Source organism: Leiobunum rupestre, chromosome 9, assembly GCF_980474605.1.
Source record: "Leiobunum rupestre chromosome 9, qqLeiRupe1.1.hap1, whole genome shotgun sequence".
Taxonomy (NCBI): domain Eukaryota; kingdom Metazoa; phylum Arthropoda; class Arachnida; order Opiliones; family Sclerosomatidae; genus Leiobunum; species Leiobunum rupestre.
The window spans coordinates 59,433,276-59,505,364 of NC_143392.1; the positions used below are offsets into that span (position 1 = coordinate 59,433,276).

The 72,089-nt window shown below is 35.1% G+C and overlaps 3 long non-coding RNA genes across 5 annotated transcripts; 1 reads left to right on the top strand and 2 right to left on the bottom strand.

Annotated features, from left to right (window-relative positions):
• Positions 1 to 29,009: 29,009 nt before the first annotated feature.
• Positions 29,010 to 30,980, bottom strand: LOC149931622 (uncharacterized). Of its 3 annotated transcripts, none has more exons than XR_016473903.1 (6): positions 30,862 to 30,980; positions 30,652 to 30,793; positions 30,475 to 30,590; positions 30,098 to 30,408; positions 29,816 to 30,042; positions 29,010 to 29,736 (listed from the first exon to the last, which is right to left on the bottom strand). It is a non-coding gene; the product is annotated as an uncharacterized LOC149931622 (long non-coding RNA). The 3 variants fall into 3 exon arrangements; XR_016473904.1 differs by having other exon boundaries at positions 29,010 to 29,914; positions 29,979 to 30,042; positions 30,862 to 30,976; XR_016473902.1 differs by having other exon boundaries at positions 29,010 to 30,042; positions 30,862 to 30,972.
• A 114-nt stretch (positions 30,981 to 31,094) lies between these two features.
• On the top strand, positions 31,095 to 40,188 carry LOC149931623 (uncharacterized). Its single transcript, XR_016473959.1, has 3 exons — positions 31,095 to 31,250; positions 39,812 to 39,915; positions 40,039 to 40,188. It is a non-coding gene; the product is annotated as an uncharacterized LOC149931623 (long non-coding RNA).
• On the bottom strand, positions 33,244 to 35,115 carry LOC149931624 (uncharacterized). The gene is made up of 3 exons (XR_016473816.1): positions 35,011 to 35,115; positions 33,794 to 33,905; positions 33,244 to 33,443 (listed from the first exon to the last, which is right to left on the bottom strand). It is a non-coding gene; the product is annotated as an uncharacterized LOC149931624 (long non-coding RNA).
• Positions 40,189 to 72,089: the final 31,901 nt, after the last annotated feature.

Genomic DNA, 72,089 nt, shown 5'->3' on the forward strand with positions numbered 1-72,089 from the left:
TAGGACTATAGTTGCAACAAAAGACAACCCAAAAGAAGTCCCTAACCTATTTAATAACTACTTTTCATCGGTTGGTCCTACACTTGCTAAAAAAATTATAGATAAAAAAACTCCTAGAAGAATGACTGATTGTAATCTTGATAAGAATATTGTAAATACACATAGCATATTTTTTTGCCCTAGTACTCCAAGTGATATACTAAAAATTATTACCAACCTAAAAAATTCCTATTCGAATGGATATGATAATATCAGTGTTAAATGTTTGAAGCTGTTTAAAAATGAAATATCTATTCCTATTTCTTACGTTCTGAATTTATCGATTATAAACGGAATATTTCCCGAGGCTTTTAAAAAATCAGTAATAGTTCCTATTTATAAAACTGGCAAAAAAGACTTGTTAGAAAACTATAGACCAACCTCCTTAATCAGTAATGTTTGTAAAATATTTGAGAGATTTTTTAAAAAATCAGTTAACGACCTTCCCTGAAAATAATAATATCTTGTCTATTAATCAATTTGGTTTTCGAAAAAACCTTAGTACAAATGATGCCATATTAGAAGTTACGAAGGAGCTATATAGCTCGGTAGATAAAAATATAAAAAGGATTGGTATTTTTATAGACTTAAAAAAAAGCATTTGACACAGTATCCCATCAAATTCTCTTAAAAAAATTGGAAAACGTCGGGGTCAGAGGTTTACCTCTAAATTGGTTCAAAACTTATTTAAGCGATCGTTCTACTATTGTTAAGTTAGATAATATTTATAGCGACCCACGTTTATTAACTTTTGGTATCCCGCAGGGTATGGTTTTAGGACCGATATTATTTCTAATTTATGTAAACGAATTATGTAATACACAAATTAATGGTCGTATTGTGTCGTTTGCTGATGACACGCTGATTCTCTGTCATGCTAATAATTGGCCAGAGGTCTTTAAAATAGCTCAAGAGTCGCTTAGCTATGTTTGTAGAGTTTTGGATGATAGTCTTTTGACACTTAATATCGATAAAACGAAATATTTATGTTTTTCCAGTAGAACACAAAAAAATGCGAATAGTTTACAAATTGAAATTCATGATCATTTGAATAATAATACATGTAATCAAAACTGTTTACAGATAGGAGAAGTTACTAGCATTAAATATCTCGGAATAATTAAAGACAATAATTTAAAATGGAATCTTCACATAAATAATATTATAAAAAAATTACGTTTATGTTTGTATAAATTTTATGAAGTTCGTAACTTTCTGACAATGCCATTATTGAAAATGGTCTACTACGCCCTAGTCCAATCTGTGCTATCTTATGGTATTATCGCTTGGGGTGGGACCTACAAGTCTTTTATCGAACCTTTAGAGGTAATCCAGAGGACTATCATAAAAATATGTTTAAAAAAAGGGCGATATGAAAATCAACTGAACTTATATAACGACTTTAAAGTTTTTACAGTTAGACAACTATACGCTAGGTGCATCTTATTGTACTCTTATAATAATAGAGAAACTCTTTATGTTTTAAACCAATATAATACTCGCTGTGTTACTAATAAGAACTTAATTATCGATAAAACTTCTAAGACCATTGGTCAAAAATATGTGTCGTACTTAGGCCCAAAATTATTTAATGTTTTAGATCTCCATATAAAAAATAGTATGAAAATGAATATATTTAAATACAATATTTCTAAATGGCTTATAGCATATGGATATGACCAGCTGTATAGGTTCTTAGACTTTTAAGTTATATATGTATTAAATATTAATGTTTAGATGTTTTGAAAACGTTTTGATCGCCTTTCCAAAGGCTATATAAATGTAAATCCCCTACCACGCACCAGCTTGTAGCTTATGTCGATTGGGGGAGATGTAGTAACTGAAGTTATTAACTAAAGTACTTTTCTCAAATTGAATCATATCAAACCCATTTTGCATAAAATGTGGCGAAGAACACTTTTCTAATTGAATTTTTTTAATATCCATTATGGTTCTCAACAATAATATGAATAAATAGAATATTCGTGAACAGAACATATGTTATGTCCGATTCATAAAAACTTTCCTGTAGCCCGTTTAGCATTATTTACATGAGGACCAACTGATTTTAGGTGTGAAACTTTTATGCTTTCAATCGATCAAATGAATTCGGTTTCAAGTGGTTCAGACATAAAATATGATGAGGAAGAACTTTCCAATTGGAACGAAGTTTCTCGAGATAATTTTTCAATGGCCATGAAAAAACGGTTCAAGATCATCGTTGTTATCATTTTTAGTTGTTCACCAACACGTGTTAAGTGCCACAAAAATGTGAAGTTAGTACAGGAAACTGTTATGATGTTATCCCCAAGGATCGTTTTTCATTTGGACACTTGTTTTAATTTCATATATTCATTGAAAATTTGTAAAATAAAATAGAAAATAGGCAAATATTGGCAAACATTTTAATCGATATTGTGATAAATAATTAACATTCATGAACTTAAATGAAACATTGTATATTAATCTACCTAAATTTATAACTTAGTCATATTAGTTAAAGACCTTTGACGTCGTTTTCCAGAATATATTCCAAAAATTATGCAAAATTCCTACTTAAATTTCTTAAAATATACTACTTCTAAGCAGCCTGGTGGAGAATAAAATTTTACAACCACAAATCAAACACCGGTAAATTGTGCGGTGGTTTATAAACAAATATTATAAATTAAAATAAAATTCATACGCGCTATTTATATTTTTGACTATGGCCAGGTTTGGGCTCAATTTGCCCCACTGTGCGACGTAAGTATGGTTAATTTTTTTAAAAATTACGTTTAGCTTATTATGGCTCAATTTTTACTGATATGATTAACTGGTCCTAAATGGGTTAGAGTGTGCAATAACTGGGGGCCTTACCAGGGAGTCAGGGTCCAGCACTTGTAACCCATAAGGGAGGTGGCGCACTTGTAGATGTTAGCTCTGATTAAATGGTCCTTTCTCCACCTATGACTTCGGTCAGATTTAGCATGGAAACTGAGCTTCGGCTCAGGCTAACGGAGAGGGTACAGGCAAATTGGCCGCTTCGGAGGATTATGTAGCCTGCTGTGGGGCGGCGGGTCTCCGTATAAGGTGCAGTGGTCCGGTTTCTCAACCTGTTGGAGCACACCTCTTTAGGAGCTCTTTCTGAAGGTTATGACTCTCTTCCTACGAAAGTAGGTTGTCGGCTGGAATTACTAAAGCATCCACTGTTACTCCCACTGCTGTGTTCAAAGTGAGGGGTTGGTCGTCCCATTGTTGCACCTTCTGCTGGGTTGAGTGGCTTGAGTCCAAGGTGAGATCATCAGTCAGGCCGTAGCTAGGGCTGGGCGGCCGGGGCGGCCGCCCCGAGTGCCGTGCTTGCGATAGGGTATAGGGGCGCCAAAATTGGTCCATATTATTATATTAGGGGGCGCCAAAATTGCAGCTCACCCCTGGCGCCATTTTCTCTAGCTTCGGTCCTGTCATCAGTAGTAGGGTACTACAACTCATGCTGTATGTGTCACTTGTCCGGGCTGTGGACGCTGGCGTAGGGCATTATGCTGATATGCTTCCGGTGTTGTGTTTTCAATCTTACTGGTACACCAGGCTATAAATTCTGACACACTGATATCTTTAACTAAGGGACTAACCACTTGCGTATTCAGGTGTTCGCTTGGTTTGTTATACCAAATAATCCCAAATGCTAGACGAAAAATATAACGTTTTACGACATATTGCCGTGACTTCTTACATGGCTATTCTTCATTTCAATTATGTACTTACTTAGCTACCTTTGTCTCCTTAAGATTATCAACATATATGAAACGTTGAAATGCGCCTTTAACTTTTGAATTTAATGAGGTTGTATTTAGGTTAATGAGATCCTTGTTATATAGTCAATTAACATTAAACAATAATACATTTTTATTTACTTTGGAACAGGGTGCTTAGAATATTTGAAACGAAAACCTTCGAAAATGTTCTATCAGGACTAACATACAGCGTTTACGAAATGCACAAGTGGGAATATCCTGATCAATTCGACATGTCTTTAACGTTTCAAGATTCATATATAACATTTTCATTTTTCATCACGTTTCTCAGTGGAAGTACCTTGGTTTTGTTTGTTGAAATATATAACAACTGTCTTATTTCAAGAAAAGAAACTCCTAAATTCCCTTTATAAATAATTCGTCGATGAACAAAAGGCCGAAAGCTTACCAATATCTGAAAATAAATTCTAGTCCCTAATAAATATTTCAAACAAGGTTCATCATATTTGATTTATCAAAGACGATATATAAATCTTAAACAAAAACGCACATTGATTGAAATTGTGCTATTTTTCTTTAATGAGTACACTATAAAATTATAGTTAAAAATGATAAAATATGGAACATTTTACTTCGTAATTTTTTAAAATAACATTTGTTTAAATATTACCGCTTTTAACCTAAATACGACTTAATCACTATTTACAAAGATGGTGCTCTAGATGTTATTAGTTAAATTGATATCGCCCAATTTTCAAGAAAACCTATACAGCACTGAAAAGCCCAAAAAGGGCGAAACCGCTCAGGCTTAAATTTGGATTTTGGCACTAAATGTATATATTAACCCATAATAAAAAAATACCCTTAAGAATCGTTTTAAATTTCAATTACGCGGCTCTCAGGCCTATCACTAAACTTAAACCAGGTACCAATTATTTAAAATAGTTATTTTGTGTCCTTTTTTATCCTTATTCCAATGGAATTAACCGTCCCGAAATATGGGACCCAAAAGGGTCCGTAAGTGTCCAAATATTTAAATAATTCAGTGGACGACCACAAAATTCACTTTTGTACTAATGTATCTTTTGCACATATCGTACGACTTACAGCTTTTATCCAATCGTTCGACCCCGAATACCTTTATTGATACAGCGACGGCTAACTACTATATTTATTGCCAAATCTATGGAGGTCGATGACCCGTGTTTTCTAATATTGAGTTTGTGCTGCATTTAAACCTTCCGGGGTGTTTAATCCTGAGAATTGGCTTTAAACCTTATTTAAAATAAATATACTTTTTATCAAAACTATGCAAATATTAAGAAACAAATCCTTAATTCAGTTTATAGAGCTGCCGAAGGCATGATGTTATCGTTCATTTGACCATTCATTGACCCTTTAAAACCTTATTGTTGTAGAGTTAAGTTTGTTATTTTTGTTATTATTATTATTATTATTATTTACTTTAAGTTGAACTGGAATTGGAGTCGGCTACGAAACGGAGACCGATGGTCAGCATCTTGACTGTCGTCGAGCGCAGAGTAGAAGCGCAAGAGAGCGAAAACACGCACGTAGCTCATATTTATACCCTCGGGGGGGGGGGCGGGGTCAATTGGGGCAAAGACCGCAACAGGGTCCAAATTAGTACCAGATTTAGCCATGATCTGAATTATGTATCTAATTGATGAACCGTTTTTAATTGTTTGAAAAATATTGTTCGATTTTCCCATGTTAATTTTCATAGAGAAAATCAGTTTTTAAGTTGTGAAAAACATTTTTGTTTGCCATGTCAAAACGAAAGCCCATTCTTGTCCACCCTTTTAGTGATTTTCAAGTTACATGAAGGTCTACTTACCACCCGAGTTTGAACCAAATCAGAGATAACCACCTCGGGTAGTCTCCTTGTTAGTCCGAGGCATTTTGTAGTGTCAAATGAAGCTTGATCAAACACTTCTTAAAAAACATAGACCACAAATCTCAATAAAAGTGTAGCCTTTGCTCGTATTATCGCGTGCTATATTTCTTAGCAAGCTTCCTTTTACTGCGAGCAACAGCTACGCTTTTATTGACATTTATGGGCTATATTTATCAAATGTCATAATTTGAGAAAAAAGGCCCAAATGTTATATTTGAAATAAAACACTATTTTGAGCTAGGTAGAATTTGTTTCTAATTCCTGGGCACAAATTGTCTTTCACAGCGAAGAGTTCTGATAATAGACTAAAAAAACAAATTAAACACCTATATGATAGCTTCCCCAAAACTGGAATATTGGTAAATACAACTATCCAATCTTTTGGTCTCTTCGTGTAACCAAAAGTTTACTTTAAACTCCATTAAATGAACCCTTTCGACATCAATGATCATTTCAACGTCAGTGATTAAATAAATCACTTTACAAAATTGGACAAAGAATAAGTGCGCCAGTCTATGCAACCTTGAAAAAAGCTCACGACCAGGCCGGTTGCGTAAGTTCCCGGTACTTTAAATCGGAACGCCCATTTCCATACGCACTATATTTTGAACATTTTCTTGTTAGTTGAATTTGTTCACGTTCGCGAACCGGAAATCGTTAGGGGGATGACTTGTTTAAACGTGAACTATTGATGTTGCACAGTAACTTCCTGCAATTCATTTATAAATCTTATAAGCTTTGAGTAAATAAAGTAAGCAATTGAATAATAATACAAGAGAGATTCCCCCTTTAACTAGGTGGATTTTCGAAGCTCCGTAACTCTGGAATGGTTTGGTTTAGTAAGAAACCGTTTGCACTTAAAAATATAAGTAGAGACCGATCCTTCTAATGGTGCTGGTCCCATTCCCGTATCTTTTCAAATGTTGGCCCCATTGAAAAGTGTTTTCCTTATTTTTGGATGCAAAGAGTTATGAGTTGCCCAGGAATAAAACGGAATTTTACTCACGTCACTTCCTTGAAGAAATCCCACTAGCAAAACTTTTTAACAGACTGTACATAATCACACCCGCGAATGGCGTACGCTTTTACCCTAAAAAGTTCACATTCCTACCCTCAAAGGTTCGTCTTCACACTTCTTGAGGTAATTAATCACATCCACGAATGGTCCACACGTTCACCGCGAAAGGTTCGTATTCACACCTCTAAAAGTAAATAATCAACACCGTGAATGGTTCACACCGTCACCCCTCTGAAGGCAATAAATAATTTCTGAGAACGGTTTAGAACTTCATCCTAAAAGGTTCATATACGTACCATTTAAGACTGCTTTCACACCTACAACAGGTTGGAATTTTAAGCCTATTGCAATAGTATTTAATATAATATATAATAAAAACATTTTTAAATGGAATCTAATATAGAATAGCAAAAACAAAAACTTTTTACGCGGAATACGTTTATTTTCGTAATAAAGAAGAAATAAATGATATCATTTATTTAGCAGTCTAATTGAATTAAGAATAGTTTGGAAAGATCCGGTAATTTTTGGGTTTTTTCTGTTTTTAACATTATAATTTGAATAAATAAATTAATAATTAATTCGGTAGTAGTATTCTAAATTGGAAACATAATAAGCTGCAAAACAAACCGAGGCTGCACTTGCAAGGAATTCGGTTTTCTCCGAAAGTTAATGCTACCGGTTTGTGAATGAATGAATCATTGTCCACTCTTTAGTGGAATAGTACATTCCTCATTCTTTTAAAAATATTTATGATTTATTATTACGAAAAACAAATTAATTTCTGTAACGTACTTTAAACAAAACGAAGAACTTGAATGCTTGTGTAGTTGCGTTGTAAGCGACGATATGGAGCTCAGCGCAATAACGGTTCATGTATTTATTGCCAAACTTATTAACCAACTAAAAGAGTTACTACCTCAAATACAACACATGCACTACTTCATTGACGGATCGGCTTCTCAGTACAACAAGTGAGCCCGGCAGTCCCAAATAATAGTTTCACACGAGCCAAGCTTTACGAACACAACGAATAGTAGTATAACCGGTAACGAAACATGAACAAATAAAATAAACAGTCGAGAAAAACCGCTCGAAATATTTTTGTGGGAAATATGGGAACCGCTCGAAATATGTTTGTGGGAAATATAGGGGTGACAATTTCAAAAATTACCCAGAGTGGTTGGGCTAAAGGGTTACATAACAAACAGAAGCGATTTCACCACGTTTAGAGATGCACTTACGAAAACCCATGCCACGCCCTCCCCTCCCTTCACACCTGGGGGCTCTGGGCAGAGTTGCCAGGTCAAAATTTCAATCATCCGCCCAATCAAAACCTAAATGAGCCCAAAAATCCGCCCAAAATAAAAATTGATTTTTTAAATAGCCCAAATTTGAGCCCTAAATTTATCGTTTTTTATAGGTTAAATAAAATTGAAAAAAATTGTTTTATTTTAACTAGAACTGCGCAAGTTATTTACAATGGTTTACGAAATCTTTCGTAAATGGTGACATTTAAACGTTTAATGAGTTTTTCGGGTGGTATAAATTCAGACGGTTTTATCTGTAATCTCGATAAACCAAATCTTAAGTACAAGATACTTTGTAACAGTTCTAGTCCCATCCTATTTCTATGCTTAATTTTAACAATAAGGTTACTTGGGAGAAAACCCTCTCGACGTGCGCGTTTGATAATACTCCTTTTTGGCCAGAAAATGGGGCGGAAAAGGGGAAGGGACGTGAGCATGCGCCAAACATATTCTTGTTTCTTTTAGACGCCATATTTGAAATCGCGCCAGCTATTTTGTATGGGAAAAATTCAGGGGTAACTTCGAAACACAAGTTATTAAATTAAATATGGTTTGATGCAGTATCTTTGGTTGTAAAAGTATTTATGGAGCTCAATTAATTATATTTAATCGCTTTCCAAAGAAGTTAACTCGCCTTTAGGCAAGAAAAAAACACAGAAAAAATTGGAGCCCAACGCTGAGTTTGAGGGTTTGTAGCAGACATTTTCGGAGCCCAAGGACTGGATTCCAACGCTAAATTTACCATCTAGTATAATAATACTCCAATCAAAACGTGAATTAGTGGGGAAGAAAGCCAGCTAGATAAGAATAAACAAATATGAAATTGGATAGTTACGAAATATTAAATGAAATTGGTTCCTTAACTTAAGCCTTTTTAAGTTTTTAGTAACTTAAATTTCTAGAGATAATTCGATTATGCCTTCTTTCTAGGAAGAGTATAAAGTTTTTATGAATGAATTGGTTCAGCAGCAAAGATTTGGTATATCACAAAATTTTCATAATAATTACATGTCACTTGTAGAGATATAACCATAGAAGATAATATGGAAAACTATTCTAAAGAAGTTGAAAACTCGTCCCACCGTACACCACCACAAGATAGTAACCATATCACCAATAGATAATTTGCATGAAAATTTTATCCAGAAATGAATGGAAATGTGCCTACGGAAGTTAACCTACTACCCGAGGCTTTTCGATTAAAGTTTTGTTATAAAGCAACCCAGACAGACTACAGATGATTCAACCTGAATTTGAGAACCGAACTTTACGAGAGCATTAGAGCACTGAAAGAGGAAACATCACCCATGCTTTTTCCTATAGATAAAAAATTGCCCTCAAAATGGCAGCCATAGCCCAAAGCTACAGAGCGATATTACTCTATTGTGGATCAATTTATCACTGTCATGATGAGACTGAAAGTCCAATTCCAGTCTTAAATTTATTCCGAGTCTACAATTTGCAGTTGAGCCCAATCTGAGCCTTATATTAGTCAGAATCATTCCAAAAATTAAATCAGTAATTAAAATTTAAAATTAGTACCAATGTAGTTAAACATTTTTAAATATTACGAAGTAATTAACACATTTTCTTTAAAAATGTTTTTTAAATTTCTAGATTTGTTGGTTTCTAACTTACAACAGGAGTTGTTTAATATTCACACGCAGGTCAGCAATATACCATAGAAAAATAGAATATATTTTACATTTCCATTTCACAAAATCACTGTTAGAAATCTCACAATTCTAATCTGAGTCAAATATTAATGTATAAAAAAACCTAAAACAGCTTAGAAAGGAACTTTGTTTTAGTTAGCTGTATAATTTTATACCACATTGAAATTATTTTTAAATTTCCTATAAAAATAAAGATACAGGAGTTTAGAATTTTCAATCTCTTAAAACTTAAATCCTTTGTAATCCTAATGAAGTGGTTAGAGTAAACCATATCAGTTATTGTTCCACTCCGGTGTACCTTTCCATGTAAAAGAGTAGCGAACCTGCATGACTCTGATGTTATAATATACAAAAAATATATAAACCATTAGAAAAATTTTAGAACTTGCTAATAAGTTACAGAAAATATAAAACACAATTATACCCAATAACCAAATCGCAAGCCCCACCACAAATAGTTCTATAAAAATTGTCAAGTCCGAGGCGTACCAGCCTGGGTTCAGGAGTACATTTTGAACCGTGCGCCAAAAACACTCCTATCTTTAGAATATCAAAGCTAATTATAATTTGTTTTGTCTAGAACCGGTCACCATTTACCCACAGTACGCCTCTGGGTCAAGTACCATAACCACAAGGTAACTGATGGATCTCATAGATGGGTAACATCTTGATTTGATGTAAAGAAACTGCCCATTAATTTATTTATTTAGATTGAAAAATTAGTCACGAATTAAAGCAGGAATAAATTAATCGATATCACTATCAACTCACCACACAAAAATTGTAGAGCTTCCTCAAATTTTAACAAAATACTAAATAGTTTAATGTGCTACTGCTTTCCAACTTCTGTAGAAATAGAAGGCCGAGCAACAAACTGCAACATCCACGTTTTCGTCAAGGCCTAGATTTTCATCATGATCTAAGTCCGGCAAACCGTACCTGTTACCACTTACATGTAATATTTTCTCGTGTTCGCTCTTTTTTTCTTAAATTCAGTAATATAATCACTTTTTTTCATTTAAATTTAATTCCTAAATTTGTTATAACACTTTCCACGTTTTATTATAAGTTTCACTAAACATTCGTTATCCATGGTTAACATACGGAGAGATGGCGTCGTCTGCTTCTAAGAAACATTGGGCCGTAAGCGCATGCGCGTAATTAAAACCAAAAAGGTGTATGGCAAACATAAAATTTTATTGCCACTTTTGCACTGTCCTTAAAGACATGTTCACCGGATGCGTAAACGTATTTCAATACATTAATCAAAAACTCAACTGGTTCGTTTTTTTCTCCCAAGGCAATTGGTTCATATATCTTAGTTGCGATTTGCAGAGTGTTAACCGAGCAAGAATAAAATATATTCGGGATAAATTTGCACATTCTGCGCCATTTAAAAGGATATTTTCGGGTGAAATGCTTTCTCCCATTCTTTCAGATATTTTTTCGTGTAAGTCGCCTATTTACATGTAACAGTATAATAAGCCACGAAAATGAATAAAAACTAGCCCAAAAAACCGCCTCCCGCCCAAGCCCCTTTTTACCACATCGGACTGTTAAAAGGAGCCCAATTGGGCGTGAAAACCGCCCACCTGGCAACTCTGGCTCTGGGAAGGTGATAGTTCCCAAATTCCACAAAATGGCTGGGCTCCGAAGAGTCGCCAACAATAGAAAGGAGCGCTCAGTGGGAGAGCAGAGCCGCCATATCTTACCCTCCCCCACCAGAATGGAAGCGAGAGGCAAGCGCTGTTGCGGAAACCATGTGCGAACGAAAACACCAGAGACGGAAACGCCAGAAGATCGCCGAATCCCGATTGCCCAACTTGCTAGGTTGTTGGTTGTCGAACGCGCGTCAATTTTAGGGACGGAAATCTGGTGTCACTATAGGAGAATATGGCTAGCTTTCTACGGCCTTTCCCTCTCAGGTTTAAAACGCGAGCGTTGGAGGATTCTACCGTGGCGTAAGAGAACGACGTTAATGCGGACGGTGATAATCCTACCGTGGCGTTAAAAAACGGCGTGTTTGCGAACGGCGGCGGGGACTGTAGCGGCTACGGAAGTTTTACTCTAGCCTTTACTAGGCTCGTGTAAAACTAAAAACTGGAAAAATCTTTTGAACTTATGCCACCATGGCGCGGACTTCGGTATAACGGCGGAATGGAATAATTTTGCGACTTGTCATGGGAAAAGTCCTTGTGACGGAATTGGTGGCACTGCGAAAAGAACTGTGAGACAGGAATCCCTTCAACGAACCGAAAGTAACCAGATTTTAACGCCACAAGAATTCTTTCAATTTGCCAATCAGAATATCAAAGGAATTAAAAAAAAAATACGTTTCCAAAGACGACATTAAAAATGCTAAAGTAGATCAATACGTCATAATGTCAAATGACAGTACAATTGTCGGGACACGTAGCCACCACCATTTTGTTCCCATTTCAAAAAAACGAACTTAAAATGTATCGTATTTCTGCTGATAATTTCAGCACCACAGTAAAAGTAACAAAAATTGCGGAAGAAACACTCGCTCTAGAAGACCTCGACATACAGTAGGACGATATGTTGCTGCAGTCTATGACAAAGACTGGTACAACGGCGTAATAAGCGAAAAATGTACAGAACAAATGGATTGTCAAATCAACTTCACGAAGAAAGACCAAAACACTCGATTAAATTGGCCAAGAAAGATAGATCAGTGCTATGTGCGTTTAAGCTGTATTTTATCCAAAGTAGCAGAGCCTTTTTTAGAAGATGGCAAAAGACGGTAATATTAAAAAACCCGCTCAAACGATGTAAAGAAAATTAATTACCATTACTCGAAGCTATAATTATTTTTTATAAGGAATTAATTTGTTTTTCGTAATAATAAAATCATAAATATTTTTAAAAGATCTAACAGATTTCTTTTAACAAAAATTTCGTTAAAATTTAAATATAAATTAAGAAATGTATATGTTCTGCACTTCATATTGCCATTTGGTAAAATAAAAACATACCAACTGGTACTGTAAATACTTTTCAATTCAATTCAATTCTTTTATTTTATCATTTTTTGGACTACAAGGTTAGAATGTATTTTATGGCCAAAATCAAATAGTATTCGATCATTTGAAGGTTCGATCTTATGAAACAAATGACAAATGGGATTCGATCAAATGGAATTTCGATCAATTGCAACGTATAATAATCGACTGTAGATCAGAAATTTTTCGATTAAATGGACCAACACCAAATGGGGAGAAACCTGTGAAATTTCCCAGGAGATCACGCTTACCCGGGAGAGGGGACCTATGCAATTTCCCAAGAGTTCACGCTTACCCGGGAGAGGGGACCTATGCAATTTCCCAAGAGTTCACGCTTACCCAGGAGAGGGGACCTGTGCAGTCTCCCATCAGATTACGCTTCCCCGGGAGAGGGGACCAGTGCAATTTCCTATCAGATTACGCTTACCCAGGAGAGGGGACCTGTGCAGTCTCCCATCAGATTACGCTTCCCCGGGAGAGGGGACCTGTGCAATTTCCTATCAGATTACGCTTACCCAGGAGAAGGGACCTGTGCAGTCTCCAATCAGATTGCGCTTCCTCGGGAGAGGGGACCTGTGCAATTTCCCATCAGACTACGCTTATCCGGAAGAGGGAACCTGTGCAATTTTCCAGGAGATTACGCTTACCCGGGAGAGGGGACCTGTGCAGTTTCCTATCAGATTACGATTACCCGGAAGAGGGGACCTGTGCAATTTCCCATCAGACTACGCTTACCCGGAAGAGGGAACCTGTGCAGTCTCCTATAGGATTACGCTTCCCCGGGAGAGGGGACCTGTGCAATTTCCTATCAGATTACGCTTACCCAGGACAGGGGACATGTGCAGTCTCCCATCAGATTACGCTTCCCCGGGAGAGGGGACCTGTGCAATTTTCCAGGAGATTACGCTTACCCGGGAGAGGGGACCTGTGCAGTCTCCCATCAGATTACGCATCCCCGGGAGAGTGGACCTATGCAATTTCCCAGGAGGTTACGCTTACCCAGGACAGGGGACCTGTGCAGTCTCCCATCAGATTACGCATCCCCGGGAGAGGGGACCTGTGCAATTTTCCAGGAGATTACGCTTCCCCGGGAGAGGGGACCTGTGCAGTTTCCTATCAGATTACGATTACCCGGAAGAGGGGACCTGTGCAATTTCCCATCAGACTACGCTTACTCGGAAGAGGGAACCGGTGCAATTTTCCAGGAGATTACGCTTACCCAGGAGAGTGGACCTATGCAATTTCCCAGGAGGTTACGCTTACCCAGGACAGGGGACCTGTGCAGTCTCCCTTCAGATTACGCATCCCCGGGAGAGGGGACCTGTGCAATTTCCTATCAGATTACGCTTACCCAGGAGAGGGGACCTGTGCAGTCTCCAATGAGATTGCGCTTTCCCGGGAGAGGGGACCTGTGAAATTTCCCATCAGACTACGCTTACCCGGAAGAGGGAACCTGTGCAATTTTCCAGGAGATTACGCTTACCCGGGAGAGGGGACCTGTGCAGTTTCCTATCAGATTACGATTACCCGGAAGAGGGGACCTGTGCAATTTCCCATCAGACTACGCTTACTCGGAAGAGGGAACCTGTGCAATTTTCCAGGAGATTACGCTTACCCGGGAGAGGGGCACTGATCAATTTCCCATCAGGTTACGCTTACCCGGGAGAGGGGACCTGTGCAATTTCCCAGGAGCTTACGCTTACCCGGGAGAGGGGACCTGTGCAATTTCCCAGGAGATTACGCTTTAAAATGTTTAACATTTTAACGTAGTTGCGCGGTTAACAGGCCGGTTGGTAAAATTAAAGGGATCTGCGTGTAGGATACATTTTTAACTTTTTAACGCTGTCGCGCGGTAAAATTAGAGGGAACTGCGTGTAGGATACATAGTTTATTCACAATAAAGCTAAATTTCCACCCATTAACTCGCGAAACATTACGTTCCACAGCTAAAGTTGAAACACGCAAAGGCTTTTACGCGCGTATAGAAAAATACATTATGACTCGCGCAAATGAAAACCAATAGTTAAACTTAATTTCAAGCCTAGCGGATGAAGAGTTAGGTCATAAGTATATAACATTTTTCATTAATAACAATGGTGACAACGTTAATAGGTTAGTCAGGTGACGATTCCTTTTTAATACTCTCGTAACAAATAACTTTTTTTTCTTAAAAAGTGACATTCCGACTACGCCACTGCTATACACAATGATCTGCTTGAACTCTAATTCAGCTTTTTTGAAAGATTTATTTTTCTCAGTACGGAGGATACTTTTTGTAGTTGAAGTATAACTTTTATTGTCTAGTGAAAAACTTCAATGGAAAGTTGACAAGAAAACTGTGATAAAAATATTGAAATTTTATCAACACATTTCATTTTATTTAAAAAGTAGTACTGAAAAGGAAATAAACACCTTTTTCTTATCAATATCAACCTACAGCAATTTATCGCCCGAGCAACCTTTACTCTAGTAAAATTATTTCTAATGCTAACTTGTAATCGTCATAATATCTTGTTTTAGCCTTTCAGCATATGTTTATCTTTTTGCGAAGAAACGCTTTCGTAAAAACTCCGTAAAAACCTTCAAACGAAGACCATTTTAATTGGAAGAATTTAGAACAGTTTCGTGTAGTAAAGTTCGTTCACCGATTTATAGTTTCCTTCGCGCAAGGAAGGTTTCCGTGGTTCCTATTCTTCTTTCTGAATAAGAAGGTTTCATGTGGCGGAATTGAAAACTTTACTGGGCGAAATAAATATTCGTAAAATGCCCACCTCTGGTACAGATACTGCAAAGGCAGCAAAGCTGAACCAAAGGACTGGTAGAAGTCTCAAGTCTCAACTATTAACAAGCCGGTTAACTTTGTAAATTACTAAGTATATATTATATATAGTACATTGAAATATGAAATTTCAAAGTGGGTTTTTTGGGTTAGTGGATCCAAAAAAACCCACGGTGGTTTTTTGTTTTCGAACCCTGGTTATAAGCAGTAGATTATTATTAATATTATTACTATTATAAAATCTTGTATTCAACTGAACCTTGTTATTTAGATGTTAACAAAGTAAAACATATATACAACAAGATTGAATTAAATTGGTTAAAGTACCTTTTTTATTTATTAAAGTATTTCTACAGACACTGAAGTTTACATTCTAGTCCGTTTCCTCAGGGTGTACCGCCGTGGAATGTATAATGCGACACGCTGTTTGTACATTTCAAGAGCGCAATAGCCATTTGGTTCTTCGCCAGGTAGTAAAATTTTCCATTCATCCCTCACACAATTAGATAGAGTTATACAACCTATTAAACTTCACTGAAATATATATCCTTCCACAGAGTACATTAGAGCATTGTATTATGTTTGCTATTTTAAACGTGAAGTAGGTCCAACTGTAAAATAGTATTTAAATTCGAGGTTAATAATATGTGCGTGTTTAAATTTATTGTATAGTGTAATTGGTTTTATAAATTAAAATTGTTTTGTTATGTGAAATATAAAATTGATATCAATGTAAAATATCCTTTTCCTGTAAATAATTGGTGTATAATTTCTTATTCAATTAATTTCATTTATTTATTTCCAATTTGGCGTATGTTTAAAAGGTATTTGTATTGCATTGTAATGTATCAATATATTTTGCTGTTTAATTTGAATTTGAATTTATTTGTATGAAAATTGGTTTCTTTTACGGTAATTGTGAAATCAAGGCTACTGTATGGGAGCCACTAGTTCAAACTAAGAAAATATTGTGAAACGGGTAGGGCTGTGGGAATTGGGCAGAGGGTTAAGCCCGCCCGCTCTTTTATTCTCTTCTCGCCATTGTATTGGAGAGAACGGGCAAACCGAGAAATGGAAAGTTTCGAAAATATTGAAACGAGAAAGCCGGTGACGTACGATATCTTTCCGAACAAATGACTAATTTCAGCCGTCAAGGAAGAGACCAGGCGGTTTATATATTTTCTACAGGTAGTTAGGCAGAAAATCGGTCCCGTAGAGACCACCTCTCCAGTTAGCCATAAATTAACTTTAATTTACGCGAAGTGTATCGTATTGGAGTTGTAATAAAGTTGTTTTGTTTAATCATTGCCTCGTCATTAAATAAGTTTAGTCGCGCATAGAACTTAGCAATTTCAGGTGTTTTTCAGTCGGAATCTGGAATAAATAGTAGCTCTCCCAACTAAGAAACACCCTATAAAACCCGATAACGTCGATAACCTTTTCTTTACCAACACTATGCCTGTGTCCTTTTGGTATTCAATACCCTTTACATCAAGAATACGGGATTAATAAAGAGCTTTAACTGGTTTTAATGGATATTGGTGATGCTTATATAATTTTATTGCAGAGTAAAGTGCTTCGGGCAACTGCGACTTCTTAAGATTAATTGGGTTCCCACTATCAATCGAATCTGGAGTTAACCCATTAGATCCACTAAGCTCGTAAGCATGAAGGAACTGATGACATTTGGCTGCAGTTTTTGGAACATTTTTGTAATTTCTACAACGCTTTATTATTTCATTAAAATATTGGTGTTTTGTTTAAAAACGCATACACCATATTGTATAAGAGAAGCAAATTCTTATATCAATCTCGATAATGAATTTCTGGGATAAATATATTAAGCTTTAGCTACGATGCAAGTAAAAAAAACCTTTTATTCTATCAAGATGTGGGAACCAATCCCTTTCAATAACAGGAGCGCATCTTATTTCGCAGAACTCACCTAGTTATAGAAGGCATTCCCTTATTAGATAAAAATAGAAAATTGAAGACACCTGTGTATATTTTAATAAGAATAAAAATAGCTACTTTAATCTTATTCCCATATTTCACTACCCTCATCCACTAAATCACCATATAACAATGGTAAAAGTTGAAATAAGCGTTGCTTCTGTGATGCTGAACCACTTATATTTTATTTGCGTGAATAACACTCTCAGATATAGTACTTGGTATATTTGATTTGGTTATAGGCCCAAATTTGGAAGATATAATTCTCTTATTTATAATTTCTAATGTCTAATTTAAATGTTGGAAAAGATTGAGACACTATAAAATTTGTTAGTTGCTTAAACTTAACTTCATTTGTTGCGTTTAGGGGATTTTTCTGAACATTTTCAACATGGTAATTTCTAACATTTTCACTTTTCAAAACATATGGACGTTCTTTTAATTTCCTGCCTATTTCTTCATGTGAAGCCATGCAATATCTACATACATGGCCTTTCGCAAATGATTTCATAAGGTCAGCTAAAGCGTCACTCGATAAATTATCCTTATCTATGCTTAAAATTGTTCCATAAAATATTTTGGTTTGCGGCCCATTATAAAAGTCTGTAATACCTTCGGTTTTCAGTATCTTAAGATCGTCTATCAAAGGCAGGTAAACTTTCTCATAGCCTTGTTGTCGAATAGAAGTACCTAAATCTGCTACATCTGAAGAGATACTCAATAGTTTGCTTTGATATTTTGAGCTAATGTTTCCAAGCGTTCTGTAAGTCATACTTAGTTTGTGTACACCTCTTTTAGCGCCAAATGGATTTGATACATGTACTTCTATTTCATCGGTATATAAATGTATTTCACGAGCTTGTTTAGATCCATGTGTTATATCAGAGATAGTTCTTTTTTTCGCCAAGTTCTTTTCCAACATTTTCGAGTAGTACCATTTACTTCGTAATAGTTTTAATTGGGCTAAAATTGGGACTGAAATGTTAAGCTTATACTCAATTAGTTCTACCATATAGAAATTTGTCGCACAATATTTATTTAGTGCGTCACGATTATTAACTACATTGTTAAAACTATCCATATTGTCGATGGAATTGGAGTCGGCAGAGGTATACATGTAGCTACTGGATTTTATTTCCATGGCTTCTGATTAAAAGCTTGCCACTCATGTGGCCATTTCCCGCGCAACTGATGTTGGCAGTTTGTGCACCTCTCGTTTTTGTAGAAAAACCCGAACCGCATTATTGTGTAACCGATCTTAAGAATTACCTGAATTATTGTAAATGTGTTCATCTGATAAAGGATGGTCATTTTCTGGGTTGCTGTCATTATCAGTATTATTAGGCAAAGATTCTACCACTGTTTGTTCCTGCAAGGGGTAAGACAGTCTCAAATAATCTGTACACCGAGTTCGTGCATTTAGCACTGTTAAAGGTACATATTTTCAAGAGTTCGCGAGTTCCATTAAGCACTGTCAAAGGTAAGGCAGTGTAAACCGAGTTCGCAGAGTGTCTTACCCCTCGGAATCGGTTAATATACCTTGCAACCTCTAGCCGACTGGAAAATGACTATTCATTTTAAGTCGACCTGAATTAAGGGCTTCAAAAGTCGCATGATGACTTAGGCCTAAGGTGGGGCTTTGGGTATTAGCCTAGCTGATTATTATTATTATACCTTGCTTACCTCGAGCCTACTCAAAAATGACTTCCAATTTAGTAGTTGGCAAAGAGATTAAGATGCGTTTAATTGACTCCAAGCTGACTCAAAACAAATTACTATCGTTTTAGTTGTAGGTTGCTTAACAATTTACGAGCCTAATAGACTTCGAGCCGACTTGAAAAGGACCGGCAATTTAAAAAGTTGATGAAAATTATTTTTTATTAAAATATACATAATTGAAAACACAATTTTTTTGTTTAAAAAGTTTTTAATGAGCATTTACAAGGCGTGTTCTTTTTTGGCGACCACCATTCCTGTCCTTTGAATGTTTCACCCAATCTCAAATAGACTATTCTATTTCATGGTCTGTTGCTTTCAGACATTTTTGATTCCGACGAACAGCGTCTTTCGAAATTTAAATACAAAAATGTGCAAACGTTAGATGTTAGTTTAATGAAACACATAAAAACGATTTACTGGTTATCAAATTCATACAACTAAAGCCGGCCTTTTAAATCAAATGTTTTTAAAAAACACCAATAATATATATTTCGGAAGAATTAATGATCTTTTGAGCCCCTTTCCCCCGTGTCGGGAGGGGGGGACTAAAACGTCGGTAGACGTCAGTTTTACGGAACCAATGAGACGGTTTGATCATTTTAAAAGAAGGAGCATACAGGGAGGGGCGCAACGGGTGGAATGATAGTTCGAAGAAATGTCCTCTCGACAGTCATTATCACCGAATAGTAAAAGATACATTCTTCAATGGTTTAATTTAAAGTTAAATCTAGGTCTATGATTTATAAATACTCAGTAATCATTTTATTCCTCGGATTATTACACATTTTTAAACAGATTCCATAAAAATAAAGTATATTAAATAAAAAAATATATAAATTTTAGCCTATTAATCAATTTCAGATTTCTTAATGCCAATTTGCCATTTGCTCCTATCCCATTGATTTTTAGTGAGAGCTGCCTATTTTAGACGGCAGAGCTCCTTAAAACTCTCAGCGATAAAAGTCCGATTTAACGGCAGCGACGGAAGCGACCCCATAGATTTCTTCAAAACCCTATATGAATACGCGATCGCGGCCCGAGCTTCGGCCGATGAGTTACTAACCCACCTCCCCATAGTGTTAGAAGGGAAAGCGAAGTTAAGGTATCGGGAAAACTATAGCTAACTCCAAACCTGGGAACAGTTCAATACTCTTTTTAAAAAAAAACCTTTATGGATGAAATCTATGCCCGTAAAATTGATAGGGATATTCAAAACCGAAAACATAGCCCCAATGAAAATCCCGAAACCTATATAGAAAATATGGTGCAATTACCCCACCCCCCGCCGGAAAAGCTGAAATTGCAACAGATAGTGTTTAGATAGCGCCCCGAATATGAAGCCCTTCTGAAGCTTATAACATGCGAGAGCGTAAGAGAATTAATGTTAGTTATGACACAATTGCAACCGGTAATGGGAGTCTTAGAAAAAAATCTCCCCGGCTGCGAGAGAGATAGTAAAACCTCCCCAATTAAACCAACCTTTATTTCGTAATTATTGTAAGGAAGAGAGCCACGAAGTATTTGACTGTGCGTATAGGAAACCTCGCTATCAACCGACGAATCGGCAAGATACTCAGAGACCACGCTTTCAACCGCGATATACCCCCCTGACCCAGCTAATAGAGGTACGCCTCCAAATGTTGTAAAGTTCAACCCAACCCGTAATTGTTTTTATGCAACTTTCCTGATCCTTATGCCCGAGAATGCCCCACTAATTTAAGTAGATTCCAGACCCAAAAATTTAAGCGTCCCCCTATTAATTCGAATTCAAATCAGAGCGTAAAACCAAGGACCGTAGTAGAAGTACAGCCTGGCGAAACGAAAATCCAACGCTCGTTTCCGAGGAAGTCACAGATGACCGATTTTTAATAGATGAAGTTCCCCGTAGTTCAGATCCCGATTTATTTCTGGAACATCTCCTAGCGATACAAACAGACCCCCTCCCACAAGAAACAATAATTACGGTTTTAGGTCACGAACAATGGGAAATTAAACAGAAAGAAGACCCCGAATTAACCAATCTCTATAACGCCCCTGAGTTAATTGCAAAACATCCCAAATACTCAAATTAAATGGTTTAATTTATACGAAACCCACCGAGAAAGATTTTTACCCCCGACTAGTAGTACCTCCCTCAGCCAAGAAAAATGTCTTTGAGACAAATCACGACGCCCGATACCAGAGATCCTGGCAGTTATAGAGATGCGAAACTCCGCCGAAAACCTGACAAAAAATGCAAGCATCAGCGCCGCCCTTCAGCCGGAAGGAAGCACCCGTTTCAAGCCGAGAGACGCAAAAATTGTAAACAACGGTAACAATCCTAGGATCTCTGCGATTACTCCCCACGTACAGGCGTCGCTGCGTTCGGCAAAAATTTGAAAAAAAAAACTGGTTTGCTTAGGGTATAGGGAGTTTCGCATCTCTAAAACCGCCAGGATCTCTGCCCGATACGCCTGACATATGGGGATGGATAAAAACTACCACCGAATTAAAGCGAAATATTATTGGGAAGGGATGAGAAAGGAAATAGAGAATTATGTTCGCACTTGCGTAATAAAACCGAGAGAAGAAAAAAGGGAGGTTTAATGATGATCCTGCATAGGCCGTGGTAAGTAGTTGGGTTTGATCTAATTGTACCATTCCCCCTTCCCCTATTGGTAACACCCAATTATTAGTAATGGTAGATTACTTAACGAAAGCTGTCGAAATAGTACCCCTAGTTCAAGCTACAGCCGTTAACGTAACAAAAGCCTTCCTAGCTTACGTAATCTGCAGATACGGAATGCCCCTTCGCATTATTTCCGACAATGGACCCCAATTTATCAGCGATATTTTTGGAAAAGTGAATACCCTATTAGTAATTAAACATAGTTTTACCAGCCTATATAATCCCCAAAGTAACGCCACAGAGCGCTACAATCAAGTGTTTGGTCGTTCGTTAGCCACCAATATTGGTAACGATCACCGTGACTGGGATCAAAATATACCCATATTACGCTTAGCTATGAACAGTAGCCCAAATGATGGCACTGGTTTCTCCCCCTTTTATTTAAATTTTGGCCGAGAAGCGCGGTTACCTGGTGACCCCCTCCCATTTGAATAAGATGAAACAAACAATGATCCCACCCCGTTTACGCAAGAATTGCATGCGGCGTATAAACAAGGGAAAAACATAGTGAAAAATGCCCTAGATAAAAGTAAAGCGCACTATGACGAAAAAAGACGCCCCCTCACTCTCAATATAGGACAGTTAGTCTGGGTTAAAACCCATATACAATCCGTAGCGCGTTCCCATACTTCCCGTAACTTATCACCAACATTTGAAGGACCCTATATTGTCGCGACTAGACTCAATAAATTGGCGTACCTAGGAGTAGTAAACACACCCCTACCACAGGAGTGTCAGCTTCGCAGAAGGTGACCGAGAGAAGGGCAGACTTATCTTATTGGTCTCCTTAAATTCAAATATTAGCCAATGAGGGCATTTGTTTATAAAATTTCTATGCACGTGTTTGCACGGAGTTTATTTTTTCGAGGTTGCGTTTTCGTGGAGTTGCTGTCAAGTTATTTATTATAAATTAGTTATTCTGTCAAGTTAAGTTTTGTATTTTTCAAAAACGAATGGCGTTATTTTTTGATGAGTCGAGTAGTGACTCAATAGATGCGTGCTTATCAACTTATAGATAATTAAAAAGACGGAATTTCTTTAGAAGAAGCCGAGGCTTAAAAGGAGGTATGTAGCCGATAGTGGTAATTTTGAAACTTTAAAAGCCCCAAAATTTCTTAACCGTTTATATTTTTTCAAGATGAATTTGAAATACCATTCAAAAGGGCTTTCTTATTTGCTGTGAGAAAATTACGTAACTTGGAAAACTTAGCTAATGACAAACAACTTATCCTATGTACAAGACAACTAAGACCAAATTTTTCAAAGTTGAGCAATAAAATCTCACAAATAAGGTGACTGTTAACAGATAATTTGGAGGATTTAACTGGGAATGATTACTTTATAAAAGCTCTACAAAATTCCAGAAATGAAAAGATAATTGAGGAAGTTAAAACACATTTTCTTTAATCAAGGTAATATCTACAATCGCGCTTCTCTTAAGTTTACAATTTTTAAGATTTCAATTTGGTTACAGGCTTTTGAGGAGCTTCCAAATTTATCCCAAAATTTCTTGGCTCACTCCTTCCTTCGTCGCATGTATGATGAATTTTTAGATTTGCTATCTGTAAAAGACAAAGATGAATTAGATGCTTCGGGCTTAATGGATTACGTGCCGACACTGGATGAGCAAAAAACCCTGCGATAATAAAACCACAATATTAGACAATTTCATAGGTACTCAAGATATGCCAGTGGATGAAAATGAATGTTACCAGCAAACAATAAGTAGAGGTCATCTAGTCTGCATCACTGACTCGGGATATATATTTTTTGAATTAGTGGACAATTTAACGCGAGCCAATTATAATGAAAGTTTAACAAATGAACAGATGCAACGCCATGGCGATATCATTAACAATTTAAAAAAATAAAGAATTAACGGACATGTGGGCTGAGTTGAGTGATGGGTCCAATTATTGTACACTTGTTTTTAAAAATGAAAGGAAAAGCTCTAGCAAGAAAAATTAACGAAGATTATCAAATTAAAAGTAAAAAACCAATAATGGGTAGCAAAGGTATTAGACCAACTTTACAGGCAATAGAAGCAAACAAAGATTAAATGTGAATACTTTAAATATAATTTTGTGATAAATAAAGTTTCTAATTGAAATAATGAAAACTTCTTACATTTCTTCTTAATTGCTCAAATAGTATTGAGTCGCCTACAATTATGCATGTATTCTTGAATTGTGGGGTTAGTATTTGACCCAGTAGAAGCTCGATGAAGACTAAATTGCTGGTCAATTAAGTCTTGATTAATTTTATTTGTTAATATAAATGGAGCACCATGGCTTAGCATAAATTTTACAGTTGCAGGAACAGAATATGCTGTAAAAAATATTAACAATAACTAATTAGTAATTACCAAAGCAATTAGAATGTATAATCTTACCAGTTCTCCTTAAAGCTTCTCTAGTTTCAATACTTAATAGCATTTTGTTTTTCTCGCTCTTTTTAAATTCACCTGGTCGTTCCTTGACATCTCGTTCCCAGTCTTCAAGATATTTCAAGAAATTATTTTCCAACCACTATTTATTGAAAAGGAAAATATTGAAAAAAAAAACAACTTAAAGACAAAATAAATAATTAATATTTATTTTCAGCCTTTCATCATCAGTGGAGGTGTATGCGGCATTGTTTTTATTTCTTGAAGTTTTATGCTCCTTAAGATGTTTAGTATTTACTAAGTCAAATAATTTATTGAAGGTCCTTATAAACAATATTGTTTCTGATAGTTCTGGATCCTTTTGTAGTTCTAAAGCTGCGGCTGTTGAAGAGCTTAAAACCTGAGCTGCCAGTTTTACAGACATTAGTGAATACGAATTAGGGAAAACATGACTGAACGTGAGTTTATGGGTATGCGTAAAAAGTTTGACGCTTGTAAAGATTAATAATGTGATATCATAGACTATGTTTTCATGAAGGTAGGAAATGCGGATTTGAAGAAATCCCGATTTTGTTCTCAGCGGGGAGCTTTTTAAGAAACTCGTATTTGGAAGTTTTCATGGAAATCTACTCTCGACTTTCAACCGGGTTTCACACCCCAGAAACCTCTACACTTGGAATGTTCTTACTACTCTCTCGACTTCCTTCGGATAAGGGCAGCTGGCCGGTCGTTTCATTTTGCAGTAGCGCGTGATTACTGTAAACTCCAAGCAAATCGATCCCGGTTTAATGCTAAAAACTGCTTTAGCTTTATTAATTTCCCAATTTATTAGCTTAGGAAAATTAATATGTCAAAGAACACAAAACTCAATCCTAAGAAGGAGAAGCATTCTTTCGTTGGCCATTACTAAAATTAAGCTATATTCAAAATTAGGTTCCACTAAGCACTAACTTCTTCAAATGAGCCCAGTCCTACTTTCGAGTGGCTCAGTTAACTTGCCCCCCCCCCCCCAAACGCTGTGTTGAAAAATTAACAAGTTGATTGAAAGGCACCCATTTTGCACCATCAGTAAACCATTACGCACCCATGGTTTTTCAGTAAGAAATTGCAATTTCAAGGGGGGGGGGCAACTTTATCCGAGCCCCCCCCCCACTTCCACTTTTCCCTAAAACTTGTTAACCAATCAAACGCACCATTATGCGCCACAGTCGAATTAAAAAGTTAGGGCTAGGTTCACCCCAGCCCCCCATTCACCATTGGCATCGTAAATGGTGCCATTCAAGCGCACCCATTATGCACCACAGTCGAATCATTACGCACCATACTAGTTAAGGAAATAACTCAATTTTTACATTTCGATCTATCCTAAATTTTAGAAAACAGATTAATTAATATTTGATGTAATGCTATAGGGATAAGGGTGCGTAACGATTCGACTGTGGTGGATAATGCTGCGTTATGGGTGCGTTTGATTGGTTAACAAGTTTTAGGATTAAGTTGCCCCCCCCCTTTTAAATTGAAATTTCTTACTGAACACCATGGGGAGTGCGTAATGGTATACTGATGGTGCAAAATGGTGTATAATGGGTGCCTTTCAATCAACTTGTTAATTTTTGAACACAGCGTTTGGGGGGGGGCAAGTTAACTGAGCCATTTCGAGTTCTTATCTGTAGTTTACGTCACTGGGAATTTAGGAGGTTACCGCCCCTTTTCCGCGGCTTATTTTAAATAAAAATTAAAAGTGTAAACATTGAAATGTTCGCGTACGATTACAAAAACCTATTCGCAAAATTTACTAATTTAATCACGTCAACAATTAAATGTATTGTTTATATCTTTATATTTCTGCTTACATTTATTTTTTAATTTAAAAAGTGTCGTTAAAACCTAGGTGAAACCACAACCTTTTATTAGTGCTCGGAATTATGTATTCATTATCATAAATTGCGATAATATTTCCTCATCGTATTGAAGAAATAAACTTGTTATGTAACCAACGATTTCGTTAATCTACTACTCATTCTACTTATTCAAATAAATAATTGTTTTTATTAAGTTTTAGGTGTATCCACTTTCTTTTATTCGGCTATTTCATCTTGAAATATTACTATTTAAATTAAGGCTAAAAGTATTTATTCGTGAATGAAAAAAAAAGTCCGAGCACTATTTATTAGTAACTACATTTCCAACTAAATAAACCCACAGTGTATCAAACACGTGTTCGTGCGTTTTCATTCTAAGATTTACCAAGGAAATACAGGTGCGTTTCCAGTATTTTAGAAAATACGTGTTTTCTCAAATACGAGCGTTTTCATTCAGCGTAGCACGGATTTAGAAATACGGATTTAGGAAATCCGTATTTCCTACCTCCATGAAAACATAGTCATAGTGATGTTATCTTCTACACTGTAGGACCACCCGAGTCGTATGGCTTCCTCAATGATATTTATACCATTTTGAATTAATACTGGTTCAGGATTACATGGTATTGGATCTGGATGCTGTTCAGTCGTCCATTACCACCAGTGAAATGATTGGAACACACGAACCAATGTTTCTTTACATTTGCAGGATCTGTTGTTTTTCCGCACAATTTCATCCGTAAAACACATTTAGCCAACATAGTTTTAGGTTTCGGGAATGGAATAAACCAAACCCCCTTCATGCGGGCCATGTAATTCCTTCGAGTGTCATTTGTACAACCGGGGTAAATATAGTGTTTGGTCGCGACCTTTTTTATGGATTATAATATAAAACGGTAATTTAATTGTTAATGATTTGTTAAATGAAAATATATTAGTACAAAATAACTATAAAATAAATTAAACTAACCAGAAAAACCTAAAATTAATTGGATGTAAACAAAAACGGAGACAAAAGAAACTTTCCCGAAAACTTTTAAACATTTTTGAGCGCAGAAGAATAAACAGACGAAAAAATCAACCAATTAGAATCGAGAATCATTTCGATTTCGGCTTGACCAATAACAGAAGTCTGCCCTGTCTCCAGTAAAGGAGATGTTATATGCTGACACTCCTGTGGTAGGGGTGTGTTTACTACTCCTAGGGCGTACGTTGTATCAGACCCCGAATGAAAAGAAGAAATTGCGACCTATCATAGTGAACAATTGAAAATATTTCATGAGCGCACGTGGCCCACTCCACTAGACGAAAATGACAGTGACATTAGCCCCCCTGAACAGGAAAGAAACGGTTTTACCCCTCTCCCCGACGAGCATAGAGACGAAAGCATTCACTCTCCTGCCGCAGCGGATCCTCAAACGATTCCCAAACGCCTAGACAGTTTTTCGCCCCCTCTATATCTGACACGCGCGCCGTAATCATAACAGCGCAAACTCTCCCTTAGCCGTTCGCGTTCGCCCTTTTGGTCGCGGGTATCGACGCAGCAAACGCCGGTATTCCTCGCGGAAAATTTCGAACTCCGAACCGGACGAAAAGTGCGCGCTCCCTCATTGTTCAATCAACCTACGGAAAGATTACTCCATAAAATGGGTCCAATGTGACAATTGTGAGGATGGTCATCACATTTTATGCCTAACCATAGATATGGCTATCATAGACGCAACACTAAAATTTTATTGCATAACATGCCAACCCTTATTAACATTTTATTTTCTCCAACCGTTAGCCAAAATTTCAGAAGAGGACCCGACCGTAGCGCCAATGAATACCTGGGAACAACCAATCCCCGCTGGATAAGAATGGTGGACCGACGAAGACGAGGACTGGGATCCCTATCATGCGAGCTGGGCCCATCCTCCCCCCCCCTCCTCCCCCATCATCAGAAGACTCCGAAATTCCGACCGCCGTAAGCCAAACCAACTTGGAAGGATGGGTTAGTATCACCAGAACATATCAAAACCACCCAGGCGAAGAGGAAGAATAGGAAGTGGGACCCCCGATTCCTCCCGTCCCTATTAATGGACCCCTAGCCTGGGTGAAAGAATGAAATAGAAGACGTCTAGAGGAGATGGAGCAGCCGGCCATTGGAATCCCTCTGTATGGGCCCCTAGAAAGGTTACCGACTATTGACGACTGGGCCGGCGAGGAAGAAACAAATGGCAAGTCACGATACCGCACCTCGCACCACCCCAACAACCCACCAAATGAAATAATATTTACAACCGTTTCCCGAGGACATCGCCAAGGGCGAGGACAACATCTTCCCCAGATAACCAAAAACCGCGCGGAGTTCCGGCGCATGTGGTAACGCATTCTCACCCCCACACACCGTCTCGCATGAGACGCCGGTGCGCATAATACCACACCCTTGGAAAAAAATACTCAGAAGATAGACGGCCGTATTCTGCATGACCCCGCAAGTAAGAAGGGAAACGCCTACTTGCTTCGGCCCTACCATTCGACGAGAGCTCACTGAGTTCCCTCTTCTTCCCCTCTTGCAGGGCTGCAGCGACGTCACTAGTGTGACGTGACTCTTGATGACCCATGTGCCGGAAATAACGTTAAAACGCCCTCTACTCCAAAATTAAGCGTACAGTGTCATCTAGTGTTATTTTAGGGAAGAAAATTTGCAATGCCATCTATTTTTCATTTTTTATTCCAAACTTTTGTAATGCCATCTTCTTACAAACCAAAAAGTAATAGCCCTAAAACAATGCCATCTATTTTAAATTTCATTAACTTTAGAACAACATCTTTTAGAATAATAACAATAATTAAAAATAGCCTTCCATGGTAATCTTGTTTGAAATTAAAACAGAATAAAAATATAATTATTTTTGACAATATTTTTATTACATATTCAGCTTTAGTGTACAATTTATTGAATAAAATTTACATAAATTTACAGCCAACTTTGAGCACTTAGTTGCGCGGGGAAAACGGAAGAAGAGCTTCGTGAAGTTACCAACAAGTGACGAAAATTCTTTAGTTCGTTTACTTTATGGAATTATATTCTAGCAAGAATTATGAACCTGTAGGACATATAAAATTATGCACCTATAAGCCATATCAAAATAGGAACCTGTAGGAGTAACGAACTAGTGATTGTATTATCAGTAGTTACTAAGCGGCTGGAGCTCTTTTCCAACAGCCAAATGTAGGCGGTGGTGATAATTACACCTTTTATGTTGCTATAATTGGCTGTATTCAAATAGGGATGGCTCTTAAATCAACTTATGGAAATAACTGCTCACCCATTCGCCATCCCTACAGGTTTTTTTCTCCCAATCACAAAAATAAATAGTTTTTTAGTATTGTTTGGAAAATGTGTAGAAATTTGTGAAATAAATATTTGACTCAGTTCGGTTTTGTGAGATATTTTCGTAAGCATTAAGCAATTGTTTAAAAATGGGTGATGAAGACCCTTCTTATACTGTGGAGGAAGTGGAAGCCTCTATTCCCCATCTTAAGGAACCCAAATGTGAAGAGCTTCAGCGGCATAAAAGCAGTGCTCATAACTATAGGCAGAATAATCGATGGGAAACAGTTGCACTCGTGGTTAATCTGCTTTGCTAGACCACAAAATTTCGTCATCTGATTTTACAAAAATGGAACAACCTAAAAACTGATGCAAGAAATAACAATACTGGTGGCAGATAATATCCAGACATACTTAAAAATGAACCACTTAAAAGAAAACACTTGTACATATTATTGCATAATTGTCGTATGGAGGAGTACCTGGTAGTATTTACATCTGAATAGGGGCTTTCTGTGAAAAATCTGCAATATATAAAGAGTGGTAATGATGCGATGAGATAATTGTTAATTGTTACATTCAGCCTTTTCAGTCTGACTGCATCCAGAGAGAGTGAGACATTCGGAAGATTAATGAAGCTTCTGGAGTAGGGAAAAAAATTTAAGTAAAAAGCAATTGTGATAAAATAAATATTACCTTTAAGTAATGAATTAACTGAGTTTAGTGCTCTTGATTGAAAAATATTCTTGCCAATTGTAACACGACGGGCGAAATTTTTCAAAGTTCGAAAAATTATGCAAGAGACAGCAGGATAAAATTATATTCCATCGACACATCGGCCCTAACAGTAAATAAAAAACATTACGGTAAATATCATTCGTATTGACGTATTTTTAAGCCCCAGCCCTTGTGGGTTAGGACACTAAGCCAACGTGCAAAGATATCACCCAAATATACATGCGAATGTGTATTATTTATGTGCGCAGAGTTCATTCGGTAGTACGCATCTGCAAATAAAAATATTTGTATTTCCAAATTAATAATGTAATCATAATTTACAAAGAGTATTGTACCATTGGCTCTTCAATTTTATAATTTTGTACCGGTAAGCCGCATGTGTTGATGAGCGTTACTGAACGTAGCCCAGTTTCGTGGTTACTAGAAAAAAACATGTTGAAAAGATCCTTAACTGTAAAAAAAACGCCAATTAAAACCTTATGTTCAACGATTGTAACATACATATTAAATACCTGCTTCTCCAATGATGCGCTTAGCTCAACATTCTCAATTCCATGCTACCTTCGTTAAAAATCTCTACTTCTTCCGCTAAGCCTATCGCTTCAACTCCCAAGACAGCAGCAATACCTCCCATTGCAGTTTCGGCAAAATTCACTTTACAAATGATATTAAAAATGTCAGAAAATTTTAACCGGAAGTTTGGAATTCAAAACAAGTAATACGTCACACTAAAGCAGCCCTTCAATTGGCCAAGCAAGAGGGGGAAGAAGAGGGAAATCAGTGAGCTCTCGTCGAATGGTAGGGCCGAAGCAAGATAGGCGTTTCCCTTCTTACTTGCGGGGTCATGCAGAATACGGCCGAATAACGTGCAAAATAGTCACAGAGTTCAACCTCTTTTTTTAAACCACCCGCGTTGTGTCCCCCCCCCTCCCATTAAAAATACCTGGCTGTCGACACGCCGGTTTGCTAGTCGGCGTGGTGAAGATCGAAGGACTGAGGTCGTTTCGAAGGCGATCTACGACTCTTAGTCGACTTCGACTCTTGCCCAACTAAATCATTCGTGAGCCGACCACTAAAAGGACAGTCATAGCTACTAGGGATACTATTTTAGGTAAGAAACTTATTCTTGTGGTTTTTAGGAAATTTTTGACCCTACAATTTTAAGGCTTCCGCCCTTTTTTCCCAGAATTTCTGCGCCCTTTTTAGATTTCAGGTCGGGCCATGGCCCACCCTAGCCCTACCGTGGCACGCCTATTGTGCAAACCGCCAGCTTAAGAAATACGCGTCATAAATATTCACCCACAACAACGTGAAAAATGAAGCTTATCGCCCGTGGTGGCGTTAGATTAGCGAGGAATGTAAATTTAAAAGACAATCTGCCTTTAGGATCTCAATATTTCGAACCGTCTGGCATTTTTTTCCGCTTTTTCAAAAACATTATAGTATTTTGAGTAATTAATATTTTAAAATACGTCTAGTTAGTATTTTATTTTAAATACTTAACGCTTTGAGTATTTAGTATTTCATTTTAATAACTTTATGCTATGAGTATTTAGTATTTTAGGTACTTTATCGTAGACATATTTTTGTACTTTATTTAAATTACCGAAAGTATAATATTTTACTTAACATTGGCAACCAAGGCTTCTTTCGAAAATGGTTTTGTCTTACAGAATTGTTTTAAAGGGTAATTGGAAATTTAAGGATAAAATCTTATAAATTTGAATTCTAATTGAATTGGCAATATTAGTATTTTAGGTATTAAAGAGTTATTGATCCTGATTTCTAAATATTTATTTAAGCCTCAAATACATATAATTTTATCTTTGTCTAAAATTATATCCGGCCTCATTTTCCCAATTGAAAATATTCCATTGGTAAGTGGCAATAGCCACTGGGGGACATTAAGAGAACGACTACCATAAAAGCTTCTTTTTCGTTCAAGCTGAACGTATTGGTTTTAAAAAATAGGCAATCGAATTAAATTTAAATTAATGGACTGAACCTTGCTAAAAATAATTTTGATAATTCTAATATTAATAGTTAACGAGATATAAGGTCCTAACTAAAGGGTAATTTGGGCGCTTGACGAACTTGTTTAGCTCAGGAGGTCCAAAACAAAACGTAATAACTAAATTTATAATTTCCAAAAATTATTTTAAGCACAAAATAAGAGGGTGTTCTACACATAAATATTAATTTTGTAATTTAAAAAACAAAAATAAGAGTTTAGCTTGCAACAGAGCGAAAGTAGACAATGGGCAATGTAGTATTCCCCCTTAAATCCTCTATTACCAGAACGTTTTTTCTAAGACAATCTGGCAATCTTATCACAGGGATCTAAATTACGAAATATAATTTCACGGAAATATCGTGACTTTATTTCAAATTACACTAGTACTCACGTAGGTTAACTCGCCTGTGAAATCGTACCAGAATAGCCATTAGCCTCGGCCCTAAACACTGCAACAACCTTATTGTGATTCTCAACGAGACTTGAGAAGTTAAATTACACTTAGAAACTCTGTTTGCTACTCGCATTAGTCAAGCATGTTTGCCAAAATGTTGCCCCATGTGAATAGGCCTTAAAATCATCCTTGCGCCGCGCTTTAGTCTACATTTTGGTGGGCATGCCGTTACAATTATAAGTCGTTCAATGAACGGAGCGGTTCATCACTGAGCGCGGCCTAGATATGGCCAGTGTGAAAATTTAAAGTCATTCTAGTCTTTCCTTTTGTGATAAAATGGTTAAATGTTTTCTATTTTTAACTGGGAATAAAAGATTTATTTCACTTAATATATAATTTGTTTTTAATGCAAAATTTTCGTAAATAACATGGAATATATAGACCTATAAAATCCTATAATTATTAAAAATAGTCCTATAAAGTCCTATATTTTTAGAAATAACAAATATAATCCTGTTTTTCCTATTAAAAAAAACAAAAAATTGAGAGGGGGCCCTGCGGCGTAAGTCACATCTTTGTGCAAATAAACTTGATAGTTTGATAACAGTTTCTTCTTAAAAGTGTTTTGTCATAACTGTTGTGCCAGGCACAAAATGAATATTTAAAATTATGTAAGAATTAGTACTAAACAAATGCTTCTATCATGTAAGTACTGTAAAGCTTTTGACTTTAGTTTATTACGGATTTATTACAAAAACTGGCACGTCATCCTCGAAAGTCTGATTTACAGTGACAATTGATTCTGCCCGACGCTTCTATAAAGCAGAATGACAAAACCAATCCGGATCCCTGACAGCTTCGACTGCAAGATGATTCGGAGCGCCTATCACAAGCTTCTAAAATATAGAAAATTGATTTCTAAATTAAGCCGTCGGTTGCTTTATTTATATTTAAATCCGTGGTGGGTAATTAGTTTCGAATGCGGGCAAAATAAAAAAAAATTTAAATTATTGAGCTGGCCAAAATATTAAAACAGTTTTTGATTAATATCTAAAACTAAAATAACAAAAATATTTTTTATCTTTAACTAATATAAGAAAAATCAAAATCCGACGGCGGCCATCTTACACCGTTAAAGTACAAACTTAGGAAGGGCCATAAGAAATTAACCGGTGGGCCTCAAAATGGCCTGAGGGCCACCGTTTGCCCAACACTGATTTACACTTTCAAATGCAAGGTAACCTACTTGAGTTTATTTGTATTAGCATCGTCGACAGAAGTATTACCACTAGAAGATTCATTTTGATCATATTTGCGTAATAGTCTACTAAGATTCAAGTGTTGAGTTCTCTTCTTTACTAATGGATAAAATTAAATAGGTTATTTACGCCCAGAGGCGGCTTTAGGGTTGCGAGATCTTAGGCGTGATCTAATTTGAAAGACACTATTGTTTTAAGGCCCTACGAGACCCTGTTGTACGCAGAAAAATAAAGGACTTCGCAGAATCTAAACGCCTTTAGAGACACAACTATACGAACAAGATATAAGGGCCACGCAGAACCTTAAACCCCTTCGGGGTCCTATCGTACGAATAATAATATTGGGATCCCGCAGAATTTAATAACCTTACTACGCCCCTATTTTTAATTTTAAGCGCGTAGCCCTAGGGCTATGGAGGCTACAGTAATAGTATGCACGTGCCTACCTATAAATTTAAAGGGGCCTTTAAGAATATGTTTGGGGCCACCCAAATTTAAAAGTAAGTCCTCGTAATAACGCATATTCCAAAGAATTATATTCAAACATGACGCTAGAATTTCCGCGCAGTGGTACAGGAAGAAGATTTTCAAGACGTCATAGAGATGTGAAATTTCGTTATATGTTATACCAAAATGCCTTAATACGGTCTACCGACTAATGCTTTTCCGCTATGGGATTAATTATGTATTACATGATAATTCCAATAATATGGTAAGGGGGCCTCCAAACTCTGTGCCTACCCAGGTAAAAATCCTAACGCCGCCACTGCCCTAGGTCAAAACTTAATATGTCATTGAAAACGCCCGAACTATAGAATAATTCAGGCTCGGGTAATAACAATCACCTTAAAGGGATGCCGAAATCGGAAAACAACTTGCTTTCTATCGATTTCTAATATTTTTTCCACTCCTTCGAGTAGTGCTTTTGAAAATAAAATTTCTGAATTGAAATTAGACTATCTGATCACCGTGTAAAAACCGCCGTAGTCTGTTAAACCTAGTTTTGCGCAAAGTTTTAAATTAATTAAAATTAGAGTTTAATTGCGAAAAATTTAAGAAAATAATTTTTGAGACTTATTTTTCATGTAGAAATCGATAGAAATCAAGTTAATTACCGATTTCACTATACCTTTTAGTTGATCTTTAAGGTGCGTGGTAGTCTTTACCTAAACCATGAAGTATTAAATACCAGGTTCGATTTTACCTGAGCAACCAAGCAACAACGAGGCGAGATTGTAGTCCAGAGGAGAGAGTTCCGGAGAATGATAATTTGTCCTACAATCGCATTAATTTATAAAGGATGACAAGACCCACTTTCCATATTGGAAATAAATCACGTCAAATAAAATAGATATTTTTTTAATGTTTCTCGCCTCAGTTAACAAAGGTAATCTCTTAGAATTTATTACCAATTGAATTCATTGGGATTCATTTCGTCCATTATATGCTTAAGTTATTATACATAAATAATGCCTTAGTTCAATAATGTTGTAGATATTAATTTTTTTTTAAATAAACGTATTGTATTGGCTTTAATGTTTTATTTGAGAGTACGTCCTCTTAATGGCGTCGCAAGTCCTCTATCGGGTTGGACATAGCTCCCAAACATTTTTAAATAACCCCATACAAATTTGAAAAGCTACCTCAAAGCTTTGTATTATAATGAATAGTAATTTTCCTAGTTTATACATGATGCATTTAAGCGGTAATATACATTCCATAAGGGTATACATTTAGACCTTTGAGTGAAGATTAGATTTATCCAAAAACGAAACCCTATAAGTGATATTTTTAAACCCTGAAGCTGTAATTTTTAAACCATTTAAATTTAAAATTATATATTATACTGGGTGTTACGGATAAGAGTACCGAAACCTTCTATATGCATTATATGGGTCTCTAGTAGTAATAAATATGGGTCCTAAAGTGCTTTGTTTCATAGATACGGGCTCCCCAAAGACTACCCCAAAAAACCGGACACAGCCGTAAATCTAACAAACAATATTATTATTCATTAAACTATCAATTGTTTTTAACCTGTGAGGCGAGAAACTTTAATAACAAGTGGCACTGGTTCATTAATGTCTTTTTTGAAGAAAAATGAGTTTGAAGACAAATACAAGGCATTTTAATTTATTGATCCGATTGTAATTATTAAATATAAAGATACAAAAGTCATAAAACGTCGAAAGGAATAGTTTTAAGATTGTCTAATTCGTTCTGTAGCAAATATGGCACATTGGTCCAGTAACGCTTATTGCACGGACGGGCTCAACAAAAATGAGTTACAAGCTCAAAGATTCAACCAGCAGTAGATTCCTAAAAGACTGGTGTCAGATCGACGCGCGTTTTAGTCTGTAGATAGACGGCTAAGAGAAATACAAGATATCAAATGAACGTCCCGATTAAGCTGATATTTAAACATACTAAATACTCTCGGACCTCTTTAGGCTTAACGTACACTCATCCTTGGGAGGTTCACAAAAAACCTGACGAACGTTTTAGTACTTGCCCTCGGGACGTAATTTGGTTCTGAGAAAACCAGACATTTGCTCGTCTTTTAACCTCCGAGTTTCGTCAATACCTATATCTCCATCCGGTTTTTGGGACATCATTCGGGCAAATGCAATATACCGGCGTACTGTACATAGGGCGCCGGAGGGATGATGTTGGGTTTGCTGGGGCACTCACAAACGTCAATTCTACGAGGATAGTCAGCCTTGTTTAAGCTTGTACGTGTTGTAGGTGGTATGGGTGGAAATGGAGAATAAACTTTAATACAAAAAGTGTAAATAATCCGTAATTCGTTTACATTAATTATAACGAAAGCTAAACCTTATTCAGAAGTGATACGCAAAAACCAGTTACAAATAATTGTTATGTCTTTTAATCAATTTTAAAACATCACAATAACTGCTTAAAATGCCCAACAAAAATGACAACGCCGTACAAATGATTGACGAAATTTTTCGAAGATTTCAGGCTTGTTACGAATAGTCGCACATTCATAAATAATTAGGGGGGGGGGAATATTTGGTAAAACCAAATAATTCGATCGAAAACCAAATCGAATAAACCTTCGTGAATATTCGTTTATCCTGATTAAATAGTCGAATATTCAATAAGGGAAGGGAAAAGTTTTTGATATTTTCAAATAGTTTGCAAACTGGTCGAAAAACCGCGGGTCTTTTCCTAATTTGTTGAGTTTCAAGGCCATCAAAGGAGAACACAATGAAAATTTCGAATACCTCTTTACGCCACAGCGAAAAGGACCATATATAAAGAGTACTTTGCTAGTCTATATTCTGCGTATTAACACTTCTTGCAAAAGGCAAAAGCTATTTATTTTAGCACCTATAATTGGCTAGATAATTGACGTGTTTTTTGTTTTCGAATTTTCTAGAATAACAAAGTAAAACTAAAACGAAACTGGATGAAAGGTTAAAGCAACTTTGTGATTAAAAAATGCATTTTGTTTAACATTTTGAACTTATTTGAATGTTTAAGTCAAGAATTTACAAAAGCATTGCTTTCACGTAGCTAGTCGGATACGTTTTTCTGAGCCCCTCAAGGTAAAGACACCGAAAATCTATGAACGATAAAAAATCTACTGTATAAATTTCATCTAAATAAAAGTAACATATTCTACAAATTCGGGGGCGTCAACAACCTTGGTATTTACTCGTTTCTCACCAATTGAAGTAACAATAGATATATATTTTCTATCTACCTGTGTGGTTAAAACTAAATACATTGGATTACGTATATAATACCGATTGGCGGGAAATGAATAAAACTGGGATCAGTTACAAAATCACTTTAGTACACCTAGTATACGTAATCAATTTAGTAAAGACGAAGCTCTACTTGTTCACTTATTACGGAGAATATTCAGCCCTCGGATTTTAGGTATAAAAATGTTTGGATGAGGCACCTTTATCAAATTCCACACTGGTCCTCAATAGTGTTACGCTTCTGAGCATTTAATAAATAAAATAAAAATTATACTTTCGGTTTAGTATTTTGATATTTGCTAGTAAAACGACCTGTGATTTCATTAACCTTTTTAATTTTTTTTTGACAAATATGCAAGCTATATGGGTATTTGAAAACCAAATACGACGAATTATTTGATATTCGAAATACTATTTGGTATTTGATCAGTTAACTGAATTGGATTTTCGACATAAATATATTCGACGAAATTAATTTGGTATTTGATATTCGATTCGATCCCCAAAAAATGGTATTTGCTCACTTCTATCAATAATGCGTTGACGAAGGTCAATAATGTCACGGATATCGGTTTTATAAACAAGGTCCTTCATATATCCCCAATGAAAAAATCGCAAGCGTTTAAATCGGGAGGCGTGCACGTAATAGTTCCGCCTCGTCCTATCCACCTCAAAGGAAATGTTGCATCAAGATTATCTCGCACTGCGCGGCTGAAATGTGGTGGCACTCCATCGCGCAAGAATTACATTCGCACTTGGGACGTCTTCCAATAGCTCTGGTAACGATTCCTGAATAAATCGTAGATATGACTCTCCATTTAACCTAGGCGGAGGAAAATATGGTCCAACCTGATAGTCTCCGACAATGCCACACCAAACGTTGAGGCTAATGTGCTCTTGGTGAGTTGGGACCATAGTTCCATGTAGGATATTTTAGCTCCATTGATGATTTTTGTGCAAAGTGACTAGGCCGTTCCGGAAAAAATTGGCGTCATCGACTGTTAGGGTAATACTTGCGAACTATTAGTCATTCAGTTCTCTGTCCCAAAACCACTGACCGTAGTTGGTACGTCTAGGATAGTCTTAGTCGTTCAAGGCTTGGACTTTTTGAAGATGGAACGGGTGAAAACGATGACCACATATAATTCTCCGGACCATAACATGATTGACACCTAACTGTCTTCCAATTTGGTGGATACTTGTTCCCGGATCATCATCGAAAATTGTAAGTACCTAACATTTTCACAGAAAAATTTTAAATAATCATAACTAAAAAGTATTTATTAACCGAGGTTATTTCACTTCAAATGGAATATTCTGCACTCTGTCCCGACAATGTTGAAGTTGCCCGCTCTCTCGTAAGCGTCGGTCCTCAGCTTCAAAAGTTCGCTTATTCGGTATCCCTCTTAGTGGGTAGTGTTCTTGATACAACCTCCGGGCCACATCTCATCTCCTTTCCGCTCATCCGTACATCAAGTGCATATCCGCGTATTCAGCGTTAGAAAAATGTGCCATCAATATCGGAATTGTGCTTACAGAGTTAATAAATTTTCCAAATAACCAGATAGTTTAAACTGAATTTTTTAAAAAAAAAGGTCAAAATACTAAGTTTAAACATTGTGTTTTTATGACTGGAGAGAGATACAAATAATCTTTCGAACGATTTAATCTTCAACGACGGTGACTATCCTAGCCCAACCAACTTTTGTCAGTGGTTTGTGCACAGAGTATGCGCCACAGTTCCAAAGTATTATGCTAAATGCCAATGCGAGCAATTTGTCGCAGGACGGCATAGGCATTTGGCACAATAATCACCTTTGCAAATGCATTTTGGTCTTCACGTCTTGAAAGGCATTGTTTGTGGGACCCGGGGGCAGGTCACTTGGTCCTAAATATCATTTTTGAGACTTTATTTTTGATTAAAATCAAATTTAATATTGACTTCATTATTATGGAAGTGATCTACCTCTATTTTGGCCCATATTTGCTACCACCCGAGCGAAATGGTCAGTCATACCTTCATTGCTGGAAGATACGTAACCCAAAGGTTTCGAAAACGTGCCATTAGAAAGGAGACGATTCATGTGGTTCGTGCTCGACGGAGCTTTAGCCAGAGGCGGGCAAATTAAGTAAGCGTTCATTTTTGATCATACTGTTCAATTCTTTTTCAAAAATGAGCGGTCAAAAGTTAAACCCACCTCTGGCCTTAGCTCTTTCCAGCTCGTTTGAGTCGTGAAGATAGAATTCATATGGCTTTTGGTTATCTCACAGATTTGGTGTACAAAACAGAAGAACTTGCCCTTGATGAATTGGGACAACACATAATACCAAGTTACCAGACTCTCCGTAACACGGCTAAATGTTTTAACGAGAACGTAAGTCGTTTGTTTTTTGAACAATTATTGTATTAATTTTAAGTACTTATTCCTCTACGTCTTTTCGAATGTTTTGCACTATTTTCCAAGCGCTCGCTGGTTGTAATTGTAATTATTCTACAGAATCCAACAACCGTCGATTTGGCACCCGTCTTTAAGGAACCTACTCCTGGTTGAAACTTTGAACTTCTAACCCAATAAGCGTTCTTGGACGTGCCATATTAACCACAGAACGAATAAGACAAACTTAAAGGAAATTCTTGAGAAATCTTATGGCATTTGTATCTTTAATTATCGTAATTAAAATCGTTCGTAATTTTGAACCGTGTCAATAAAATTAAAATAGCTTGTATTTGTCTTCAGACTCATTTTACTTCTAATGAACTTTTGCCACTCGTTATTAAAGTCTCTCTCCTCACGGATAAAAAACATTGATAGTTTAATGAAAACAATTTGGTTCAAGGAAGAATATTTTTTGACAGATTAACAGCTGTGTCCGGTTTTTTTGGGGTAGTTTTAAAGCGCCCATATCTCTGAAACGAAGCGCTTTAAGACCCATGATTATTGGATATTTTTTACTCATAGAGACCCATATAGAAAGTTTCGGCTCCCTTATCCGTAACACCCTGTATTTACCCTAGGGTGTAATAGTTTCGCCGTTATGAGGATATTTTTATTCCCTCGGGGTGCTAGAAATTTTTTTTATGCGCTTGTATTATTCCCTCTGGACGCTAATACTATTCCCACTTGGCCCTAATAATATTCTCTCTGGCATAAAGTATTTTTCAAACGAGTATCTTTTTAGTAATTATTTTTTACAATTTATTTATCTCTAAAGTCCAATTTCAACTACAGAAACCAACGGTAATTCGGTTATGCCCTTTAGAAGCTCATTTTTTTTTGCTTAGGAATTCTAGCTATTCTCGGCAACTGCCGACATCAGTAAAACTAATATACAATTGTGTTGCTCTATATTTGGGTAGTCCATTGCAATTGAACCTATCTCAAAATATTTCAGATAAATAAATGCAAATATTTCAATAGGGGTAAAACAACAATTACTTTCTAGTTATATCTGGAGCCATTTTAAATATGTTTTAGTAGAAATGCAGGTTGATGTATTCTTTCAAAATAACGAAGAGCCTTTAAAACTATTGGTCAAAAGCACACTCGTTACCTTGGACCCAAGTTATACAACATGACTGACTCTGACTTGAAGAAATGCACTACTCTACAAACCAACAAAAACAAATTAATATTTTGGGTTTTTATATGGGGTGTTAGTATAAGTTTTTAATTACTTTGTCAGATAGATTGAGTTAAATTTAGAATTTAAATAGGGCTTAGGTCAGGTAATAGTATTAATAAAACGGAAAAGTCAGCCGTAGTTGACATCTCGTATGATGTGGGAGATGGAGTTGAAAGCTATATTAGTATCAGGGGTATAGTGTATTGCAAGGAAGATACCTGTGGTTACTTGAATGATTAGACAAAGGATAAGGAGTGACCCGAAATTTCATCAATAAGAAATGTTAGAAGGGGCTGGTAAATCAATTAATTCGGAATTTAAAATTTTTAGAATAGGATGTGTTTTTCGTAGAGGTGCTGTATCTAAGATAAGTGAAGAATCTGGGATTATGTCTGCTTTATCAAAGCAGCCCTTTAAGTTTAAGGTACTTCTCTTTAAAATTTTGTTTAGGGTTAATAATTCTTTAGAAAGTTGAGCGAAGGGGCCCCCTCTTTTGTGTTGTGATTTTTACAATTGTAATAAGATTATTCATGTAAGATGCAATATTAGGGAGTTAATTTTAATAATTGTAATTGTGTTTAAAGGGAGAGATTTATAGAATATTGAAATAGAAGGAGTTAGTAGGAGTGTTATGATGAATAGATACTTATTTTGGGTTGTTGAGAAAGGTTCGTTTGGTGAAAGAGAAGCTATGTATAAAAATAAAATAATTAGCCCCTCTAAAAGTACTAAGATGATAATGTCGCTGATAAGACTTATTTTAGTTAAAAAAATGCCTTAATTGCAAAACTAACAGTAATAAGAATTAATGCAACAATTAGTGTAATAGGGTGGTTAGAGAATGAAATTAATAGGAGTGTAAAGGTGATAAGAAGGGTAATTAAAACCAGAAAATAGTTAATTTATAATATCAATTTTGGGGGTTGAAGTAATTTTAGATTTTTCTGAGTTTAGCTAAAGGGTTAATTTCCTATTTTGGTTTACAACACCAGTGTTTTAAATAAACTACTAAAGCAGAATTATGGAAAATCTCAATTTTTTGTTTACTTAGTTTTTTGGGGGGTTTTATAAACTTGGTCTTAAGCCGTTCTCACTTGTTGTCTATAATTTTAAGATTAGAGTTTCTAATATTAAGTGGTTATCTCAAAGTCGTTAAAAGAGTTGGGTACATACTATTAGATAGTTTAGTTCTTTTTTTATATCTTTTTGTTGTTATTTGTGAAGGCTGTTTGGGATTGGGCATTTTGATTAGTCTAGTAAAAGGGTTTGGCGGGGAGATATTTAGTATAATGAATTTGTTACAATGTTAAGGATTTTTTTATGTAGACTATTGTATCTATAGTTTCTGTTTATCCTCTGGGGGAATGGGGATCTTTTAGAAGATTTTTTGGTTTAGATAGCTTAGGATGTATTCTTTTATTCTTGACGGTTATGGTTATAGTAGTAAGTTTATTGAGTTCTCATTCTTTATTAAGTAAGGGGGTGGGGAGAGTGTTTCTTTCTTTAAGTCTTGTTCTTATAAATTTCTTATTCTTAAGATTTAGTGTGAATGATTTAATGATCTTTTATATTTTTTTGAGGTGTCTTTGGTCCCTCTTTTAGTTATTGTTGTGGGGTACGGCGCACAACCTGAGAGGGTTAGTGCTGGTCTTTATATGCTATTTTATACTATTTTTGGGTCTCTGCCGTTGTTAGTTGGGATTTTATTAATTGGGTTAGATGTGGGGAGTTTGGGTTATAGTTACTTGTATTATATTAATTGTGATTTTGATTTAATTATATTCCCTTTCATTTTCTTTGCTTTCTTGCTTAAATTACCTGCATTTATGGTGCATTTGTGGCTCCCTAAGGCTCATGTGGAAGCACCTGTTTTTGGGTCTATAGTATTAGCCGGTGTTATATTGAAATTAGGGGGTTATGGTCTTATTCGGTTTTTACCTTTTTTTTGTGAATGCCCTTAAAAGTTGATTAGATTTAGTAGTAAGTTTTTCTGTTGTGGGGGGAGTTTTGGCTAGAGTCATTTGTTTATCCCAGGAACCTTACCTCAATTTGGGGCAAGTTTTTACAATCGCCTACTTCGCCTACTTCTTATTAAGACCTCTAGCTATAAAGATTCAAGATAATAGACTAAATTAATCATTTAGCTAAATAAAAGCAATTTGTTTCGAAAGCAAAATATAGGTAACCTAATGATTTATTTAATTCAAACCTAGATCTTAGAACGCCCATAAGCAAAAGAGATAAAGGGATAATTAACATTTTATTAATACTATTATAGTAAGAGTATATTGCTATACTTAATATTAATATAGACATTAAATTTAACGAATTAACAAATCTATACTTCCAGTAAAGACTATATAGTTATTCTCCATTTGACTTTTTACTATTTTATTTTTAAATCTCATAAAATAGTAATAGGTCAAATGGGGGTATTTTAATTATTTTGTTAAATAATTAAATCGTTCATAAGTAAAGGGTCCATTTAGATTGCGCTGCCGCATGACAACACTGCTAAAGGTAGCCTCATGTTAATTTCTAGGGTGGGTGCTATCAAACTGAAGTATACACTCTAGATTTACCGTGGTCTGAATTTATCATAACGTTATATCGTTACTTATTATAATAATTTACTTTTAATTTCTTGAGATAGTATGCTTATGTTAAAAAAATTCACAGTTTAATAGAAGAGAGTCAATTTTTCATCATATTCAAATTATATTCTGAAGCTTTCTTACCTTAGTTATTCTATTAACATGAATTGGAGCCTCCCCTATTGAGGAACCTTACCTCAATTTGGGGCAAGTTTTTACAATCGCCTACTTCGCTTACTTCTTATTAAGACCTCTAGCTATAAAGATTCAAGATAATAGACTAAATTAATCATTTAGCTAAATAAAAGCAATTTGTTTTGAAAGCAAAATATAGGTAACCTAATGATTTATTTAATTCAAACCTAGATCTTAGAACGCCCATAAGCAAAAGAGATAAAGGGAGAATTAACATTTTATTAATACTATTACCTGACCTAAGCCCTATTTAAATTCTATATTTAACTCAATCTATCTGACAAAGTAATTAAAAACTTATACTAACACCCCATATAAAAACCCAAAATACCCTAAAACCAAAGGCAAAATACACTTCCAAGCTAACATCATTAGTTTATCATAACGATAACGGGGAAAAGAACCCCGCACCCATAAAAAGAAAAATATAACCACAAATAAGACCAAAAAAAGTCTATATTAAAAAACAAATAACAACTAAGCAAACTTATGAAAATAATATTACCATACTCTGCAATAAAAATTAAAGCAAAACCCCCAGAGCCATACTCCACATTAAACCCCGATACCAATTCAGACTCCCCTTCAGCAAAAATCAAAAGGGCTACGGTTGGTCTCAGCTAGACAAGATAAAAGCCACACCCCTAATAAAACTAATAAAAGACCCAACTTCACTAAAGAAAACCCTCAACTCTCCCCCAAATTAAAACTACCCACCAACTGAACAATACTCAATAAAATTAAAGCCAAACTTACAACCCAACATTCTATAAATAGAATTAGAGCTCCAACCAGCCCCTAAAAGAGAATATACACCTAAACTTGACAAAACTAAAAAATAAATTAAACCATACTGGTAGAAAAAAACAACACCCCCTAAGTTACATAAAGCTCAATAAGCTAAAGCTAAAAATAAACCTAACACCGGTCTTAAGTAAAAAATCATTTTATTACTATATAAGGGCCAAATCTGCTCTTTAGTCATTAACTTTAAGCCATCCGAAAAAGGCTGTAAAAGACCCATATAACCCACCCTATTAGGCCCTTTACGAACCTGAATATAGCCTAATACTTTACGTTCCAGTAAAGTAAAAAAGCGACACTCACCAGAAGACACACTAGCATCAAAGTATAGCTTAAAATTAACAAAATTGTTAAAAAAACAATGTCTTATAAATGAAGCTTAAATTCAACGCACTAATCTGCCATATTAACCAAATAAATTTTTACTAATTAACATAATATAAATAATTCATAGATTCTGGTCCTTTCGTACTAAGAAACTTTTTAAAAACTATAGATAGAAACCAACCTGGCTTAAACCGGTTTGAACTGAAATCATGTAATTTTTTAATAGTCGAACAGACTAACTAGTAAAGCTTCGTCACCTTACAATTTAATTAATTCAACATCGAGATAACAAACATACTCTTCGATTAGAACTCCAAAAGTATATTATCCTGTTATCCCTAAAGTAACTTAGTCTTATTTCACCAAAAATGGATCTTCATTAATTTTAACTGAACTAAGTTTATTAGCTACCGCCCCAGTATAATTAGCTTAGCTGTAAAACTAGAATTTTTTTTAAAACTAAAACAATTAAGCTTTATAGGGTCTTATCGTCCCATAGACTAATTCTAGCATTTTTACTAAAAATTTAATTTCAAAATATTTAAAAAAGACAGACACACCTTATTTATCCCTTCATACCAGATCTCAATTAAAAACCAAATGATTATGCTACCTTAGCACAATCAGGCTACTGCGGCCCTTTAGTACAACCAGGGGGCAGAATTTACTTTAAATAACTACCTTAAAGAAATGTTTTTGATAAACAGTTAAGGTAAATGATTGCCGAGTTCCTCTATTAAACTTAAATTCAAACTAATTCAACTAAAACTTAACCAAAAAATTACCAGTTCTTATCTCTACTAAATAAATCATTATGAACATTTTTTTTAAAACTAAAATCTTCTCTTTAAAACCCTTCAATTCTTAACAAAAAATGCTATTAAACAACAAGCCACTATTAAGCCTCACTAATTACCTCCAACAAAAAATATAAAAATCATATGTTAAGCTTAACCCTAACAAACTTTTTGCTATTCTTTATTACCGAATAACACCTACCTTTTTAATTTCTAAAGAAACCAGATAACCTAAAATTCGATTAGCATCTCACTATTAAATACTTATTCCATTAATTTTGTAACAATTAACACTTAAGCACTTAACTCATTCTAATTCGGGAAACTAAAATATATCTAAAATTTTAATCTACCCTGAAACAAAAGGTACAAAAAGTTCTACTTTTAACTAAATCTTTACATTTCACACTTATCTAATTTTTCAAAAAAATTTAATAAAACCACAAAAACAATTAGCTTATTCAACCAAATTCCCCCTAATACTCAAACTAAAAAATATTCATAATTGCACTCCGTTATACAAAGAACTATTTAATGTAAATAAATCGCTTTAAAGCTCTACTCTAACCTCTAGATGCAAATTCCCTTACATATGCTTTGTTACGACTTATCTAATATTAAAATTAGAGTGACGGGCGATATGTGCATGTTCTAGAGCCTAATTCAACTCATCTTATTAATAAAAATTTACTAATAAATCCTTTTTCACACAAAAATTCAATTTGTGATCCAAACCTTTACTAAAGTAACACATCTCTACCTAAGCATAAACTACACCTTGATTTGAAGTAACAAAACCAACCTCTCTATAATGAAAACTAACAATTTATTTAGCTAAGTAATCCAACAACAACGGTATATAAACTCAATTACTTAATAAAAACCAAGGTAAGATTTATCGAGGTACATCGATTACAGGACAAGTTCCTCTAGAAGGATAAAACACCGTCAAATTCTTTAATTTTAAAATTATTCCTTAAAACAATATAAGTTAGCATAGAAGGGTATCTAATCCTAGTCTTTACCCTAACTTTTCATCCAAAAAACTATAAAATTTATTAAAGAATAATATTTCACTAGTTAATCCTAATTTTTTTTTAAAAAGTCAAAGTCAAAATGTAAATAAGCAAACTTTATATAAACCTTACGTATAACCGCAGCGGCTGGCACGCTTTTAGCTGGCTAATTCACTTTAATCTATATATAAAGAAATTAGATAAACATTAAAGGTTTGACTAATTTGGCCTGATGACCCCTCGTACGCGCATTAGAAGATAAAACAAATAGGTTGAGAAAGGTAGTGCTATCCGGAGTCTTTAAGTAACGCTGGTAGAGATCAAACACATAAACAAGGTCGTTAACACGATGTCGTATTATTGGGTCCACAAGTCCTAACGCACAGTTTCGACGAATCGGTGGAATGTTGTTCAGGCCGCGCGTGAGTTTCGTAAATTGATTATGGGATTTGGTCAATACTGTTTTATCAGCCACTAGAGTGGGAGTCCATACCACAGAAGCAAAGTCAATATTTGGTAGGATTAAAGAATTATAAATAGTTCTTATTAAAAACACATTTTATCCTAATATTTTTAGGGGTAAATTTAACCTTCTTTCCCCAACACTTTCTGGGTTTAGGGGGTATGCCCCGGCGCTATTCCGACTACCCAGATGCCTACACCTCATGAAATGTCATATCTTCGCTTGGTTCCACACTATCCATAATTGCAATAATTTATTTAATTTTTATCATTTGAGAAAGTATAGTAGCCCAACGAATCATAATATTCTCTTCCCATATACCAACTTCTGTGGAATGGGCACATCAGCACCCTCCAATAAGTCATACTAATACTCAATTAAATTTAGTATTCAATTATGGCAACTTGAAATAAAATTATCTTCCCAGACGCAGCTTCACCTATTATAGAACAAATAATCTTTTTCCATGACCATACTTTAATTATTTTGATCTTAATCACTATCTTAGTTTCATATATAATAGTTAATTCATTAATTAATAAGTTCTCAAATCGGCTCCTACTAGAGGGCCAAGAAATTGAGACTTTCTGAACAATCATTCCCGCTTTCATACTTATTTTTATTGCCTTCCCATCGCTACAATTACTTTATATAATGGATGAAACAAACCACCCAAACATAACCATCAAGACTATAGGGCACCAATGATACTGATCGTACGAATATACAGATTTTAAAGACATTATTTTTGACTCTTATATAATCCAAACAAATGAACTTTCAAGAAATAACTTCCGATTACTAGAAGTAGATAACCGAATAGTAATCCCAACTAATATCAATGTCCGCCTTTTAATATCAGCTACGGGCGTAATCCATTCATGGGCAATACCCTCAATAGGAATTAAAGCAGATGCTGTTCCAGGACGAATCAACAAACTCCCTCTTTTATCCCTACGAAATGGAGTATTCTACGGCCAATGCTCGGAGATTTGTTTGGCAGAACACAGTTTTATACCCATCGTTCTAGAAAGTATCCCGACACAAAATTATATCAACTGGATTAATATAGAAGGTTGGGAAAATATATAAATAATACCATTAAGTGGCTGAAATTGTAAGCATTGGTCTCTTAAACCATCCTATGGGTTCCCCCCTTAATGAAGAGGGTAGTTAACAAATAACAGTATTTTGTCAAAATACAATCGCAATCGCCCCTTTTATTGCCACAAATAGCTCCTATAATATGAACTAGCCTTTTCTTTTATCCTTTCATTTTAATAAGATTAACTTTAATTATACTAAGTTTTTACAAAAAATTCAATGTTAGGGCCATAGACAACCTACCAAACCAACAAAACAAAAACTTAAACTGACAGTGATAACTAATTTATTCTCCACTTTTGATCCATCTACTTCACAAAATTTCTCAATAAACTGAATTAGCGCCTTAAGTCCTATCTTCATTATACCCTTATGACTTTGGCTCTCACCAACGCGAAACAATACTTTAATAAGTAAGGGGATAAACTCCTTAACTAAAGAACTTACAGCGCTATTGGGGAGAACTTCAACACAAGGGATACCCCTAATTATTATCGCACTAATATGGATAATTCTAATTAATAATTTAATAGGATTATTCCCGTTCATTTTCACCGCCACGAGCCACATAGTCATGACACTAAGCTTAGCCCTTCCAATCTGGGTCACATTTATACTATTCGGATGACTAAATAATACAATTAAGATATTTGCACACTTACTTCCTAACAACACCCCAATTGCTTTAATAACCTTTATAATTCTAATTGAAACAATCAGAAATGCAATTCGACCTATTACTCTCGCCATCCGATTATCTGCTAATATAATTGCAGGGCACCTCCTTCTAACGCTCCTTGGTAACCAAGGAACAATTAATTCTTTTACTAAAAGAGGGGCAATTATTTCGACACAATTCTTACTCTTGACCCTAGAATGAGCAGTAGCCATAATCCAAGCTTACGTTTTTATCGTTTTAATCTCTTTATACTCCACAGAAATCCATTATGAAGAACTTTCACCACTACCATATCGTGGATCAAAGCCCATGGCCTTTAACAACATCACTTAGTATCCTATTTATAACTTCAGGTATTATTAGATGGGTGTACCTAAAAGTTAACTTTTTACTATTAATTAAACTAATAATATTATCTCTATCAGCCTACCAATGGTGGCGAGACATCACTCGAGAAGCAACATTTCAAGGCATACACTCCAATAAAGTTATAATAGGGCTCCAATGAGGTATAATCCTATTTATTATTTCAGAAGTATTTTTCTTCATCTCATTCTTTTGGGCTTTTTTGCATAGAAGATTATCCCCCAATATCGAAGTAGGGATAATCTGACCCCCACAAAGAATTAAACCTTTTAACCCCCTCCAAATCCCACTACTTAACACAACAATCCTTCTATCTTCAGGCATCTAAATTACATGAGCGCACCATAGACTCCTACATAATAATTTTTCACAAGCTAAATCAGCCTTAGCAATCACTCTAGCCCTATGGGTATACTTCACACTTTTATAAGCCTGGGAATATATTTAAGCTCCTTTTACCATCGCAGATTCAATTTACGGCACCACATTTTTTGTCTCAACAGGGTTTCATGGCTTGCATGTAATTGTAGGTTCCACCCTTTTACTAATCTCCTTACTACGGCATAACAACTTTCATTTTTCAAGTCTTCATCATTTTGGGTTTGAGGCCTCAGCTTGATACTGACATTTCGTAGACGTAGTTTGGTTGCTCCTATACTCAATAATCTACTGATAGGGTAGCTATCTACTTAGTATAATCAAAGTACAATTAGCTTCCAACTAAAAGGTTTGAATAAATTAGATAATCATTATAATGCTAGTTTTAATTGCCCTAATAATTAGATTCTTATTTATATTTCTCACCTCTAATTTAGCTTTTGCTCCCCACAGTGCACTAGAAAATATTTCCCCCTTTGAATGCGGATTCAACCCTCTTTATAAGAACCGAGTTCCGTTCTCTCTCCAATTCTTTTTGATTGCATTAATTTTCATTGTATTTGACACCGAAATTGTCATTATAATTCCCATCCCTATTAGAGACTTTATGTCAATAACAATAGTTACATCCGTTATTATTCTAGTACTTATCTTAATACTAGGGCTATTACACGAATGGCACCAAGGTGCACTTAATTGAACTTAAGGTTAGTATTTAAAAGATAAAGTTTAATTTGCAATTAAAAATTGTAAGCCTACCTAGCCTAAATCCTTTAATAGTAGTATAACATTACATTCAGTTTCGACCTGAAAAAAGGACAAACCCTATTAATTTAATAGAAACCAAATAGAGGTATCTTATTGTTAATAAGAAAATTGAAAACACTCCTATTAAAGAGACTAAATAAATAAACCCGCTAACTTTAGAGATGTTAATTGACAACATAGTCTATATTTTTATGGTGTAAAAAACACGTGGGATTTTCAGACCCAAACTACCTTTGGTTAAAAATACCTATAAAATTCTTATCCTAGTTGCTTCAAAACTATATTCTACTTAAACTATACAAGTAATAAAAAAGGCAACAAACTAGAACTAATAAGATAAGACCTAACTGTGACCCTAAAAAATTATACTGATAACTTTGCATTTTCACTCTTATTTCACCTAAAACCCTATAGGCACCTACACCCCCTATTAATTCATTTCAAGCTAAATCCCCTCTAACCACGAGCCTATCAATCTTATCTCCTAAAAGCATTGTAGTGTAAGAACTTACCCAGTTTAAAAATCACATTCTCAATAAAAAATTTATCACCATATTAAGAAATTTTACTAAAAAACTTCTATAAAATACATTTAAGACTACTAAAAATAACACCAAAAGAACACAAGTAAGAGTAAAAACCTTTCCCCCAAGAGATAAATAAACACCAGAAACATAATCTAAAGTAAGCCATTGAACTATACCCCCAAAAATTACCCCTAAAAGTCTTATACCCCCAATCGAAAAATTTATAGTGCTATCCTCCTTATAAATGAGTAAACATCCCCCCTGATAGTCTCTTATACATAAATAGAATTACACGTTATGTTATTTTTATAACCTATGTAACCACTGTGAACGTTTCAATTACGAAGTCTATTTTGTGTTATTTCGAACCACTATGTATGTATATATATTTAAATTAATTACCTAAATATTTTCGAAATAATTAATTGTAAGCCCCAGACACGCACGAGCGATATGCTCATGTGGTAACGGGCTGATGCGTTACCAATTATTACAAAATTTTTGTAACAAATTTGTCAAAAATTAATTAATAATAATAAAAACTTTCCAAAATAAGCAAATTCGCATAATTTGAAAAATAAGCGACATCTTTTATATAACTATCTAAAGAACTACTAAAGGAAATCTTTATTTTCGCGCTTTATTTTTCGAATCTCTAAAATAAATTCCACATTTTACTACGCACCGGAAGCGATTTCCTTGCGCGCCGGAAGCGATGTTCTTGCACCCCGGGAGCGAGTTTTTTGCGCGCGGCTTCTGTGAAGGTCAATGGAATTGGCGCGTCGTTTTTTTCAGCGCGTCTAAATATTTTAATGACCGCGATTTTTTGCGCCTCAAAACGAAATATAAAGCGTTAAATGTTGCTTTTGGCGCGTTATGAAATGCAAAATGTAAGATTTTGCACTCGCCAAAAACATTACAAACGGGTGAAAATTTAGCGCGTTAAAATATTGCGCACCTGCCAAAATTTTACTTTAAAAAATTGGGCGTGTCCTAAATAAGCCAATAGCGTGCTCGTTTACAAATATCAACCAATGGGAAAGTGCAAATCACATTGAAAAAATTAACCCGCAAAAACCAATTTTGCGCGCTAAAAGTTTTGGCGTGCTGAAATGTTTTCTACGATCGCTAAACTCCGCTTTTACGTTCAATTCAAACCTATTTAGTTAAGTTAAAATTTTTATGTGTTAAGTTAAAATGCATTGGCTTACAGGCCTTGCGCGTTAAAAAGACTCGGTATTTTTAAGTAACCCTCCGAAATATTTTGACGCGCATCGAAATAATTTTGCACGCAAAAATTTTACGCATTTGATTGGTTAAAAACTTGTTTTCTGTTCCCGGATTGGAGAACGCAATTTTGCGCGCCTAATTTTCCAACGCGCATGATTTGGGCAAATTGTGACACATTTGGCGTTCCATAGACGGGTACATTTCAACTGGTCAGCGGATGGTATTTGGACAAAGAGTAGGGTTGACGTTGTTGTGCTACTGCGGAATGTGAAGGCGAGCAGCAGTTGCTGGAGAGTCAAAGTGGGCGGATGAACGACGGGAACCAAGTGGTTTAGAGTTGGGTCAGACATAAGAGTTATAAAGAAGGCGGACAAAGACGAGACTCTTAAACTCGCACTCTGTTCAACTTTTCAGTGGCTAATTTTGTTCGCCTTCTTAAGTTTTTCCTGTCGCAAATTTACCACTTTCCGGGCGTTTTGAACAAACAATTATAACTAGGTCATAATATAATTTAGTTAAGTTTTAAATGAATCAGTCTAGAGAATTTTTATAAATGAGAATAAACATTATATAATGTACTATGTATGATATGACGTTTTATGGTCTTTCCAATATTGCACTTTAATAACATTTCAAATAGGATAAGTCTTTGTTAGAATATTACTTTTTTTGGATATAGTTGGTTACGCGATTGATATAAAAATAGCCAGGAGTTTCATTCAATTTAACCAAAATGATAGTTTTTTGAGCTATCTATAGGGCTCGGGGTTTTCTGTCGTTTTTCGGAAAAATTACGTTAGTATGATTCATCGAAAATAACAGAAAATTTATCAAAAAAGATCTAAAAAAAATAAAATTAAAAAATATACCCTGAATACCGGGTTTTAAGAATAAGGTAATGTAGAGTAGCTTTTCATTATACAGGTTTTTCAAAAGTTTATGTAAACATTTTAAGTAGCTGTTGGGGGTGAGTTAAGAAGAATGCCTTTATTGTTTCCCACTTTCCGACGATGAGTTAAAAGAACGCCAGAGAGCTTCAAGGCTTGGCCTACTAACCCCTTGAAGTAGGCTGCAACAAGCAAGAAGGAGTGATTCCGGATTTCCACCCAGTGCCACAAGCTGGGATCCACTTGCTGCGAGGTAAACCAATAAGCACTCCGCCACCGCACCTCGAAAATAGTAAACGAAGTGCTGCGCCAGTGGCGTAGCAATAGACACAGATTTGAAAGTAGCGGAAGTCGTGTGGTCAATGGGTCTGAAAATAAATCATTCGAACGCGGATTGCGGGCCACCGGGTTTCCCAAATTATTTTCTAAGACATTCCTAAAACGCTGTTTTCTTACCCTAGCGTTAAAGTTAATGTTTTACAGGCAATAAATATTTATATTATCGTATTTTCCCTTCCCATTTTTAGGTGTTCTCCCATTTAACACCCCTTCTGGGCCAGTGGCCCTCTATAAAAAAGGGGATGGTGAGCCTGAAGGGCCCCCGTAAAAAAATATCTCTTTTCCAAGTCTGAAAAGGGCGGCCTGGGCTCATCGGGCGGGACGTCCTCCCTTGGTCGAAACATATTTTTAACATGAAAAAAATCTACTTAAGTATTTTAAAAACTAATTAGTCTACTTACGTTCCATAAAATTATTATAACACATAACTATTATTATAATAATTATTATAATAATTGTTAACTTGGATGTTGTGAGCCTTTGAAGAAGCTTTTGTAAAGTAGTATTAGGTTAGTTTCGTGAAATACTTTTTTGTATCAGTCGGGTAGCTGGTTTATGTACAAATATCGAAAATATCTTACAAAAAACGGAAGATGTAAACATTTTTATAATTATGCTATACTTTTTCATCTACTTTAACCAATTTCTCAAATTTTTTGCAATACGGCTGTACAATGGCAAAACCTTAAAACCAACAAATTAAAAAAAATGATTTCTACTCATTAATATAACCAGGCATGTACAAATGTACTGTAGAAGTTTCAGGTAAAAGACATAAAAATCCAACTACTTATGATTTAATAAATGGTTTTGGATAATATAATTTTCGCATAAAAACCACGTTAAAATCTTATAATTAACGTTTCAAAAAGTCTATTTTCTCAAAATGATGATCGTGTTGGTTATATACGGGGCAGCCGAATAAAGGCTGCCAGCCCTTTAAAGCGGCCGGTTGCCAGGTGGCTAGGTTGTGTTAGTTGTTATTTGTCTACTTTTATTGCAAAATCATTGCAAATTATTAGTAAAATTTAATAGCACATTGTTCATGAGAGTGTTCCTTTTTTCCATGTTTTCAGACATGCTTATGGGGCTTCAAAGAAAAATTTACCATGGGCCCATATCATCATTGCTACGCCACTGAGCAGCACCAGTTTAAAAACTCCTGAATCGATGTTTGGAGCTCAAAAATCTAATAACATGAGCATATCTGTAGTAAGCGAGCGAAAACGGTGCTCGAGAAGATGGGCAATTAAAAAAAACACCACAAGATCCAGTTAGTATTCTCCTTGTGTTTCCTTAAAACTAATAATTTAAATTTAATCAAATAACAATTTATTAAGTATTTTTCACCTTAGTTTCGGGAAATATATCTGTGATAACACGTATTCCCAAATATAACACAATTCTCGATATTAAATGTCTAATATAGTTAATGTAGCGCAGGTGCCTCTTCAAAGTTAATGATTTCATAAATTTTAAAAATTAGTTTTAGTTTAATGATATTAAAACCTCGAACAATGAAATTGGAAAATTATTGACTTTTGAACGAAATCAAACGTTTAACAACGTGCGATATACAAGTTATTAATAAATTTCAACCGCAGCTGTACCTATGTAATAAATAATTAAATAATTATAAGAAACGAACTAATGTTCTGTGACATTAAAATTGCAAATAAAAATATAAATTTATTATCCATTTCCTAGCAATATACAGGGTCTTTCAAATTGATCGATCCAAGAGTTTTTATCAAAAAGTGTTTGTCTTAGAGTTACGAAATTTTCGGGATTTTAGATAAAACCGCGAAAGAGAGTTGCGAGTTGGGAGATTTTCGTCCTATTTGGGCGGTTTTAGATCTTCGTTTTGAGAACATAAACAGTTGGACGGTAAACGATTTTAGGCTGGTTTCTAAATTAAAGATTCCCACATAAGAGTAAACTTCGTAGTAATTAAAAATTATAAAAAACCAAAGCTTAAAAGTGTTAAAGTGTCTTAGGTTCAGTGTCACATATTTCAAATAATAATAATAATAATAATAATCAGCTAGGCTAATACCCAAAGCTAGTTAATTTGAAAATTATGTGAGATATTCTAATCTAGAAATTATTATACAACTAAATGGTTATTTAAGAAAATATTTTTGAAACATTTAGGTGGAAATTGAACGTAATTCAACTTTACAGTTTGGGTGGAAATTGGGCGGTTTATATAATGGATTTGGGCTGGTCCTAAAACTTTCATTTGGCAATCCTGCCGCCAAACATCTTAAAAAAACAGTGGAATTACAAAGTAAAGATACACAACAGCCATCCAAAAAAATCGACCTAGCGTTGTTTCCAGATTAACATTACTTTGCTTAAATACTCCGAAAATGGCAGTCGTTAATTTTCTCATAAAATGTTGATATTTTTATGAACGTGTGTAATGCTATTAGAGTTTGTGTTCCTATATCGGCATTTGAATCTTCCTTATTTCCTATCGCCGGAAGTTAGGCTTAGTCGTGAGACGATGGGAAAACTCACCTATCGTCTGCAGGGCCGCACTGGCTAATAAATGGGGTTGGCCCCAATTCTAAACTTTTCCCTGCCCCAACGAAAAACGTCGATATTCATTTTTTTTGGTGGAAGGGGGGATGGGCTACCTATAATTTTGCGGATTTGTTTAGTGCTTAAAATAATTTTAACAATATTCAGACCCGACTTGGAATTTCCAGGTAGGGAAGAAGGAAAGCTGTAATTGGGTGAAAGTTAAGACAGACGTCCGTGATACCACAAGTAAAACTAAAAAGTAAAATTTAAATCTGCCCAAGAAGTTCACAAAAACCCACCCCAGGACTCCCGCTATTTCCAAGTCTGGCCAGGTAGGGCTTTTTTTGGCTTGACAGGATTAAAAATGATCCAGACCCGACCTGGTTTAATTAGATTTCTAGTATATAAAAACTCGATCCTACGAGGTCTGATTCAAAATCAGCTCAATGGACCCTACTCTCCTCTGACCAAAAAAATATGCTCCATCCGGCCCGGGTAGGCTGGAATCAAAAAGCCCTATTAAATTGGTTCCCCCGATTGGAAGAACGCTAGATTTACAGAAATGGCTTATTCTTTCCGAAAAAATGATTGGGTATGAAAATCGTTCTTTTCAAGAAAAAATAAATTCACAGTTTTTTACCTTTCCGAGGGGAGGGACTATGTCCCCTTGGATGAGTTTTACAATCCCCGTGTATGTGCCTCTCTGTGTTTCGCTGGGTCAAATTCTAAAAACTGTGTTCGCAGTTTAAAGGTTGGCTAAACCACCCGGTGAGGCCGGGGTAAGTGGCTCACTCCTGTAATCCCAGGCGTCCGGGAGGCAGAGTTTGTGGATGGCCGTGTGAGGACGACCACCAATCCCCCAACGGGTGGTCGGAATACTTCCGCCACGGGTGTCCCCACCCCTGTCCCCTCGTATCCCCCCGTTGGTGTGGCCGTTACACACATCTCGCCCTGATTAATCAGTTATTGAGTGCTGGTGTCTAAGGCCTTGGGTCGACACCGATGTGTGGATGTCAAAAAAAAAAAAACCACCCGGTGACCGTGAGCGTAAACGAATAAATTAGGGGTTGCGTGAGGTTGGTCTTTATTTTCGTTATAAACTCAACGGCGCGACTACCTCGACCCAGTTTGTGTGTGGAGTGTTTGGGTATAGTTCTCCAACTTCTTATTGACTATTGGGACGGACCGAGTGCTGAGGGCTACGGTAAACGTCTCAACATCAAAAGGGCTGGGTTTCCACCAAATGTTCGCGATTTACGGCTTATTATCAATTTGCGTCCTTCTGCGTGACAAATGAGCGTTCTGAACTATCACAGAACCCCTAATACGTATTAGAAACTCACCTTAAGCGGAGGAGTACATTTATAAATAATAAAATTTTAAATTTTAGTTCAATTTAATATACTTCTTAAAAATAATGATACTCGTCTTGTGAAAAAAAGAACGGGCAGTCCTGGATTTGAACCCAGGGCTTTCTGCTTAGCGGGCTACTGTTCTACCACAGAATAATCGAAACATGCTATTAAACAAACTGATTTCTTGGCGTATACGCGAACGTCTTACAATCTCCTTTACATTGCACGAGTTCGTTTAAACGCCTAGAAATCGGTTTACTGAAACTGTGTAATATCTACCAACTTTGTTAGTTTCCTTGGATGAGTGGTACTTTCTAATACGCCTGAAGTTTCGCCGGGCCCATGGACTATGGGTTGCTTTTTTCTTGAGAAGGGACCAGCAGTTTAATACGAAAATTGGCGTTTAAATCTAAATGTTTAATTATTAATTTTTAAATTATTAATATTTATTTGGGACTAAAAGAGTACCACATATTGCATAAACTGTTATTTATTAAAGGCACACTGTTAAAGCTATTTTGACGAAAAAAACGAGCGTCCTTCTTTTGAACCCAGGTCGGCACCACCAATACTACGCGTTAGATCTGGAGTTTTTTAGCCTCAACGAGACTTTAAGATAGAACTATTCTGGTTTTTTACACACGGTCTTAGGGATTTGTGTCTTAGTTTCACGTACAATGTAGCCGATGCCGCGGTGTCGCGCATATCTCTTCAACAGTTTGGGCTAGAAAAGTCAATGATATTAGAGAAAGGGGTGTTCCGCCGCTGAATGAGAATTTCATTCTCATTCACCGAAAGGACACAAAGCTGTTGCTTTCCCCCCTGGCTCCCCCATTCATCCTTCTCGTTCACCAGCTCCTTTCCCCCGTTGCTACCCCTATTCACTGGATACTTTGCCTTACCTCTCTCTCTCTCTCGTTCACCAGCTGCTTTCACCCGTTGCTATCCCCATTCACTGGATACTTTGCCTTATCTCTCTCGTTCACCATCTGCTTTCCTACGTTGCTATCCCCATTCACTGGATACTTTGCCTTATCTCTCTCGTTCACCAGCTGCTTTCCCCCGTTGCTACCCCCATTCACTGGTCCCATTCACGGAAGTACAAAAAGCTTTTTCCCCCATTCACTGGTTCCGTCCACCCTCCATTCACTGGCTCCTTTCCCCCTTTCAACCCTCCACATTCTCCAATATCAGTTTTGCTCGTGCAGATATCTGGAGATTAGATTTTACCCGTTTGCTTATCGCTTCCATTCACTATTATTTCCACTATCGCTTCCGAACCCTTTTAATTTCTAGGATATAAGCAATAATAACAAGTTATTTAAATTTAATTATTTTTATTTTAGAACTTTGTTTACATGTTAGTAGGTACAGTTAGATATTCCATTAAATGGTTATCTTGTACATTACTTAATGAAAACAAAATAAAGTAGCTAAGTTTACAGGATAATTGATTATCTACGAGTAAATTAGTAAAATCTTGTAGTACTTCCGAGGGTGATTTAAAACAGCCAAAATAGGATTAGCAACTTGTATAAATAATTTAATTAAAAGTTCTAACTTACGTATTTGTAGTGTCTAAGAGCAGTACCGTCTATCACATGAGGGACAGTCACAATCGTCGACTTCTTCTTCATGTACAGGTAAGATGCATTTGTCAGCGACAGTATCCCAGCAAACACAAGTCGTCCCTGGGACGTCCCAGCATGGTCCATAGAGCCCAGCTTGGTCCCGTCCAAAATTCGTCCTCGTAGAACCAATTTCGAGACATCCGATATTCCGCCCAATCGACGTCGCATGGATCTCCACTATTCGTCCGAAATGTTTCGTCCATCAATGCTATCTAGAGGTGCATTTATCAGCAATTAATTTTAATTTTTTCACCTGTATTTGTATTTGAGCTGATAATGATTAATGAACCACAAAATATTAATTTTATTAAGAATATTATTATTTAAATTTACGAGTTTTTTTAACGTGAATTAATAAAATTACGTGTTAAATCAAAACTACTTAATTATTTAATTAATTTTATTAATAGACGAATAATTACGGAACTTATCGCACCATGTTTTCATATCCGCCATTTTGCAAAATATCGAGGGATTCCTATTAAAATCTATACTACTAATTCACTCGGTCAGATAAGGCAACGTAGAAAATCTCAGGGTAATCGGATACAAATTACCGAATATATCGCACCGCGATTTATATTTATATCCGCCATTTTGCAAAATGGCGAGGGATTCCTATTAAAATCTATACTACTAATTTACTCGGTCAGATAAGGCAACGTAGAAAATCTCAGGGTAATCGGATACAAATTACCGAATATATCGCGCCACGATTTATATTTATATCCGCAATTTTGCAAAATGGCGACGGATTCCTATTAAAATATATACTTACTAATTCACTCGGTCAGATAAGGCAACGTAGAAAATCTCAGGGTAATCGGATACAAAGTACCGAATATATCGCGCCGCGATTTATATTTATATCCGCCATTTTGCAAAATGGCGACGGATTTCTATCAAAATATAAAAAGCTTGTTGATATGGCTCCGACATTGTTTTATGTAATTTTTTAGATTTCTCGGCGAAAATATATGGAAGTTATTACAGCATACATTTTACCAATATTGTGTATTATTCTTAAAATTACGACGTATTAATTCAATTTAGCTCGAGCTCGCTTTAAATAGTTTTACCCCCCTTCATTAGTGCATAGTAATTAAAAAAAAATATATTTAATTTTTTTTAAATTTTGCACAGGGGGCGCCCTTAGAATTTGTCATTTTCCTATGTTAATTTCCATTGGATTTTTTCCGTTTTAAGTTGTCAAAAACATTTTTGGTTGCCATGGCAAAACGGAAGCCCAGCGTAACTTTTCCCTGTAGCTGTTTTCATCTTACATATAGGTCTAACTATACCCCAAGTTTGAACAAAATCGGTGAGAACCACCTCGGGTCGTCTCCTCGTGAGTGGTTCGCCTAAAACTTTATTTTATACTGTGATAATTTATATAGTTAAATTGTAATTCCAAAAGTAAGATTTGGATAGATATTGAAATTAAGATTCGAGAAACAGTAATTTCTTGAGTACATTTTTCATTCGATAGTCTTAATTTTTTTAAGGAATAGTATTAAATGACTTAGTTATATTTTGCTTCTGATTTAAAAATTAATTTTATTGTTTTTTTTTACATTTGTATAAGGAAGTTTATTTAATTTTTTTAATAGTTTAGTTCGAAATTTATTTTGTTATATAAAAATTTAATAACTATATAAGTTTTGTAATTTATATGTTAACTGCTAATACTTTCAGAGTTCTTGTTATTACAATCAAATTGTACACTTGTTGCTGGATTTTTCCATTATCTTGTATTTTAATGTTTTGAATAAAATTTTAATTATAAGTTTGGCTTTTTAAATTATTTGTTCAGAATACGATATCCAATGAACGTCCTAGTTTCATCCCTATTGAGCCTATATTGAACCAAATTAAAGGCCTAAAGACATCTCTAGGTTTTATAGAAAGACATCCAGGGGACCACCGCCGTAATCGCCGTTGGACGTCCGAAAACTCGTCCCCGGGACGTACTACGTCTATAGACAAACCGGACATTTGGACGTCGTTTAACGTCCAACCGACGTCAACCCAGGATTTTGGGATGTCCTACGGACGAAGGCAAGATCCGAGTGTGACGTCTTTCGGGTGTCCATAGGAAGTGTTTGTGTTTGCTGGGAGTTGCTTTTGGGGTAGGTGGAATGTCCCATTCTTGCGAGAGATACTTTTTTCCGAGGGTGAATTATCCCTCGACGGACAGTGTGGAAAGAATCTGGCAAGTTCCCATTCGGGTACGTCTCTTGATTCCCAGTGTTCTAAGATTCCGTGGCACTAGTAACATCGTACTTCATCTCCGCGTTGAATATAGTAGAATCCAGCCTTCGTTAGTTTTTCTTTAGTGACGTGCGGGGTTTTCCAGTGACGAAACGTTTCAAGTCGATACGTTTCATTTTCCATAGTTGATCTAGACAAAATATGTTCTATAGTTTCAAATGATACATTCACTAAGCCTACATGCTAAACCTAAATTTATCACTAGGCCTACTAAACCAAATTTTCTCAATATGGTTAAAATTCTCAATAAAAACGCTTTTTTCAATTTGCAAATTGTTCGGAAAATTGTCTAAAATATATAGTTTACTAAAAAATAAAAATAGTAACTTACTTTCTATGCTAATCTTACCCCTTTCACGACCTAATTTGGGCCTAATTTTCTGTCTAATATATAACGGAACGCCTAAGAATTTCATTTTACATATAATAAAATAGAAACTTACTTTTTCTCTTTGACGATCGGAAACCCTAAGCCTATGCCGTAAAATAGAGCTCACGAACGACTGAAAACTGAGCAAAAACTGCGTAACCTTCAATGACTAATCCCTATGACTGAAAGAAAGAAAGAACGCTAAGTGACGTGTAGATAAGACTCTTTATTGAGTTAACGAAAACTGAATCTAAGAATTGATTCCCATGACTACACTGACGTCATATCTTAAAACACAGTGGAAACCCCCCCTGACGGTTTATCAGGAGGAGGACCATTGACGAGACTTTTCTGAACCTATTATCGTGTGGGAAAAACCCATTGCTCAAAGTTCAGTTATCTTATTAAACGTGCGCGCGCACAGAAAAATGAACGACTCACGTGAGAATCGGTACGTCACGAGCAACTATAGAGAATACTTGGTTCTATGAAATTCTACATGTATAAAAAATATTACACTGGAATTTATAATATCTAAGCCCAATGGGGTCTCGATCGGGAAAACGGTTTAAAAGAATTGTTGGATTACCTCAAAAATTCGTCTGCTGCTGACGTCACCCAGATAAGATCCTATTGAACGAGATATTTCCGAACTAATAATTATCACGTGATCAAATCTGCAACAAATGATACCCATTGACATCACATAATTTTACCCACTTGAAAAAACCCTTTGTTGACGTCACATAATTAACCTAGTTTAATATCTACAGTGGAACCTATTGTTTGACGTCACATAATTAACCCACTGGAAAAAATCCCATTTAAGATTCCTCTCGAGAGCTTTTGATGCAATCATATCCTAGAAAACAATACAATTAATTGAAATTTACATTAAATTAGTATACTATTAATAGCATTTTGCGAACTACAAAGAAAAAAGTTTCAATTTTACGGTAGAAACGTTTTCAAAATATCATTCTCATTTTAAACGCTTTTTCAATAAGCTAATTGTCTAAAATATATAGTCTACTACAAAAACAAAATAGTTAATTACTTTCTACGCTAATCTTGGCCTAAAAATAAGCAGAATACTAAAATTCATTTTTTAACTCTAATTCAGATTCCTACCTGGTAAGCCTAAATTTAATATACTAAGTATAATATGCCTTTTAGTTCAAATTCTGTCTAATACAATAAATATTCATGAAAAATACTTACTTTTTATGTACAATAAATGCTCCAAAACGCTTAAAATGTAACATGGAACAAGACAGAATTTCTACTCAAACCTTTCCGATTGTAACATCAAATAAAACAAAGATCTCGCTAAGTCAAAGTTATCTTATCTTTCGAACGCGTGCCTACGGAAAAATGAACGAGTCACGTGAGAATCAGTACGTCACGAGCCCCTATGCATTAATGTTAGGGCGTCTTACTACCATTAGATCTAATCGCGCTAGCACATTCTCGAAAAATAAACAAGTTCTTGGGAATAAGAGACGTTTTTTTTATCAAAGATAAGCCAAGTTTATAGTTCATTGTATGAAAATATTAATTAATTTGGAAATATATTCGATGGTAACTGGTTTTTTACCAGTTCATTTTAAGTACGTTAATCTATTTTAGTCCTATTTACGCCTATTTTGGGCCTATGTGCGCCTGTAGAAGTGTTTCAACAAAAAGGCATGAAAATATTTATTAATTTGGATGGTTCTAAATACAGTAAGCCCAAACTAAAATATGGTAATAGTATGCAATAAAGAACGCAACACGTTTTTAAAGGCTTTATTATTTTTATTATTTTCAATCGCGTTGGTTCTTTTTCCTCTGATCTCCTAGTTTCTGCTTCTGTCTTTAGTATTTATAAATATTTTCCTATCCATAAACCATTTCCTAACTGGTGGACTTTGTTAAGACTAAAATTTTACTTATAATATGCTGAAATCAGGGTTGTTTGATTTAAATCTGTGATTTAAATCGCAATTTTAACCAAATGATTTTTTTAAAAATCGTTGATTTAAATCAGTTCCTATAAAAGATTGTTTAAAATGTATTGAATTTTCATAAATGAGAGATTTACTATTGAATTCTTATATTCTAGACCAATATTGTCATTATATTACACTATTACCTATCACTACCACGATCACTTCCCCACCTCATTTTTGGTTCTTTGAAAATAATGGACTCTCCCAGGCTGAGAAATAAGGAATTGTTTTAAACTGGACCTGTGGCCAGTAGATCCTAGGTAGTTTAATTAAAAAACTGGCCACTGGCCACTTACCATTTTTAACTTTCAAAATCAGGCTTTCATAATTTATGGTCAAATTATCTACTATTGAGTCTTGACAATATGTGCTAGGGCATAGGCTTAGTAGGTTAGCTATTATGGGTATTTCAAAATTTTGGAGTGTTAAATAAAGAACTATAAATCTTAAAGGGAAGAACTTGGAATTAATTAAGTGGTCACCAGGGCCACTAACACCCCAGGCAATTAATTTTTTAAACTGGCCCAGCTAATTTTTAAACTGGAGATTGTCCTGTGATAGTGCCTTATTTCTCACACTGTAAAATAAGTTTTACTTTTCAAGGTTACTCCTGTGATACAAATATACTTATTTCTTCGAATAAATATTTTTTGACATGATAAAAATGTCTACTATTGAAAATTATTTATTCAAAAATAAAAATTATATCAATAAGCTTATTGCTTATAAAATGTGACAAAAACCTTAAAATTAATAAACAATAAAAAAATCGATTAAAATAAAAAAAAATTCATTTTTTAAAAAAATCAAAAAAAAATCAACCACCCTGGCTGAAATACATTTTTCAATACGTAAAAAATTAAAGCTAGACCTAAAAACCTGTAAAGTGTAAATAGCTAAGGCTAAATTTCTAAGCCTAACCCATGAAGTACATTTTCCATAAATCATATCCTAACATGAATGCATTTGTTAAGAATAAAGGTTTTTTTTAAATATGCTAATTAATTTCGTAAACAAGCAAAAATTTTAGTTCGTCCTTCCTTAAAATATCTAATAGAGCTAGTACATTCTCGATAAATATACATGTTCTTGGGGAATAAGAGACGTTTTTTTTATCAAAGATAAGCCTAGTTTATAGCTTATTGCCATTGGTTCCATAACAAAAACCACATTGTAACTTGATAATGGCTACCCACTGGTCCCAATTCCATGTGAAACTCTTTCAGTTTCTTTAAGTTCCTTTTGAGTTACAAAATAGGATTTAAGAAATACATTTTTCCTATTTCATTAAATATAAGTATTTAAATTAGAATTGCTTCATTAAAGTATGCATTTGTACTGTAAATTCAAGTTCGCGGTTTTCCATTTGCGCAGTTTTCATTTGCGCAGTATCCCATTTCCGCAGTTTTCCATTTGCGCTTTTTCCGTAAGCGCAGTTTTCCACTTGCGCAGATATTTTTCATTTGCGCAGGTTTGTCACTTGCGTGGTTTTCCACTTGGGCAGATTTTCCATTTGCGCCGGTTCCCAATGGGGCTGTTTTCCATTTGCGCAGGTTTTTCTATTCCGCGGCTTCTCACGACCTGAATATTCTATATTAAGCAATTTTCCTTGAAATAAGATTTTTTCAGGTAGTTTATTTTTAACGTAACCTGGTTTACCATCCAACTGTGCTGCAGGTGTATTTTTAATTACCGGTCGCGCTGTCCATACCAATAATTTAAAGTTGTTTGAAGTTGACATATCGGTTGTTGAATTATTTTGTTGGGAATAAATCTTCGGTCGACAAGCGAATCGTAGCTTCTCAGCCTTTAGGCTAAAAGAAAATGTGGTATCTGTAACACTGAGGACAGTATATTGGCTGCTATTTAAATTTAGTGCCTTCCACCAAAAATGCACCTTTTTAATTGCACTGCATGTTTCGTTGTCGGTTGTGTATGATTGCTAATTTTCTTTCAAGGCGATAAAAGTTAAAAAATAAAAGATACTTTATGGGTAATTAAAATGGTTAAATTAAATATTGTTCCCTCTATTCTATATTTGAATAATCTTTATATATTTGGTATGTTTTTGTTATAATAAAACCAGAAATATCAACTAACCCTCAAAATTATGTTTAGACTTGTTGGAATACACTATTCTTAACAATCTAAATTGGTCATTTTTCTTTAAAAATTTAAATAAATTGAGTTATTACATTAAAATATGTTTGCTACTAGTTTTCTCAGTTACAGACTGTTATATCAGATCAGAAATATGATAGTTTTCCCTTAAAATTTGATTGTGGCATGATGAAGTAGACCGAATCTTGGAAAATTTGCAATTTTGGTGTCCGACGGAGGATTTAACAAACTAAAGTTTTCAAATTTGGAGAATAGAAATTAAATTAATTCTAACACATAAGGCTATTAGCTTTCTCAGTTACAGACTGATATATCAGACCCAAAATATCAACTCTAACCCTCAAAATTATATTTGGACTTATTTAAATACACTATTCTTAACAATCTAAATTGGTCATTTTTTTCATTAAAAATTTCAATAAATTGAGTTATTACATAAAAAATGTTTGCTACTAGTTTTCTTAGTTAAAGACTGATATATCAGACCAGGAATAAAATAGTTTTCCCTTAAAATTTGATTGTGGCACGATGAAGTAGACTGAATCTTTGAAAATTTACAATTTTGGTGTCCGACGGAGGGTTTAACAAACAAGTTTTCAAATTTGGAGAAAAGAAATTAAATTAATACTAACACGTAGGTCTACTAGCTTTCTCAGTTACAGACTGATATATCAGACCAGAAATATAAAAGTCCCTAAAATTTTATTGTGGCATCTCGTAGACTGAATCTTTGATAATTTAAAATTTTGGTGTCCGACGGAGGATTTGAAATGACTTAAATTTTTCTCTGTTTCAGTGTTAATAAGTCCTTCCATAACTTCTTACCAATTATTCCAAAATATCCATGCACCTATTTAATTATACGAGACTTTTAATTATTAATTATACCTGATATTTAATTAACGTATAAATTAACTGGGTGTCTACGGTCTAGCAGGTAAGATTACAAAAACAGAAAATTTTTTAAACCTGTTTTTAGTTTATTTAGCTAGATCATGGCCTTAGATATTTTAAATCACGAAACAGGTGTAAGTAAAATACAGATTAAAAGTTTTGTAAATTTTTTAACCAACTCACCATGGCAATCTAGGTTGCTATGAACTCACCCATGAGGCCTCCCGTTACGGTACAGTTAGGCTTAATGCGATACGGGCCTAAAATTATGGTCTCATAGGCTTAACAAGATGAATTTATTTGGCAAATGCTACGTTGGGCCTTACATAAAATATATATTAAAATATGTTTATCGAAAACCCTACATCATAAACCTGCGTTTCAACAAATAGGTTTTAATCAATAAAATAATCAATCTTACCTTAAATCCCACAAGTGCACAAAGGACCTTTATGCGAAACTTCCTTCAGTACAACTAGAGACTACGCGCACATGGAAATGATGGAACCAAAGAGAATAAAGAACAACGGTTCCTGCAGCGTTGCCAGATAGCCAAAATCAAATTATAGAGTCACAAGGACTAAAACTTATAAATTTCCACTCCAAATTACAGAATAAATTGTATTTGACTGTAATTTCAATTTTGTATAGGATATCCCACTGATGTTTGATGGAAATTCAGTTTTAAATAAACCTATTGACGTATGTTAAAAAAAATTAAATAAAAAATTAAAATCAAATTCAAAGTATTTTATTTTTTATGAGTTAAGTCGGTTGTCAAGGGGCCAAGTCTTCAAGCGACTTATAGCCCCTTATAGGATGTGTCGCAACGCTGTTCTCCTGACTTCTAACTGCTAGGGACTACGGGGTCCCCAAAGTAAAATCAAAATCACGCTGCTTGTTTATTTCCGCATTGACTTTTTTGAGTCGCAACCCGACTCTTCCCCGACTGTCGGGTAATAGTCGAACCTCGACTGCACGCCATTTTAAGGTCTTCCACCGACTCAATGCCGACTTCGACTCCTATCCGACTAAAAAACGGAAACATGATGCTACTGGGGATAACATAAAACTGAATTGTAGGAAGATACAAGCCCAGCAAACTGGGACGTCCCAGCATGGTTCATAGAGCCCAGCTTGGCCCCGTCCAAAATTCGTCCTACGGGACGAATAACGGACGTCCCATTTTAGTCCTCGTAGAACGAATTTCGCGACATCCGATATTCAGCCCAATCGACGTCGCATGGATCTCCACTATTCGTCCGAAATGTTTCGTCCATCAATGCTATCTAGAGGTGCGTTTATCAGCAATTGATTTTAATTTTTTTCACCTGTATTTCTATTTGAGCTGATAATGATTAATGAACCACAAAATATTAATTTTATTAAGAATATTATTATTTAAATTTACGAGTTTATTTAACGTGAATTAATGAAATTACGTGGTAAATCAAAACTACTTAATTATCTAATTAATTTTATCTGTTCTTAATTTTTATATTTTTTTATATTATTATTTTCTTAATATTTATTTCCATTATTTTCATTTGATGAATTATTTCTACAATCACAGGCAATTACTGCGAAAAAGCTGATCTAAAATGGCCGAGCTAAAGACCTTTTAAAATATCTGGTAACAAAGTTTGTAGTTTCTTTTGTACGACGCCATTACTCGATAGTTTGGAATCGTTCACCATAAAGTCCATAATGCGTTCTACTCAAACGTTAAAGATTATGACATAGTAATCTCTAGTATTGCTGATAATATATCATAAGAGTAAGTATTTTTTTTAAAAACTGTTTGATTTTTTTAATGATTTTAACTCGATTTTTTTAATGTGTCTTTTACAGAGGTAGGAAGAAAATATGTTTGATCAAAGTCTATTCATTTTGTTTCAATTTAACTTTTTAAGTTTATTATTCAATATTCTCACTGAACGGTTCGCCTAAAGCATTATTTCATACTGTTATATTTTATATATTGAATTTGGAATTCCAAAAGTAAGATTTGCGTTGAATTCTCCGAATGTTAGGGAAGGTTCGCTGTTTTTAAAGTTCATTTTGGACCTGTACATGTTTCAATTTAACTTTTTAAGTTTGTTATTCATTATTCTCACTGAACGGTTCGCCTAAAGCTTTATTTTATACTGTGATATATTATATAGTTAAATTGTAATTCCAAAAGTAAGATTTGGATATATATTAAAATTAAGCTTCGAGAAACAGTAATTTCTAGAGTACATTTTTCATCCGATAGTCTTAATTTTTATTAAGGAATAGTATTAAATGGCTTAGTTTTATTTTGCTTCTGATTTAAAAATTAATTTTATTGTTTTTTTTTAACATTTGTATAAGGAAGTTTATTTAATTTTTTTAATAGTTTAGTTCGAAATTTATTTTGTTATATAAAAATTAAATAACTATATAAGTTTTGTAATTTATATGTTAACTGTTAATACTTGCAGAGTTCTTGTTATTACAATCAAATTGTACACTTGTTGCTGGATTTTTCCATTATCTTTTATTTTAATGTTTTGAATAAAATTTTAATATCAAGTTTGGCTTTTTAAATTATTTGTTCAGTATACGATATCCAATGAACGTCCTAGTTTCATCCATATTGAGCCATGATTTAACCAAATTAAAGGCCTGAAGACATCTTTAGGTTTTATAGAAAGACATCCAGGGGACGACCGCCGTAATCGCCGTTGGCCTCCGAAAACTCGTCCCCGGGAAGTACTACGGCTATAGACAAACCGGACATTTGGACGTCCTTTAACGTCCAACCGAAGTCAACCCCGGATTTTGGGATGTCCTACGGACGAAGGCAAGATCCGAGTGTGACGTCTATCGGATGTCCATAGGACGTGTTTGTGTTTGCTGGGAGGTTATATTAAATTTATGTTAAAAAATGGATGGAAGGTGCGGAATAAGTAAACGTTATCTGAAACACTTAACTTGGAAGAAAATCAAAATAGGGCTGATATTATTTCTACCCTCAGAACACACATTTTAAACTTTATATACGGAGATCCTCCAAAAATCGAGAACAGTTTATGAATAGACTTGGTTCGAGTAAAAAGTACGTGTTTGTCTCTTTTGAATATATTCCAAATGGGTCGAAACAAATATATTCAGTGTCCAAGTTGCGAGAAACGAATACGTAGCTATATATTAAGAACCCATAAATGTAAACGTACATCGTGTACAACGTGCAATAAATCGTTTAAATCACAACTGAGTCGACATATTAGACGTTTCAGTCTAAACCCTCATAAAGTAAACTTAGGCAAAGTAGAAGCGGAAATTAATAAACGAGTCCGCGCAGAAGCCGTTGCTCGATCTGGACTACCATCGCATCTCTTTGGAAATTTGACAAGTGATTGGGTGGAACAAATGAAAACCCCTAAACGAATAAACAAAGATATTGAACTTAGACCATGGCAGAAAAGTTTATTGGAACATTTAATTCTCTCAGACCGAAAAATAATATTTGTAATAGGAAAAGATGGAAATGAAGGAAAATCGTGCATGTTAAATTACTTAAAATCCCGTAAGCCCAATTTTACACATTGTCAGCAAGTGACAGTTTCGGGGATTGAAATGCTTTTTCAATTGAAAAAGGTTTGCTCTGGTGTGAACCACTTTTTCTTTAACACCTTGAGAAGAACAAAAATATAATAATAATAATAATAATAATAATAAAAACAATCAGCTAGGCTTATAAGAAGGTGAAATTGTTAGTACGAAATATAATTGTGTGAGTATAAATATTAGTACTCCAAATGTAGTTTGTGTATTTGGAATTTATATGCCTGAATCATCCGGTTTAAGTTCTGATAAAATTGTACGATTTTATATAAAAATAATTATTTATGTAAATTTTAATTATGAAATATGTATAGTATAAATGTTAATATAAAATTTGCATAATTGAGGACGTGTGAATATAAAAAGTGTAAACTTAAGGTTGTTTTGGTTTAATTCCCGATTTTTTTAGGTTTATGTTCATATTATAGCCGTCCTCAGTTTATCTATAAAATCAAATGGTTTTTAAAAAAAAATGATAAGAAAGAATAATAAAATTGTTAATTTAAAACAGAAAAGGTATGTCTGTCGAATGTTTGAGTTTTCTGAAATTTATATCATATACATTTCTACATGGTTTTATTTCAGTGTAATAAAGTCTGTAACACTAGAGTTAGAAATTTAGTCTTAGCAATTTACACTTTGCCTGTTTCTTAGGCCCGAGGTTTGCTTTTAAAACATCAATGCAATTAAGTTAAAAATATAAACACAATGCATCTAATTTAATTATTTTTAGATGAATTGAAAACCTTGATATTTTTTTAAACTGTGTTTTTATGTTATACAATTTCAATTGCAGGTATTGTTTACAGTACAAATGCATACTTTAATGAAGCAATTCTAATTTTAATACTTATATTTAATGAAATAGGAAAAATGTATTTCTAAAACCCTATTTTGTAACTCAAAGGAACTTAAAGAAACTGAAAGAGTTTCACATGGAGTTTTAATAATAATAATAATTAATTTATTGAATGGAAACAAAGGTGGCGTTCACTACAGTTTGGATTTAGGGGCGAAGTCATTTTCTGAATTTTAAACCCTCGCTATGTTATTGTACACTCAAACATCATTAATATTTTAAGTTGAACTCTATCTTAGCCCAATTAGGGATAATATGATTAAGTTATTATTATTAACAAAACAGCAAACATAGAAAAAAAGATTAGAATACTAAAAACAAACAAGAAAAGATAATTACATATATACAAAAGCAAGTTATTTAACCGATTTAACATATTCCTTACTTATTTTTTTAAACGCCGCATAACTTTTAACATCACTCAGTTTTAGATCATTATAAAGATTAGCACCTCTATAAAAGATTGATTTTAATCTCAAGTTCAGGCGTGATTTTGGAATGGCTAATAGGTTTTTATTTCTCATATCGTATTCTGAATTTTTTTATACGGAAATACATTATGCGCTAGGGTACCGTTAACCGATTTGTAAATAAAGTTTAGACAACAGTAAATAAATATCTGAGAGACCGGAAGTATATCAAATTTTTTGAATAAAGGTTTTGTAGGTTCTAGGTACGGCTTATGGTCTATAATCCTTATAATCCGTTTTTGTAGATTATGCAATCTTTGGATGTTTTGCTGGGAAGTGTTTCCCCATATAATTACACAATATGATAGAGACGAATATATAAAACAATAGTATAGGTTTAACATTACTCTCGTATTAAAACAGCCTTTA